Source organism: Nelumbo nucifera, chromosome 6 (genome assembly GCF_055504915.1).
Source record: "Nelumbo nucifera cultivar China Antique chromosome 6, China Antique-T2T, whole genome shotgun sequence".
NCBI classification, from domain to species: Eukaryota; Viridiplantae; Streptophyta; class Magnoliopsida; order Proteales; family Nelumbonaceae; genus Nelumbo; species Nelumbo nucifera.
The window spans coordinates 43,692,177-43,764,265 of NC_142654.1; the positions used below are offsets into that span (position 1 = coordinate 43,692,177).

Sequence of the window (72,089 nt, forward strand, 5' to 3'; positions counted from 1 at the left end):
TGGCAGCTGAGACAGGCCACCCCAACCGACTTGGTGGCACAAGAGTGTCAGCCTTATCAGGATAGGTCTCCCCAGTCCGACCCATCGACTGTAAACATTCTAAACTAACACGAGTCTCATTAAGTGCCCAGTTTAAGGGTATTACACAGAAACATACCAAGGGAACATGAATCAAATATGCACTTTTATTCATTTACAATAAACTCATAAAGTACATCATTCTGATTGAAGCTAAGGGCATACAAAACTGTCCAACAACGGGTGGATTTGACTGAAGTTCAAACTTGATTGACTGCTCGCACTGAATGTATGCGCGGAAGTCAGGGGATTTCTGACGTTTTGAATGCCGAGAAATGCGCCGAAGCGGCTCTTAACTCTGGATGTCGTGCAGTCATCATTACCTCAATCATGGAAGACGTGCAGCCAGTCACATTTCGGTTTCGGAAGACGTGCGGTCAGCTTGACTGCGAACCGTCAGATCTGTCTCAATCTGGGCCGTTGATCTGGGGGCATAGTGGCTATAAATAGGAGAGCCCCTAGGCCTCATTTTCTTTCACGCTAACTTGTTGTCTTCGGATCCGGAGGTTACGCATCCATCTAGTCTGCCCGAGCTCTTCTCCTGTTCACACCGTTTCGTCTTTTCCGGTGAGTCTAATCATTCTGTCAATCATGTCTGGGTATCCGTACCACGTCTACTCCCAGGACGGAAACCAAGATGACGCCCCCTCGAGCTCAGGGAGAACTTGGGAGCAGGCTTCGGAGGCTCGGGAGGCCTCTGTCAAGGTGGCTTCTACTTCTTGGGGCAGGGAGCCCGACAGCTTCGGTCCCTCCTCAATGATGATGGAGAGACTTAGGTCTCTAGTTCATTACTTTAACCTTCCCGGGGACCTTATCTACGGTCTCCCCTCTAGTAATTTTCCCTGGGAGCATGGTCCCAATGACATAGTGATTTTTCAAGAACAACTCGAGGCTGGCTTGCGTCTTCCTCTGCACCCTCTATTAGTGGAGGTGTTGAATCATTTCAACGTCACCATTGACCACCTCCATTTCAACGCCATCCGGAATGTAGTTGGGACTATTTCTCTATGCTATGAGTATTGTCTTCCCCTTGATCTTGATATCTTTTCTTCCATTCTCTGCATCAAGAATGCTACGCCCGGAGCGCCTCCGAAAAGGCGTTCCTACTACTTTTCTCCCCGTCGCGGCTTCAAGCTCTTGCACGAGCTGCCGAACAGGGTCCCGGCCTAGAAGCGGGATTATTTTGTGGTCCGTAACCCCGAGGGGTGGCCCTTCCCAACTTCTTGGAGGGCTGCCATCCAGGATTCTGGGGTTGAGTTGGACACTGAAACTCGAAAAATGTTGCAGTCTTGGGCAGCAGTAGGCCTTCACTGTTCGGACTACTTGACTGAGGAAAAGCTCGCGCAGGCTGGCTTGAGTCCGGGTAAGTCGCCTTTTAGGTCGCGTAGTGCCTTGTAAAGATATACACATATATTTATTCTTATTTATTTTTCTTTTTTACTGGGTTAATACCTTGTGGTTTTTTGGCAGCCATCATGTTTGGTGTTGACACACGCCACCTTCTTTCCAGCAAGCAGAAGCGTAAGGCAAAGAGGTCGCGTCCTGACCGAGCTTCCACTTCTGGGGGCACTAAGTTCGAGTCTGCTGAGCCAAACTTTGTTTCTTCATCGCCTGAGGTTCCACCGGTCCCATCTGAAGGAGTTGCCGGAGAAGGCGGCCCCAAGGAGGGCGATCTCCCGAGGCTAGGGCCATTTCCTCCTGGGCCATCCTGCCCATTCCCCTACCCGCAGTTCCCATTAGGGAACTGGGAGGGTGTCAATGACTACATCGTGGCTGGGCGGAAGAGCCGAAGGGCAATCTGCCATGAGGAGGTCGCTAGGTGGGGGGAGATGGAGCCCAAGGCGCTCGCCGTGTTTGCCACTTCTCATTGTATGGTGGTAAGTGGTCTTTTCTCTTTCTTCTCGTTCTTTAATTTCTTTTCCTTTTTTCTGACCATAGTCACCTGGGAGCGAGGCCCCGGAGCTGCTTGCCCGTCACCAGGAGGCGCAGATCGCCAGGCTTACTAAGGAGAGAGCGCGCTACAGGGAGGAGTCGCTGAGGGTGGCAGCGGAGAGGGAGCTCCTTCGCCAGTAGGTTCGAGACTTGGAGTCTACACTTGTGGACCAAACTCGAAACTTCGACACCATGGTGGAGGCCGAGCAGGCTAAGGCAGTCTGGGACTTCAAGGACTCACATGAGTATCATGACCTCCAAGTGGAGTACGGCTCGAGCTCATACCGCTCCGGATTCAAGCTCTGTCGCTGGTTGATCCGAAAGAAGTTCTCTGGGCTCAACCTTGACGACATTACAATGAAGGGCTTGGCTCTTGAGACGGTGGACCAGGCAGAGGAGGAGGAGCCTGACTCCTCGGAGGACGAGGATGAGGTGGAGGAGGTGGACCCTTGAGGCTGGCGGCTCTTCTGTTTTTCCATTCTTCTGATTGACTTTTGGTGGTTCCCGGGTGCCAGAACCCGGTTTTCAAAAATCTTCTTCTTAGGCAGTTGTGCCCTTTTTACTTCTTGTTGAACTTTCTCGAGCTTTTTAGCTCGGTTTTTATTTATGAAATAGTAATGAATTTTTTCCTTTTTCTGCTAAGTATGGTGTGCTCTTTTGTTTTTTGCCAAAGTGATCTCATCACTCGAGTTATTAGAGCTACACGCCCGAAATTGGATTTTCCGGTAATTATTACCCCGAGCTATCCCTTAGTGTTTTGAGGCATTTTTATAGTATACCACGAAGTAGTTACCGTGTATGCCCGAACTGTATGTTTGTAGGTTGTTCCTTATTTGGTTCAACCGATGTATTGAGACGAGCTATGCTTTGTAGGATTCAGACCCGAGTTGCTTACGACTCTAGTACTTCATAATTCACCTTTACCAATGAAGCGGCTAAGTCTTTCACGGTGCCGAGGTCTTAGTTAGCTCGGTGTTTTAGCCCTTTGGCTAAGGGGGTGACTTATAGTCTGCCCATGGAGTTTGCCCATGCCATGGAGGCGACTGGGTCTTATTGCGCCGAGGTCGTGTTAGCTCAGCATTTTTGCCCTTAGGCTCTGAGAGTGACTCATGGTCTACTCAGTAGTTCGCCCATGCCATAGAGGCGATTGGGTCTTATTGCGCCAAGGTCGTGTTAGCTCGGCATTTTGGCCCTTAGGCTCTGAGAGTGACTCATGGTTTACTCAGTAGTTACAGGTAATACTGCCTTAAGTTGACAATATTCCATGTCCGAGGTACTTGTTTCCCTTCAAGGGTTTCGAGCTCATATGTTCCTTCCCCGAACACCCATTTCACTCTGTAGAGTCCTTCCCAATTCGGTCCGAGCTTGCCAACACCAAGCTCAGGTACCATAACTTTATGAAGGACCAGGTCGCCGACGCGGAGGTTCCGCTTCTTAACCCTGGCGTTATAGTACCGAGCTACTCTTTGCTGGTAAGCTGTGGTCCTGATATATGCGAGGTCGCTTACTTCATCGAGTAGGTCGAGGTTGGTACGTGGCTCGTCTTCATTTGCCTTGTCATCATATGCTTCCAGTCGTAGTGAGGGAACCTCGATCTCAGCTGGGATGACTGCTTCGATGCCGTAGGTGAGGTTGAAGGGAGTCTCTCCTGTGGCGGTCTTCTCTGTGGTTCCGTAAGCCCATAGAACTGGGTAGCTCGTCTGCCCATAGTCCTTTAGCTCGGTCTAATCGTGCCTTCAGTCCGTAGAGGATAGCTTTGTTCGTGACTTCTGCCTGACCGTTTGCTTGAGGGTGTGCGACTGAAGTAAAGTTCTGTCGGATCCCCATGTCCTGACACCAGTTATGGAATTTGATGTCCTCGAACTGCTTACCGTTATCATAAATCAATACCTGAGGTAACCCAAAGCGGCACACTATGTTCTACCAAAAGAAGTTCTGGACATTTTGGGTTGTGATCGTTACAAGAGGTTCAGCTTCTACCCACTTGGTGAAATAATCCACTGCTACCACTAGAAACTTCCTCTGGCCTGCCGCTGGTGGAAACGGTCCAAGTATATCGATGCCCCATTGTGCGAAAGGCCACGGGCAGGTGAGATAATTGAGGTCGGCAGTGGGCTGGTGCTGGATATTGGCATGCTTCTGGCACTTGTCACACTTTCTAACGAGCTCAATAGCATCTGCTTTCATTGTTGGCCAGTAGTATCCCTGTCATAGTGCTTTTTGGGCGAGGGCCCTGCCCCCCAAGTGTCCGCCGCACAGGCCCTCATGAGTGTCGCGGAGTATGAGCTCGATTTCGGAAGGTCACAAGTAGCGCAGGTAGGGGAGCGTGTAGGATCTTCGGTACAGCCGTTCATCTATCATGACGTATTTGGCCGCCTGACGCTCTACCCTTCTGGTGGCATTGCGATCTGCAAGGAGGGTCCCATGTAGCAGGAAGCTCGCGAGCGGGTCAATCCAGCTTGGCTCTGCTTAAATGACAGGAGCGACCTCCTCTGCCCCCCCCCCGAGAATGCTAGGCCGAGGCAAGTTCTCTATGGACACGGTTCTCATGGTGTTATCACTGGTGTTGGCTAACAAAGACAGGGCGTTGGCCTCAGCATTCTCCGACCTCGGGACTTGCTTGATGAAGTGTGACTGGAAGTCGAGCAGAGCCTCTCTTACTTTGGTTAAGTAGGCAATCATAGTCGGTTTGTGAGCTTCATATTTGCCTATGACCTGATTAACCACGAGCTGGGAATTGCTGCAGATGATAATATGCTTGGCTTTCATTTCTTTGGCTAGAGCTAGCCCGGCTATCAACGCTTCGTACTCTGCTTCATTGTTGGATGCCGCGAACTCGAAGCGTAGTGCGTACTCTAGTTTTGTGCCACTTGGGCTGTGCAAAACTATTCCGACTCCACTGCCCAGCTGGTTCGAGGAGCCATCTACGTGAAGGATCCAGGGCTCCTCATCCCAGTTCGCGCTTGGCCTAAATAGGAGAGATGCCGCACTAGTTGCTACCTCACGGTGCTCGGAGTCAACTGGCCTAGGAGCTCCGGGCTCACCCGAACTGAGAGCCTCGTGCTCAACCGGCCTGGGGACTTTAGAGCTGAAAGTGCACTCCGCGATGAAGTCTGCTAAGGCTTGGGCCTTAATAGCAGTCCGTGGCTTGTATTGGAGGTCGTGTTAGACAGTTTTGTATGCCCTTAGCTTCAATCCGATTTGATGTACTTTTGACATTTAGTGTAAATAAATAAAGTGCATGTTTGATTCATGTTGTTTGGTATAATTCTGTGTAAGACCCTAAAACAGGACACTTATAGAGACTCGTGTTAGTTTTAAATGTTCACAGCCATTGGATAAGTCTGGGGAGATTTATCCTACCAAGGCTGATACTGGTGTGCCGCCAAGTGTTGGGATGGCCTATCTCGGCCACCAGGGTAAGACCCAAGGCACATGCAGTATGGGATTACTCGAATCCTTGAACTGGACCAGATTTCTAGTATTGCCCTGGACCTTGGAGACAGATGGGCAAAACTGGAAAGTTACACCTAACTCCTAGACTCGATTGTGACACTTCACTAGGTGTCAGATCGGGCTGTCTTTGATATGCCAATCAGTGAGATCCTTAGCAGGGATCAAAACCTGGGTATGTTGGGACAGTCTGAGAATTCATCCGAGTGGGTGATCACAGTGACAGGATCAGCCCCTTTGTCGGACAAAGGTAATGATCTGGAAATGCACTCTCTCTGATGGAAACCAAACTGCCGGAAGTTGATTTCAATCGTTGGAATTTTGTTTTGCAAGATTAATATATATATATATATATATATATATATATATGTATATGTACAGTTTCGAAATGTTTGCAAATGGTTTTAATTCCCGGGATCCATGTGAGTGGAGAGTGCGGCACTGTTCCTTGCAGCCGAGGGAGAGGTCCTCTCTTGTCGGGCAGTGCTTGATCATTAAGGGCTGAGAGGTTAAGTGTAAGACCATTTAGGATAATACCTAATGGGCTAATCTTGCACCTGCCCACATTCCCTTGGTTTTTATAAGATGGCTTGGCCCAGGGACCACTTAATGTAAGTGTTGGGCCCATAATGTCCATGTGATGGGCTCAAGGGTTCACTCAGTTTTTTAGTGAATTTGGCTGGGCCTTGTAATAAAGGCTAGGCAGAACCCATGTGGCTGGTGTGTAGATCAATGCTTGGGTCCCATGCCATACAAAGAAGCCCAACTGGGCAGTAGACTGGAAACTAGTTAAGCACTGAACACTTAATGGGCCAAAAGCCCATTTCGAGTTGGGTTGATATGATTACCCATCTATGGGGCGGATCTGAGATTAATGTTAGCGAAAGGATAGGGCCTTTTTAACCTTATCCACTCTAGGAGACCAAATTCAAATCAAATTTGAATCTGGTAACCTCCTGATAAGAACAGGAGTAAGCTAACTTAATTTGCAGATAGGATTAAGATCATCCCCTATCCAAATATTGATTTGGATTGGGATAACTCCTAATTAGGAGGTTTCTTAATCAAGAAGAGAAGAGGAGAAACCCCAAGAGAAACATATCAGTTTTCGAACAAGGGGTTTTGAGATAGCAACAAAGCTTCTTGCGAACTGAGATCAGATCTCATTCACGCTCCATAGACAAGAGAAGCAATTTCTTCCATCTTCGTCCCAGGAGTTCTCCTCCAGCCGCCACCATTCCTTCTTGCAAGATTTGATCTTTGAAGAAGAAAGAAGTCAAGAAATCAGTTCTTGACATCAGTCTTCCAGAAAAGACTGTAAAAGGTTTGGTGCTCAGAATTTCTAGAGGGTTCTTGAGAAGGATCCAGTGTGTAGGACGCACTCTACTGGTTCCGTTCCACCCACAGTTGTGTCATCTTCAGCAGGAGCGGATCTTGGTGTCTTCTTTGGGCGTGAGCACCAACTTTGGGAGACTGCTTCTTCGGATCAGGTATATTCCTCCCTTTTCTTTTTGGTTCAGATCTGGTTCGATTATGGTTCAAGTAAGATCCTTGAATATTGTATTCTAAAGTTAGGGAATATGATTCCCAGTTGGAAGAACGTAGGAAAATTTTTGAAATTCGCCCACCCATTCCACAACTTCATGGCGTCCATTAGATGGATCCTACCATTCTTTCAGGTCGTACTCGCTGAGCTCAACGGCCCACTTCGTCAATCGACCAGAGACCTCGGGCTTGAGTAGGACTTGCCTCAGAGGTTTGTTGGTGAGGACGATAACAGTTTGAGCTTGAAAGTACGGACGGAGCTTTCGGGCTGCAATAACCAGTTCATAGGCCAATTTTTCTATCTCCAGATATCTCGTCTTCGCTCCCTGCAACACTTTACTAACATAGTAGATAGGTCGTTGGACCCGATCTACTTCTTTTATTAGTACCGAGCTGACCACTTCGTCACTTGCCGAGAGGTACAGCTCTAAAACATTGCCCTCTTCGGGCCGGGTTAAGACCGTTATGCTAGCGATGTACTTTTGGAGCTCGTCAAACGCGAACTAGCAGTCTTGGGTCCATTCAAACCCTTTGCTTTTAATTGCCTTAAAGAAAGGTAGGCAACAGTCTGCCGACTTGGACATGAAGCGGCTCAGAGCGGCTATTCTGCCATTCAACCTCTGAACCTCCTTCATTTTCCGGGCTGGTCTCATATCTAGGATGGCCTTTATTTTGTCCGGGTTGTCTTCAATGCCGTGCCGGTTTACAATGTATCCTAGGAATTTACCCGAGGTGACGCCAAAGACACACTTATTCGGGTTCAACTTCATATTGAATCTACGTAGAATTTCAAAAACTAAATGCAAGTCTAGTATTAAGTCACACGAAAACTGGGTTTTGACGACCATGTCATCTACAGAACATTCTACTTTTTGGCCAATCAATGGCTCAAATAGTTTATTTACAAGTCTTTAAAAGGTTGCCCCTGCATTTTTTTGCCCAAAGGGCATGACCTTGTAGCAGTACAGGCCAAGCTCGGTTATGAAGGCAATCTTTTTTCTTCATCTGGTTGTAGCCCGAATAGGCGTCTAGAAAGCTCAGTAACTCGTGACCCGAAGTCGCGTCCACCAAGCAGTCGATCCTGGGGAGTGGGAAGCAATCCTTTGGGCAAGCTCGGTTCAGGTCAGTGTAGTCGACGCACATGCGCCATTTACCGTTAGCCTTTTTCACTAGAATGGGGTTGGCCACCCAGCTCGGGTAATGGACTTCCCTGATAAAATCGGCTACAAGGAGCTTCCCGACCTCCTCGACCTCCTCATCGATTGCCCTCCATCGCTCTGGGGCTAGGGTGCGTTTCTTTTGTCTAACGGGCCTAACTACAGGATCAATATTAAGTTTATAAGTTACGATGCTAGGGTCTATGCCAGGCATTTCTGCCGCAGACCATGCAAAAACATCTACATTTTTAAGTAAAAAGCGTACCAGTTTAGATCGCAGAGGCTCCTCAAGGGAAGCACCGATCTGAAGCATTCGGGTTGGGTCCTCTGTCGAAGCTGGGATGGAGATGGTCTCTTCGGTGGGCATAGCTCGCTCCTCGCTCTGCTCCGTAGGTCACTCCAGCTCGAGGTCATCGACCACATTGGCTTTCTCTTTGAGGGCGGCGACGTAGCATTTGCGAGACTCAAGCTGGTCACCTCGCGCTATCCCGATTCCGAAGTCCATGGGGAACTTCATGTCCAAGTAGTAAGTGGACACCACAGCCCGTAAGGCATGGGTAATCGGCAGACCTACTATGGCGTTATACGGGGAGGGGGTTGCGACCACCAAGAAATCGTGGTTGAGCCTCACTATGCTAGGCCAAGTGCCAACTTCCACTGGTACTGTAATTCTTCCCAGGGGCCTGACTTCCTCTCCGCTGAAGCCTACCAGGGGAGTGTTCGCGGGCTTCAGGTCTCTCTCTTGGAGCTGAAGTTGGTCGAAGGCTACTTTGAAGAGGATGTCTGCTGAGCTGCCTGAGTCGACGAGGACACACCTGACTTTGAAGTCGTTGATCTTCACCTTTATGACGAGCGCGTCATCATGGGGGTAGTGGACCCCGCGCGCATCGTCTTCTATGAAGAAGATGGGGTCTTCCATCCTTGGCTGCTTTGGGGGGTTTTGTTCTTCCCTAGCGGCCTCGCGAGCTGATGCGCGAGCTGCAACTGAGGTGCAGCCCTCCACGATCGAACCTCCGACTATGATGTGTGGCCCCCCGAACTGGTCTTTCTTTGGGGGGCTGCTAGTGTGGCTATTCCGCTTGCCTGCTGGACTCGATAGCGTTCCTACTTTACTACCCTTGCCAACCTGTTTTATTACTATTATTATTACTTTGTACAAAATTTCTCAAATATCCACGACGGATGAGTTCTTCTATCTCGTCGCAGAGATCTTTACAACTTTCAGTGCTATGACCATGATCTTTATGAAAGCTACATTATAGATTTTTATTTCTAACATTAGGGTCTGCTTTCAGCCGAGGTGGCCACTTCACGTACGGGGCGTCATTGATTGCCATGAGGATCTCGGCCCACCTGAGCTTGGTCCTTCTTCTTTCTGCTGTAGCCCTGAGCTGGGGGCTTTGGTTCCCTCTTCCTTTTCTCAAGGGCCTGCTTTCCCTTCTGGTTGATTTCTTCCTCCATCCCAATGAACCGATCCGCGAGCCTGAGGAACTCGGTCACGGTCTTGGGCTGATTGACAACTATGTGCCACTTGAACTCTTTGTGAGTAATACCTTGCTTGACTGTTGTGAGGCGAACTGCGGGATTCAGGTCAGGTATCTACAGACAAGTGTCGTTGAACCGCTTGATGTAACTCCGAATGGACTCCCCTTCCTTTTGAACTATGCCGAGGAGGCATTCTTGAGTTCTCGGGCACCTCTTGCTGGTGACGAAGTGGGAGGTGAAAACTTGCACGAACTACGCCCAGCTTCTTATCGAACCAGGCACGAGGTTACGGTACTATGTGTGGGCTACCCCTTTGAAGGTGGTGGAAAAGGCCATGCACATGTAGGATTCGCTGGCTCTTGCCAGGTGCATCTAGGACTGGAAGGCGTCCACATGATCATTCGGATCGAAGGATCCGTCATACTTGTCCAGTGGGGGGAGCTTGAAGTCCTTTGGCATTGGGACAACAAGGAGTTCTGGAGACAGTGGGGAAGAAACTAAGAGGAGAGGGGTAGCTTTCACTTCACCTGAGCTTACCTCCTCTTTTCCTCTGAGCTCGGGAGAGACTCGGGTAGCAATTCGGTGATCTCACCAGCGTCTTCGCTGCTGCTTTGTCGGCTCAGCATTGGTGCTTGATGCTTCAGTGTCGCCGAGCTCGATGGGCTCGGACTGTTGGTGGTGGTCTGAACCGAAGGGCCCTGCCTGTAGTCTGTGGCCAGGACCTCAAATGGGTTCTCTGCGAGCGGGAGCTCGAACTGCGAATGCTGGGGCGATACGGGCTTGATCAGCTGGGAGGCCCCCGACCTGCCTACAAGTTGCGAGGCGGGGGTGGCTGGCCTCTCCTTCCTACCATGGGAAGAGACTTGGCTCTTGGAGAGATCCTGGGCTTGGGAGGCCTCTCCCCAGCGAGGTCGCTCGCTCTGGCGAGAGGGCTTGGCTTGCTTCAAGGCTGGATGCCGAGGGGTAAGTGGCGGCTGGGCCTGAGGCAAGGAGGGAAACTATTGCTGGAACTGGTACTAGGAGACCTTGATGCAGCACTTGTTGTTGGTAGAGTTGGAACTGCTGAAATTGTTGCATTTGAGCTTGCATGGCTCGCATGCTTTGCATTAAGTCTTCCAACTGGTTTGGGTTGGCCACTGGGGGCACAATCGAAGGTTCAACAAAGGTTGCTCCAACTGTGGAAGGGAGTGGAGCAATCGTGGGTGCCACTGTGAGAGGCATGTTCAGACTGGGAACTCCATCCACAGAGAGGGGGATGGTGAACTATCCAATACAGATAGTGGGAAGTTGGGGTTGCTCCCCTGAAGCGTTTTGGCTGGCACCACGTTCTGCGTTGCTAGAGGAGGCCATGAATGCTGAGTTTTCAAAAAGGAAACTATAGAAGCTTAGAGGAAGGCTTTTTGAAGCATTTCCCACAGACGGCGCCAAATGATGTTGCGCAATCCGGGCACTCCTAGCTGGCTGCTGACTGGCTCCTAACTGGCAACGGACGACACCTAAGAAGAAGACGGTGAAGAATTCCCGAGGGACTTGCCCGGTGGGAATACTCTGATGCTTAAGTTAGAACACTGGAGAAAATAGTGAAGAGTGTAAAAAAGGTGACCCCTCTCAAGGTGACCCCTCTCAAGGTTGACTTTGGGGCAGTTTTTCTGCCTAAGTGTTGGAGCGAGCTGGTTACCCAAGCTCGCGAGTTGGGATAGACTTGTCTTGGAGTATTCCCTTTCAGTAGCTCGGGGGACCTCTAGCTCGCATTGTAGCGAGCTTCCCCTATAGCGAGCTATGGCGTGGCGAGCTGTCTTGTGGGCTCGTTACTTAGTCGCGGTCAGGCTGTGGTGCTGAGCTGTTGCTCATGCTAAGTCATGTCCACGTGTCATCGTCTCAAGGGGTCGGGTCAAATCACCCTCCATCAATGCCGACTTCCAGTTAGATCCAAATGATAGAATGTCTACATCTAGTTACATCTTTACGATGGGGTCCTGTGCAGTTAGTTGGAAGAGCAGCAAACAAGGGTCAACAGTAGATTCCACAACCGAGGCTGAGTACATTGCCGCAAGTGAAGCTGCTAAGGAAGTAGTTTGGATGAAGAAGTTCATCCAAGAATTAGGAGTTGTTTCATCCAACACATCACCCACTCCACTGTTGTGCGACAACACTTGCTCAGGCTAAGGAGCCAAGAGCCTACTCAAAGTCAAAGCACATCGAGAAAAGTATCACGTACTTCGGGAGATTGTTGGTAGAGGGGACATCCAGATTCAGAAGGTAGCATTAGCGAAGAATGTGGCAGACCCATTGACTAAGCCACTAACATAGAGAAGTGTTTGAGAAACACGTGGATAGTATGAGACCGAGGCTCGTACTAGATTGGACCTAAGTGCAAGTGGGAGTTGTTAGACAATGTATGAACTTAGCTCAAATTAGATTGATGTACAAATACATTTATTGTAAATGAATAAAAGTACATAATTGTTTCATGTTATCTTTGGTGTGTTTCTATGTAATTACCCCTTAAACTGGACACTTATGAGACTCGTGTTAGTTTAAAATGTTCTTAGCTATTGGATAGACTTTGGGAGTTTATCCTGCCAAGACTAACACTAATGTGCTGCCAAAGAGGTTGGGATAGCCTATCTCGGTTGCTAGGGTTAGACCGAAACACATGTAGTGTGTGCTTGTTCAAAGCACTGAACCTGGACCAATTTCCAGTTATGCCCTGGACCTTAGAGATTGATGGGAAAAACTAGAAAGTTACACATAACCCCTAGACTTGATTATGGTACTATACTAAGTGTCGGATCGAGCTGTCTTTGATGTGCCAATCAGTGATATCCTTTGGGGGTCAAAACTTGGGTATGTTGGGGCAATATGAGAATTCACTTTAGTGGGTGATCATAGTGATAGGATCAGCCCCTTTGTCGGACAAAGTGAATGATCGGGACCACACTCTCTTTGATGGAAACCAAAACTACTGACGATTTCAACTGTGTTTGAGATTTGTTTTGCAAAATATATTTCTATGGTATATATATTATGTTTTAAGAAAAGTGTTTGCAAAAATGTTTTAATTCCTAGGACCCATCCGAGCAAAGAGTGCGACACTACGCCTTACAATCAGGGGAGAGGTCTTTCCCTGTCAGGCAGTGTTTGATCATTGTGGGCTGAGAGGTTAAGTGTAAGAGACCATTAATGGATGTTTACCTGATAGGCTATATCTTACTTAAGCCCATTATCCTTGGGCCTTCAAAGGATGGTTGGACACATGGATCATTTAATTGTAAATGTTGGGCCCATATTGAGCCCATATTGATGGACTCAGGGGTTCACTACATTTAGTAGTGAATTCAGTCCTTTTCATAGAGGCTGGGCCGAACCCATGTGGGCTTATGTGAGGTCATTGTTGGGGTTCCACGCCATACAAATTGAACCTAAATGGGCCAGCAACTATCTTGGGACGTGAGCCACTTGCTTAATGGGTCTAAAGCCTATGATTAATAAGATTAATCAAGCTGTCACATGACTGCTTAAGCTATCATGTGATTTGGGCGAATATGGGTTTGGATATGGGTATGGAGCACCCATTCTCATAAAAGGATAAGTCTTATCCACTTATAGAGTCTAGATCCAAATAAAGATTTGGATTAGAAACCTCCTAATTTAATTAGGAGAGGTGCTCCTTAAAACTTATAAAAGGGGAGGAGGCGAACTGTTCCAGATTATCTTCTATTTTCATATTATCTTTTGCACGAAAATTGCAGAAAAAATTCGTGCTCACCTCCTTGTTTGATCCATACTATTGGATTGCAGTTTTATTGAAAACTGCGTTGCTGAACCGGCTTCATTCAAAGCTGTGCGATCTTTAATGGAAGCTAGTTTTGGGATTCGGTTTGGGTGTGAACTACCACTTTGGGAGCTACATCTATGGATTCTGTATCAGGTATACTTCTCCCTTCCTTTTGGTTTCAAATATGATCCGGTTTCAATGCAAGAACGATCCTTTTAAAATAAAGTTTTTCTAAAACTGTGAATTCGATTCTTGAAAGGTGAAAGAAAATTTTTGAAAATTCGCCCAACCATCTAGCATGGTTTGGCCATCCATATGATGGATTATGCCTTCCTTCTTGAGTTACAACCACCATCACAGCCAAACATGGAACCACCTTGACCTCCTCGAGATGCATGTCCTCCCCCTCTATTACCACGTCCATTTCCTCTTGCTACAATAAATACTGATCTGTTAGATGGTGTGGTACTCTCTGTGGATCCCAAAGAAATCCTGCGAAGCCGTGCAAATACTTCCTCAAGTGTAGGAAGAGCAAAACCTCCCAATATCTGTACTTTAACTAGTTCATACTCTGATTTCAGCCCCACTAAGAAACTAGTTACATCTAGTTGCTTCCTCTGTTGTTGTTGAACCTTAACATTTGGAGTTAGGGGATGATAGACATTGAATTCATTTCTAAGGTTTTTCATACTGGCATAAAATACTCTTCTAGGGTTTGATTCCCTTGCTGTAGATTGAAATACTCTTGATAGAGCTGATATACTCTCATAGTATTATCTTGTTCAGAATAAAGCTTCTTGGCATATTCCCATATGTCCTTAGTTGTATCTAAGAACATAAAGTTGACACTTAACTTGGGTTCCATACTATTTCACAACCATGTGATTTGGGCATCTTCTTGTTCCTAGTCATCAAACCCCAGAGATTCAGCTGATGGTTTATCTTCCTTCACATGTTTCATTTTCTTCTTTGCCTTGATAAAAAACTTCCATTAACTTAGCCCATGGCACATAATTTTCACCATTGCGTTTAATTGAAGTCATCTGCACACCTAGATAGTCTGAGGGGATCATCACACCAGATTTCTGATCACTACCACCATCTCTAATTGCTGCCATTGTGTTCCCCAATACTATTTCTAGTGCTGAATTCTCAAACCACCAAACAAATATTGTTGTCAAGGCAATACTACAAACAGTCTCCAAATCACTTATAACAGTCTTGCAACCAGTCACAAGACAACAAGTTTTATGTAAATTAACATTTAGATCAAGAACTTGATGTAAACAACCATTTAGACAGATTTGACTACCATTTAGATAAAAAAAAACATTGATGTAAACTACCATCCAAACATATTCAGCCACTCCTTTCAGCGAAAAGATTTTTTTTCTTTTCCCACCATTACCGACAATTAATCACCATGACAACAACTCAAACAACCACACAAACCCTCTTGAAATTGCTCAATTAATCACCAACACCACCACATGACTAGGGTCGTCACTCATGGTGACACCAGTATTAAACTGATATCCTAGGGCTGTCGCCCCTTCATAACACTTGTAATAGGGATTACAACGGTCCTAAAAAAATAAAATAGTGCCGCATCCACCAAGTTGTGTACCTTAGATTTTGTAGCCTAGAGAAGGAGAAAAGAGAAGAAGGAGAGATCGTAGGTTAGAAGACTTGAAGCCGCAACCTTCTTTTCCTTTGTTTAGCGCTTTGATACCATGTTTCAGCAGTTCGAACCAGTAGAGAAGGAAGAAGAGAGAGAAGAAGAAGAAGAGGAAGAAGAAGTTATCGAACTAGAGAGTCTAAACCCTACTAGTCGACCATAATGTGTATTATATTGTAATTAGTGTACAAGGACAAAACTACCCCTAGTATGGGACAAGAGAACTACAAAAGTAATACTAGAATTGCCACATCAGCATATAACTTAAAACATAATGAAAAGACTAATCTACCCTTACTCGATCAAATCTAACATTAACAAGCGTAGAGCTGACGTGTGAGTGTAGGTGGAGCAACTCGTAATCAATATAAATATATTAAATTGAAATGTGTACATAAGAAGGCCTAAGGATGAGCGAAATGGAATCTAACAGTATTTTTTTCCTTTTTTCATAGAAATTACAAGAATGCCACTATCTACCAACTCTCTCTCTTTTGCTTTTTTTCTCTTTCAAATTACAAGAATGCCACTCTCTCCTTCCAATTCTCTCTTTCTCTCTTGTTTTTTTCTTTTAAATTACAAGAATGCCACTCTCTCTCCTACCAACTCTCTCTCTCTCTCTCTCTCTCTCTCTCTCTCTCTCTCTTTCTTACAAATTACAAGTAAGACCCGGTTTTGAAAACCAGACCAGACCGGACGATCGGACTGGAAAAATCGGGAATCGATCAGGTGACCAGTTTCGGTTTTCCCCAAAATGGGAAATTTGCCCAAAACCGTTGATTTTGGTTAGCAAACTGTTGACCCAGGAGGTTAATCGTTCAAAGCATTTTGACTATTTTCTATTTATTTATTTATTTTTTATTTTGTCATAATGAGTCGTTCATTTGGAAACGGGCCGACCGTTTGGTTTGAACGATCGAACCGTTCAACTCGGTAACCGGACCCCTGACCGGTTCCGTCTCCGGATCGGTTTTAAAAACCATGATTACAAGAATGTCATCTCTCTCTCTTGCCATCTCTCTTTCTCCTTATAAATTACAAGAATGTCACTCTCTCTCCAACTGAGGAAGACCTCAGCTCAGCATCTCGGTTGCTAGGGAACCTACAATCAAAGGTAGTCGAGTTCGAGCCGAGCCGAGCTCCAGCTTCTGAGCTTAAGCTCAAGTCTCTAATTCAAATCGAGCACGAGCTAAACGACACGTCGACCACTAAAGGAGACCTCGGTCACTGAGGGAGATCTTGGCTTAGCACCTCGACAACTGAGGGAGACCTCAGCTTGACACCTTGTCAACTAAGAGAGACCTTAGCTCGACACCTTGTCTAATAGAGAAACCTCAGTTCGACACTTCAGCAGCTGAGGAAGACCTCGATTTGGAACCTCGGTTGCTTAAGAAACCTGCAATCAAAGGTATGTAGCCAAGCTCGAACTTCTGAGCTTTAACTCGAGCTTGAGCTCAAGTCTCTAATTAGAATAGAGCTCAAACATCATAGTTTATAAGCGCCCTATCAATTCAATTCGCATACCGTACAAGGCCATCGGCCATTTCGATTTCTGAGGTCGAGTAACCGATAAAAATAAAAAAAAGTATAAAAATATAAATTAACGTGAAGGATTCGATCGATTATGATACGGGAAGGACATTATCCGACCAATCAACCGGTATCATAAACGTGATAACCAATCTGGTGGTTGATGGTTTTTAATTGGTCAGAGTCCTTTCGGTACCATGTCTTTCCTGGATCATTTTCCCCTTTTGTCTCACCCTCAGCCCCTCACTAGGCACTCTCTCACTCTCTGGCTCTTCGTCTCTCAGTCTGTTCTCTCTCTCCCCAGAGAAGCTAGCAATCTCTATGGCTCTTTTTCCGTTTCTGCTTTATTATTTCTCTAGCCCTCAATTATTGGATACTTTCAGAAGTTTTTTCTTCATACCGACATGCCTGGCTCTTCTTACTTCTCTTTTCATTCTCGTTTATGTTTCTTCAACCTCAAAGTTTTTCATTCATCAACACCATCCACATCTTATGATAAAATCACCAATCGGTTCTTCAAGAATACCTCCTACGACACACCAAATTGCACATGATTCGTCTCACAGTCCCTCTACAAGTGCTCCCGATGTGCCTTCTGAGCTTAAGCTCAAGTCTCTAATTCAAATCGAGCACGAGCTAAATGACACGTCGACCACTGAAGGAGGCCTCGGTCACTGAGGGAGATCTTGGCTCAACACCTCGACAACTAAGGGAGACCTCAGCTCGACACCTTGTCAACTAAGAGAGACCTTAGCTCGACACCTCGTCTAATAGAGAAATCTCAGCTCAACACTTCAGCAGCTGAGGAAGACCTCGATTTGGAACCTCGGTTGCTTAAGAAATCTGCAATCAAAGGTATGTAGCCAAGCTCGAACTTCTCAGCTTTAACTCGAGCTCGAGCTCAAGTCTCTAATTAGAATAGAGCCCAAACATCATAGTTTATAAGCGGCCCTATCAATTCAATTCGCATACCGTACAAGGCCATCGGCCATTTCGATTTCTGAGGTCGAGTAACCGATAAAAATAAAAAAAAAGTATAAAAATATAAATTAACGTGAAGGATTCGATCGATTATGATACGGGAAGGACATTATCCGACCAATCAACCGGTATCATAAACGTGATAACCAATCCGGTGGTTGATGGTTTTTAATTGGTCAGAGCCCTTTCGGTACCGTGTCTTTCCTGGATCATTTTCCCCTTTTGTCTCACCCTCAGCCCCTCACTAGGCACTCTCTCACTCTCTCTCTCTCTCACTCTCTGGCTCTCCGTCTCTCAGTCTGTTCTCTCTCTCTCCCCAGAGAAGCTAGCAATCTCTATGGCTCTTTTTCCGTTTCTGCTTTACTATTTATCTGGCCCTCGATTATTGGATTCTTTCAGAAGTTTTTTCTTCATACCGACATGCCTGGCTCTTCTTACTTCTCTTTTCATTCTCGTTTATGTTTCTTCAACCTCAAAGTTTTTCATTCATCAACACCATCCACATCTTATGATAAAATCACCAATCGGTTCTTCAAGAATACCTCCTACGACACACCAAATTGCACATGATTCGTCTCACAGTCCCTCTACAAGTGCTCCCGATGTGCCTCCCGAGTCGCTTGAGGCTAGTAAAATCCTGCCGCTCTGGAACTACACTCGTGAAGGAATTGAGAATCTTCGGTATATGGAAAGTCACCAGCCTATTGGTTCAAATGGTGTGTTGGTTTTTAATTTTGTTCTTATGGATATAGTTTTTTCTTTGAATTTGCTTGGAATGCAGTTTGTTGAAATGTATAATTGTCACAAACAATATAGATCTTACATTCAAATTATTGAAGACGTACTTTCTTCTGAGTTGTTTTTTTATTTTTATTTCTTCGATCCCAAGTCTCCCCTACGACTAGCAGGAAACCTTTCCAACCTGCTGGTTGGCACCTTGCGCTACTTTCTTCTGAGTTGTTAATTTAAAGTTCATTTCAGAATTCCATACTCGGTTCTTCTTCAGTTATCGTTCTTTTTTTTCAAAGCCTAAAAAGGCAAATTTCATTAAAAAAAGCTCAGATTGCTGAACCCATTTATGTTATAGGTTGAGATGCTACATTTGTGTTAGAACCCATTTATTTTTATCCCATTACATTGTAGCTTCCAGGAAATTTTCCTTAGGTTTGGCTTCATTTCTGCAAATGGATTATGTGATTATGTCTACTAAATTCTTCTTATATTTATTGGCAAAGGAAATGCGTCCTGTTATATTTGTGGAATGCCTGTTCAGTAGGATTAGATAAATTGATATGCCTTAGATAGGAATTCCATAACAAGTGAAAAGTATTATATGCTAATATATCTTAATGACTAGAATGAATCTTTTATTGATAAATGGCCATAAACAAATTGTTCTTTGGGAAAGTTGTCAATGCGAACTTCCAAAGGGTTTATTCTGTGTATGCACATTACCTCTCTGGGTGGCATGGACATCCAAATAATGAAATTTAAAGGTGCTACCAATGTGAAATCTTCCTTCTGTATTTTTTAACCAACCACTGCACTGGAAATTCTCTGTCCGTTGTAGTTACAATGGTACACTGTTGCAACAAATGGAGGAAACCTGGGATGAAATAATGTCTTTTCTGAGTGATCAATTTCTTAGCAAAACAATTGGGGAAGCTCTGACCGATGTTTTAAACAAAGAACTATTAAATTTAGACAAAGTAAGAGAAAACTTGTTTTACTCCTTTACTTATAAAGTTTTTTCTTAAGTAATTTCACATTATAGGGTACAATTTTAATAAACCATAGGGATCAATAACATGAAGGGACAAATTCCCATACATGAAGGGGCTACATGATGTGATATCTGTGATTCATATACAAGAAGTAAAATTATTTAGCAAGAGGAGTATAAGAAATGATATTCTCCCACTTATTGCAAATTTTTTTTTGATCAATTACAGAATTTCTCTTCTTTTCTTCATTCTTTCTTCATCACTTATCTTCTCTCACAAATTCTCTCTTCTCTTCTTCTCTTTTATATCTTTTTTGATTTTCCGCTGATTTCTACTTGCTATTAAAGCCTAGTTAGGCTTTCTTGGAGGTGATCCATGCAACCCTAGATCAGCTGACTGCATGAGGGAATAGAGTGCTGGTCGATTGTCTCTGGATTGCCCAGTTCTTGGATTTTTTTGGTGGGATTTATAATCAAGAGGGTGATTTTTGTTTAGGCATCAAAGTTAGGAAGAAGTAGAGTGACGGGAAGTGTCCTAGTTGGATTGGACTCTTTATTTTTGACATGGTGAAGGGCACTTAGGTTTTTCCGGACACATTAAAGGATTCTATGGAGGGTGGTTCAGTTTTTTGGTGGGATTGGAGGTAGGGGTGAGCAAGAAAAACTGGAAACCCAAAAAACCAAACCGAACCAAAAAACCGGTTCGATACTTTTAAAAAACTGAAGGTACTGGTACGGTTTCGGTTAACCAATGTAGAAAACCGGTAGTTAACTAAACCGACCGGTATACATATATTTCTATATATTTTATATATATATATTTATATTTTCTATATATTATAAATTAATAAATATGCATTATTTATATAAATATATATATTTATAATATATAATTTATTATTTATTGTTTAAAATATAATAGTTTATATATATTTCTATTTTTTATTATATATTTATATGTTTTTTACAATATATATTATAAATATAAAAAACCGAAAAACTGACGAATTGAATTCACGGTTAACCAAACCGGTCAACCAGTTAACCGATCGGCTTCGGTTCGGTTTCGGTAACTAGTTTTCTAGAAATTGGTAGGACTGGTTCGGTTTCAAAAATAGGCCACCAAACCATGAAAATCCCTAATTGGAGGGCGGCTCAGTTTTTTGGTGGGATTTAGTAATCAGGAGGGTGATTTGTGTTAGGCATCAAAATCAGGATGAACTGGAATGACGGGAAGAGTCCTAGTTGGATTGGACTCTTTATTTTTGACCTGGTGAAGGGCACTCAGGTTTTTCCAGACAGATTGGAGGATTCAATGGAGGGAAGTTCAGTTTTTGGCTTTTTTTGAGCCTCTAAGAGTGAGTGATTGGGTTTTTTCTCTCTTCTTTCCCTCCATAGGAAGGGAGAATTCTCACCATAGTAGGTTTTTGACTTCTAGAAGGGACCCTTATCTTTTTCTGTGAGATCGATCTATCTTGGAGTGTTTTTTAATTGCTTTCCTTTCTGTTTTAAGTTGGTGAGTTGATATGAAGGGGTCTAGTGTTGAGCATAAGTCAACTAGAGATCTAGAATTTTGTAAGTACCAATGACCCATTTGGGTCTGGGATTATTACAACAGTTAAATTAGATGGTACAAATTATCTAGAACGGGCACAATTAGCTAAGATGGCTATTGGTGCACTTGGAAAATTGGGGTATATTATTCATAAAAAAAAGGGGGTATATTATTGGAGAGGAGAAGAAACCTGATTCAAATCCTTCTTGGTGGTTGTAGGAGAATTACATGGTGAGGTCTTGGCTGTGTAATTCTATGTTACCGTATATTGGAAAAAAATTTTGTGGGCTAATACTACAAAGGATAAAGTGGAAACACCACATGGTTGAAGCAAATGACATTAGAAAAAATGATTGAACCAATCAATGGGGGTGACTAACATGATTCTACTACCCCAAGCAAGACATTCAAGCATGCATATACTCTTAACCTAAACAAAACCGAATTAAAAAGCTTATAAACTAGAGAGATTTCAGCATGATAGTAATTTGAAATGAGATAAAGATGGACTATGAAGACATATATTAATCAACAAAATCCTCTAGTCAATAATTTTCACATGTTTCTACTTTTAACTATGATGAAACTAACTTAAAAAAATGCATAACATCACCCTACAACAAAATAATCCAATGCTGAAAGTAGAAAACTAATTAGAGCATTAACAATATCCAATGCTGAAAGTAGAAAAGTAAGGTATGATGTTTGCTATGGAAATTCTGTTCCGTTTTGGGAGGATGTTTGGGTGGGTAATTAACCTCTAAAAGATCTCTTTCCCTCTCTCTATTCCATTTCCCTTTTTAAAAAGAAGCCTATTTCAAGGTTCCTTTCCCCTTCGGTTCTTCCTTTGGCTTTAAATTGGGATTTTGGTTTTTGTAGAGTTTTAAGGATGAAGAATAATCTCATGTCTTTGACAATGTTTTAAAAAACAACCCAGAACCAGAACCGTTCTAGCCACCGGTTTTCAGGTCGACGGTTCGAATGTGTGGTCGGAACAGATGGCCCGTTCTAACAAAATAAATAAATTAAAAAAATAAAAAAATAATTAAAATTTAGAAACAGCCAAAACCATTAAACAGGTCAATGATTCTATCACCCGGATCAACGGGTTGTTGACCGATTCAACGGTTATTGGCCAAGGACCAGGTTTGGGGTAAAACAGAACCGGTTGCCTGGATGGTTCCGAAGTTGAATGGTCCGACCGTCCCGGTCAACGACGGTTCGAAAACCATGGTCTCTGAGCTTCTACTTCTTCTAGACTCTGTGTGTTTGGATCATCTCAAACTTGATAAAAGAATCTGGACTATGACCTCTAATGGTTCCCTCACTTGTGCTTCTTTTTTCAAATCCCTTTGGTCTTCTTCTTCCTTTGGGGTTTTCCCTGTCAAAGAGTTTTGCCCAAGGTCTATACCTCCTAAAGTTGCTATCTTTTGTTGGGAAGTTATTAGTACCGCAGTGGTACTATTGTACTTTCTACATTTTTTATTTTGTTTTATGTCTCCCTAGCATAAATACAAAAAGCTGGCACTGCCAGCAACACCTTTGACTCTCAATCTCTCTTCTCTCCTCTCTTCTCTCTCTTCCCTCTTCCTTTCTTCTTCTCTTCTGGATAACATGGTATCAGAGCGGGACTATTAGATCTGAAAGGAGAGATCGAGCAAGCTTATTTTCTGTCTTCTCTCTTCGCCAACTACTGTTTGGTTTATTGAAGATCCAAAATACTGCATCGGACTGAAGTACCTTCTCTCCCTTCCTCCTTTTTCTTTTTTTTTTTTTTCTGGTCGTGTACCAGGACAGAACCTGTAGTAGGTTCACTTGTTTGATGTGAGGTGATCAGAACCTCTTTCTTTCCTTTTTTGTGGGATCGACCGATCCCTGTGATGACCTTTATATGCTGCGACAACAGCCTTATGATAGATTTGTAGGTCAGGGAATGACCTGTATATGGTACCACCGCAGCCATATCTGATTTGTAGGTCAAGAGATGACCTGTATGTGCTGCAACAGCAGCCATATCTGATTTATTGCAGGCCAGTGATGACCTGTTAGTGCTGTAACAGTAACTGTTTTTCTTTTGTGATTGAAGAGCTGAGTTTTGAAAAAGAAAAGGAGGGGGGTGATTGTCTCTAGTCTCCTAGCGCAAAGAGTTTTTTTTTTTTGGGGTGTTAGACTGCTCTTTTTTAAGGTTTTTTGTGCCTACTTTGAGTGTGACCTGAAGCTGTGATCATGAGTGGTGAAGATTCTGCCACATCTGGTGTTTCCTCAATGTAGAATGGAATGAGTGGGGGTATGTATTTATCCTTCCCTATGGCTGTCATACCCTTGGATGGCTTAAATTATTTAGAATGGTCGAAAGGGATCAAGTTATACATTACTGCAAGGGGAAATATAGGATATATAAATGGGAGAATTAAATAACCTACTTTTGGGAGTGCTGAGTATGACAGATGGAACCAGGAAAACAGCATGGTTATGTCCTGACTTTTAGTGTCTATGCAACCTCAGGTGAGAAGGAACTTTATGTGGGTTGAAACAACTTATGAGACTTGGGAACAGGCAAAATCAACCTATTCTGAACTGCATCACTAACAGGTTGTAAACCAACTTAGGGTGGAACACTTGATAGTTGAGGGGGACTCTAAGGTGGTAGTAGGTTGGCTGTCAGATCTGGATACGGTTTTTTTGGGGTTACAGGGATCTTCTCAAGAAGGTTAAGTAGCTGACAAGAAACATGACAGTAAGCTTTCAGTGGGTTAGCAGATCAGCAAATGCTATGGCTGATTCCTTGGCTAAACAAGGGGCTTCGAGGGGTGATTTGTTTTGGCTACTTTATAAGTGTATTTCTGTTAAGAGTGTGTTTATATTCTCTTTCCTAAGGGGGTAACATCTTGTGCCTCCTCTTAGGGTGTCTGTACACCTTTTCTATCTTATTAATAAAATTATCTTTCATTTAGCAAAAAAAAAAATTCAAATGTATAAAATGAAAGAAAGAAGAAAGAATAAAAAAGAAAAAAAGTAGGATAAGGTGAGAAGCTCACCTCTTTGTGGCCTTTTGACAAACACTTCGAAAGCAAAGGTGGGGATGGGGCAACTTTGATTGAAGATGATGGTGTTAAAATGTTCAGTCCTCTTGTGAGTGATGCTTTGTTTGAACCAAATAGGTGAGGGGTTGGCTCGAATTTCCTCTATCTTCTTCTTACATCTTTCTTTTTTTTCCTTGGCTTCCATGGACTGACTCGGTCCTTGAGTTCTTAGGCCGAGTTTTCTCTTCCTCCTACTTCTCCTTGCTTCACATGGCCGAAAATGGGGGTTCTTGTTTTTTTCCTTGGTCGAAAACAATGGAAACCCTCTAGGGTTCCCTCTTCTTTCTTCTTTCCTCTGGTGCTTTCTTCCTCCACTTTCTTCTTCTTCTTCTCTTCTTCCTTCCACATGGTCGAAAAAATGGCCTAGCCTAATTGTTTTGGTTTGATGGTGGAAGGTGAGAGGGGGAGATGATCTAGGGTTTGGTGGGGGTTTTCATGTGAAGAAGAAGATGGTCTAGGGTTTGGTCATGGTGGTCCAAGAAGAGAGGATGAAGATGGTGGGTGTGTTCATGGAGGTTTCATGGAGGGGGAGTTTGGTTGGGTGAGAGGAAGTTGATGGTGATAGGTTGGAGGGAGGAGGGAGATGAGGGTGGTGCTGGATTGGTTCTTGGTTGTGAGAGGGAGTGAGAATGAGTGTGAGAGGCGAGAGGAAGGAGGAGGGTGGAGAGGAGAGGCGGAAGATGAGAGATGGGTGTGAGAGCCCCTTAGGTTCGGATTTGGGTCTAATAGCCTCTTTTTCTTTGATTTTTTTTTTAGTTTTTCTTGGTTTTTTTAGTTCAAAATCAAATGGGAAGGCTCCTAGTTTGGTTTGGGGGGGAGGGTTTGGTTACATTTGGACCAAATGGGTTTGGGTCTAGTTGGGGTTTAGTTAGGGCATTTTAAGGATTAGTCAAAGTGCTCAAGAGGATGAAGGGATAGGATGCTTTGATGCTTATCTAAGGGGTGGGGCATTTCTAGATTTTTTGTGTTTTTATTCCTTTTTCCTTTTCTCTTTTCTTGGTTGGGATGAACCTAGACACCCCCTTGTCTAGGTTTGCTCCTCTCCCTCTCATTAATGGCCATACAAGCCTCCTTGAAACACTCTTTCTTGTCCCCTTAATTAAATGTCTAGAACTTTAAACTTAAATTCAAATGTGAATTTCTAGAGGGAATGGAGAGGGGGGCGGCTAGGGTTTTATTTTTAGGGTTTTTAGATGTGTTAAGTGAGAGTGGGCTGATCTCTCCAATGATGTGACACAATCGTGACTGTCGGAAGGGAAGCTTGTAGATTTAGCGGTGGATTTGAGCTTATTTGAGTTGAAATTTGGTTTTTTGGGGTTTTGGCATGTTCTAAAGAGATTGGTGACGTCTGATTGGGCATCTGGGTTGCAAGAAGTGGGTTAGAGAGGGGACCGAGCAAAAATCAGGTGTTGACACTCACCATCACTCTCCCCCTGAGGTGAGGTAGTAAAGAAAGGACGTGACTCAAAGAAAGAAACATTCATGGAGATGTAAACCTTGTGAGACATAGGTCAAAACACTTATACTTCATGAGAGTAGAAGGATAACCATAAAATGCACAAGAAATTGCATTTCAATTATAAAAAAATGCACAAGAAATTGTACGAGGGTCCAACTTACTAGATAAGGGAGAAAGATTCTGGACAAAACATTGATAGCCAAACATGTAGAGAGGAATGGAAAACAAAGGAGATTAAGGGAAAAGCAACTGATGCGGGGCCTGAGAGTGCAATAGTCTCGATGGCATGTGATTAATTAGGTAGGCTGCAGTGAAAACTGCATCACCCCAAAGCCACATTGGAACATTCATCTAGATAAGAAAACCACAAGCCACTTCCAATAAATTCCCGTCGTTTCTCTTAGCAACATTGTTTTGTTATGGTGTTTTAGAGCAAGATCCCTGATGTAGTGTACCATTATCTAGAATATAGGCATTGGCATCCTTAGAAAAGTACTCTTTGCCATTGTCTGAGTGAATAATTTGAGTATTGACATGAAATTGAGTATAAACCATACGATAAAAATGCTTTAGAATGTTAGTAACTTTATCATGAAATCACACCAAATATGTCCATGTGTAGCTTAAGCCATCATCTATGAAATTTATAAAATATTGATATCCACCTTCAGCCACAATAGAAAAAGGGCCTCACACATTAGAATGCACAATATGGAATGGAAAGGCAGCTCTTTTGTTAATAGGAGGATATGAGTTTCTACATTGTTTGCTTACTAACAAGTAGTACATTCCAATGATGACAAAGACACTGACTTGAACAAGTTTGGAAACAAAACCTTCAAAGAAACAAAGGACAAATGACCCAAACAACAATGCTAGAGGTAAATATTGTCATTATTACATTGCCTCTTACACAAACTAGACTGACTCAATAAATTGGTGCTCTTAGAAGAATCATAGGCCACTAAATCCAAAATGTAGAGTTTGTCTATTATGCGACCTCAACCAATCATTCTCACCGAAGTCAAATACTGAAATACACAAGAGTCAAGGAGAAAGGTTATAGTATAGAACACTTTAAAGACTTAGTAATGCAACGAATAGATAAGAGATTAATAGGCATCTTTGTAGTATGGTAAACATCATACAGGGTTAGGCCATTTGGAAGAGAGACAACTCCCTATCTAGAAACAAAAGAACAAGAGCCATCATTAAGTTAAATTGTGTCTTTTCTAGACAAAATACGATAAGAAGAGAAAAGGGAAGACTTACCAGTCATATGGTTTGTAGCACCTGAATGAATGTTCTAGGAAGATTGAGAAGGAATTGAGGAAACATGGAAAACATTGGCTTGGTTACCTGAATTTGCTGCATACGAGTTGGAGTAATAGAAGTTTTGTCCAATTGTTTGAGAACATGCCCAAACTGTTCAAATTGATCATGATGGTACTTAAAAGACCATCCTTAGGTACTGTTATCCAGAAGAGAAGTAGGAAGAAAGGAAGAGAGAAGAGAGCAGAAAGAGAGAGATTTGGAGTCACTCAAAAGAGGCTGGTGGTGCCAGCTTTTTATTATTTGTACTAGGGCAACACAACTTAAAATAAAAGGTGCTGAAAGTACCAAAGTACCCCTGTTGTACTAAACTTACAGAATAATAACCTTTCAACACTCCCCCTCAAGTTGGGACATAGATATCAATCATGCTCAACTTGTCACATAAATCATAATGTCGCAAGTGATGTAACCCTTTTGTGAAGATGTCTGCAAGTTGGTCTTCAGAACTGACATAGGGAGTACACACTTTCCTTGTGACAACCTTCTCTCTGATGAAATGTTTGTCAACTTCGATATGCTTAGTTCTATCATGCAGCACAGAATTAGCAGCGATGTTTATGGCTACTTTGTTATCACAGTAAAGAGTCATAGGTCTATCAACTGGAAAGCCCAACTCACTCAACAAATTTTCCAGCCACCCCATGAGACATTGCCTGATATTTAGCTTCAGCACTAGACCTAGCTACCACATTCTACTTTTTGCTTCTCCAGGTAACTAGGTTCCCTCCTAAAAAGGTACAATAGCCACTGGTTGACTTCCGGTCAAGGGTCCTGCCCAAACTGCATCGGTATACACTTCAACTTTCAAATGCCCATGCTTTTAAAACAACAAGCCTGCACCTGGGAACTTCTTAAGATATCTGAGAACTCTTTTTGTTGCTTCAAAGTGGGTAGTCTTAGGAGCATGCATGAACTGGCTAAGAACACCCACTGCATAAGCGATGTCTGGTTGAGTCATAGAAAGATATAACAGTCTTCCTACAAGTCTCTGAAACTGTTTCACATCCTCAATGGGTTCACATTGACAGTTTCCTAATTTGCGGTTAGGATCAATTGGGGAATCAATAGGCTTCACCCCCAATTTTCCTATATCTTGGAGTAGATCTAGGACATACTTTCTTTGGGGAATGAAGATACCCTTTTGTGAGCGGGCAACTTCAATCCCAAGGAAGTACCTTAGAGGACCTAGATCCTTCACTTCAAATTGGGTAGCAAGGAAACTCTTTAACTTTTGAATTTCATTATTCCAATCACCAATGATAACTATATCATCAACATATACTATCAGTGCTGCAATCTTTCCTTCCCCTCTTTTCACAAACAGTGTGTGATCAGATTGACACTGTTTGTATCCTCTTTGCTGAACTGCTACATGGAACCTACTGAATTAGACTCTCGGTGATTGTTTCAAGCCATATGATGATTTTTTTAACCTGCACACTTTCTGTTCATTACCTTGAGCTCTAAAATCAGGGGGTTGCATCATGTATACTTCCTCTTCAAGGTCACCATTTAAGAATGTATTCTTGATGTCAAGTTGATGAAGGTTCCTATCAAGATTAGCAGCTAAAGAGAAAAGAGCTCTAATGGAGTTCATCTTAGCAATGGGTGCAAAAGTTTTTACATAATCCACACTACAGACACTTGTGTAAACCCCTTTGCCACTAAACGAGCTTTATACCACTCCACTGTGCCATCAACCCTATGTTTTACTGTGAAAACCTATTTACACCCAACTGGTTCCTTCCCCTCAAGAATATCTACAACTTCCCATGTGTCATTTTTATGTAAAGCATTAATTTCTTCCTTCATGGCATCTGTCCATTCAGGTATCAAACTGTCAATGGAAGAGAGAAAGGCCTGACAGGAAGTGGTACAAGACCTAACACATTTCCGGTAAACAATAGGAAGGTTAAGGTCATCAGCAATAGAGGTATCAATGGCAATAGGGTCAGGAACATCAATGGGAACCAAGGTACCTGGTTGGGAAGGATCCACCCCCGGAGAGTTTGATGGCATTGGTGGTACATCTTCTGGGTGCTCCACAACTCTTGAACTTGGCTGGCCTTTGTGACGTCGAAAGAAAACACGAAAGGGAGGAGGATCAGGAAGGGGAGGTAGCTGAACCAGTTTCTCCTCATTTCTACACTCCCCCTGAGGAGAAATAGGGAAGAAAGGCTCACTCTCAAAGAAAGACATCCATAGAAATATAATCTCTGGGAGACAGGATCAAAGCATCGGTACCCCTTTTGAGTGAGGGAGTATCCCAAAAAGATGCAAGGAATGGCATGAGGATCCAATTTCCCACGGGTGGGCGCCAAATTTTGAACAAAGCAACGACAACCAAACACACGACGAGGAATAGAAAGAAGAGGAGCCTTGGGAAAAAGAAGTTGTGTGGGGCTTTGCACTCTAACCAGCGAGAGGGCATACAGTTAATGAGATAGGTAGCACAAAGGACCGCCTCAAGCCAAAAGTGTTTTGGGACATTCATATGAATGAGTAAACCCCTGGCCACTTCAAGAAGATGTCGGTTATTTCTTTCAACAACACCATTTTGTTGTGGTGTTTGGGCATAGGAGCTACGGTGAAGTGATCCATGCGAAGCAAAGAATTCCGTGAGATCATTATGAAAATATTCTTTGGCATTATCGGATTGGAAAATTTGGATCTCAGTTTGAAATTGGGTGAAGATCATTCGGTGGAAATCTTGGATAATTTTTGGTACTTCATCCTTGGTTCGCATGGGATATATCCATGTGTATCTGGAGTAAATCATCAATAAAGTTAATAAAATATTTGTAGCCACTCTCGGATGGTAAAGTAATAGGGCCCCAAACATCAAAATGAATAATATGGAAAGGAAATCCAGATTTATTATTCTTTGAAGAAAAATGAGTTCTACAATGCTTAATTGACAAGTTTGACATGTAAACTGTGACACTGACACTGACTTAAATAACTCTAGAAACACCAATTTGAAAGACTCAAAAGACAAATGATTGAGACGACTGTGCCATAAATAGACTTGACTTGTACTAGACTGACTCTTATAATTTGTGACTGTAAGATCAGCCTTATTCTCCAGGATGTAGAGTCCATCCACCATACGTTCTCTACCAATCATCTTCCCCGAGGTCATATCCTGGAGTACACAATAAGAAGGAAAAAAAAGTTACTGAGCAGTTTGAAGAATTAGTGATACTACTAATAGACAACAAATTAATAAGGAATTTTGGAACATGTAAGACATTAGTCAGGGTGAGGCCAAAGGGAAGAGAAATGGTTCCTTGACCAGCTATGGTAGAATATGAACCATCAGCTAGTTTCACCTTGTCTCTTCCAGAGAGGAGGTGGTAGGTCTGGAAATAAGTGGACTTACCAGTCATATGCTTTGACGCTCCAGAATTAATTACCCAAGGAGAGTCAGGGGGATGAGACGATACATGGAAAGCTGTGGCAGAGTTACTTGATGTAGATGCAAATGAAGTTGAAGGAGGGGAAAAATCCATTTGACGAATTGCTCTACCATAGAGTTCCAAATGGTCACGGAAGGAATTAATAATATCCTCCCTCGGGTTAGAACCAAAAGTGTGTCTAAGTCATAGTAGTAGTAGGGGGCTGATTCTCCGGAGAAGCCATATTTGCTGTGGTGAACTTTCTTGGACCTTGCTGTCCTGACTTCTTATTCAGACTTGAACCTTGCTTCTTGCTTAATTCCTGGGCCCATTTAGGCTTCCCATGAAGATCCCTGCATGTTTCTCGGGTATGTAAGGGTTTCTGGCAATGGGTGCACCATAGTTTGTCTTTGTCTTCCACCCTTTTTTGAGGGTCCCCCTTCTTAAAAAAAATTTCCCCCACCTGTAGTAACATTCCCTTTTGTTGCCAACACAATTGCATCCCCTCCGGAGCTGTTCATTAAATTTCTTCAACTTTCTTCCGACTATACTATTGCATAAACCTCTTGGACAGATGGAAGATCCTTGCTGCCTAGGATATGGACTCTGATGGATTCAAACCATGGAGAAATGCAAACACTCTTTGTTGGGAAACAAGCTTCTTGTATGCTTTTGCATTTTCATCACACTTCCAGTCTACACTCTGATAGTGTTCTAACTCCTTCCAGATGGAGGTCAAATCTGAATAGTACGCAGAAAGGTTCCTCTCCCCCTGTTTACAAGTGGATGCTTCTGCCTGTAACTGATAGATTTTTGCATAGTGATGCAGTTCAGAATAGGTCGATTTTGCCTGCTTCCAAATCTCATAAGCCGTTTCAGCCCACATAAAGTTCCTTCTCACCTGAGGTTGCATAGACACCAAAAGCCAGGACATAACCGTGCTGTTTTCCTGGTTCCATCTGTCATACTCAGCACTCCCGGAATTCGGTTATTTAATTCTCCCATTTATATACCCTATTTTTCCCCTTGTTATGTATAACTTGATCCCCCTTGACCATTCTAAATAATTCAAACCATCTAGGGGTATAACAGCCATAGGGAAGGATAAATCTATATCTCCATTTATTCCGTTCTGCATTGAGGAGACTCCAGATATGGCAGTCTTCACCACTCATAATCACAACTTCAGGTTACACTCCAACTGAACACAAAAGGACCAAAAAGAAGCAGCCGAACACCCCAATAAAAACCTTTGCACCAGGGAATTAGAGACAACCACTCCCCTCCTTTCCCTTCTTTTAAATCTCAGTTCTTCAAACAAAAATCAGCTGCTGTTACAGAACTCACAGGTCATCACTGGCCTACCATAAATCAGGTATGGCTTCTGTAGTAGCATGTACAGGTCCTCTCTTGACCTACAAATCAAGTGTGGCTGCTGTCGCAGCATATACCGGTCATCCCCTGACCTACAAATTCACCAGAAGGCTGCTGTCGCAGCATATAAAGGTCATCACCAACCTACAGTCTGTTACAGGGATCAGTCGATCCCACAAAAAAGGAAAGAAGAGGGTGCTGTTCACCTCACATTAACAAACTGAACCTATTAATGGTTTTGTTCTGGCACACGACTAGAAAAAAATAAAAAAAAAGAGATAGGGAGAGAGAGTACTTAGTCCGATCTGAATCTGGATCTGGATCTTCAATAAATTTCACTATAGCTGGCGAAGGGAGAAGACAGAAAAGGTTTGCTCGATCTCTTCTTTCAGATCTGACAGTCCCGCTCTGATACCATGTTATCCAGAAGAGAAGTAGGAAGAAGGAAGAGAGAAGAGAGCAGAAAGAGAGAGATTCAGACACTCAAAAGAGGCTGGCGGTGCCAGCTTTTTATTATTTATACTAGGGCGACACAACTTAAAATAAAAGGTGCTGAAAGTACCAAAGTACCCCTGTGGTACTAAACTTACAGAATAATAACCTTTCAACAGGTACAAAGACCAGGGGTTGAATTCGAGCAGTGTTGCCCTAACTAGACTGTTGACTGTCTTGGCTAGTAGCGGAAGAAGCAACATTAACCTTGTTAGGTCCTTTGTTTTGCTTCCCTTGAAACTTCTTAAGTTTGCCAACCAAATCCCAACAAAACTCCTTTGTGTGCCCAGATCTCTTACAATGAGAACACCAAAACTTGTCTTTGTCACCTCCTCCTTTCTTCTGTATCTCACTCTTGCTGTCACCCTTAGACAACAAAGCCACTTGCTCTCCCCTAGGAGGATTCATAGAAGCCCTCCTAGTTTCCATAGATTGCACCAAAGTAAGCCAGTGTTTTAAAAGGTGTGGGAGGCGTATGCCCCCAAAATGCTCCGAGGCATATGCTAGAGGTGTTGTTGATACCTTTGAGGCGTACGCCTCATGTGCCTCATGCACATTTCATGTAAAAAGACGAAAATAAAAGAAAAAAAAAAGAAAAAAAGAAAAAAAGAGAAAAAGGAATGGAAAAGAAAGAGAAGGGAAAGAAAAAGAAAGAGAAGAAAAAAAGAGAAAAAGAAAGAAAAGAAAAGGGAAGTGAAGGGAAGACCCCCCCCCTTTCAACTAGTGCTATGCTTCATTCTTCTTAATATAAAAGATTTTTATTAAAAATAATCTTAAATGAGATCTTCCTTCCTCTTCTTCCTTCCTCCTCTTTCCTCCTCATCCCCCTCCTCTTAAGGAGGTTTATGCTTCCTTGTGTTCGGGAGGCTTATGCCTCTTACGTTCTGAACTACGCCTCATGCCTCTAGGTAGTAGAGTGCCTTGTGTCATGCCTCTGCATTTTAAAACATTGAAGCAAACACTTCCTCAAGACCTGGAAACTCCTTATCACCCAAAATCTAAACCCTAATAGGCTCATAAAAAGAATTCAGACCTGCTAAGAAAGCACCCTTTCTTGTGCATAACAGCCATCAACCAATCTATAAACACAGTCCAGATCATAAATACAAAAAAGAAAAAAGAAAAGAAAATATATAACTTCTTTAGTCCTCTTACATTCTTTGGTCACTTGAGGATCAACCTAGAAACAGAGAAGACCACTTGGTCCTACAACCAATGACCAAGAAAGGGAAAATGAGAAGCTTGATGTGGCAATCAGATCACAGGAACAGTCAGAATCTATGTCTTCTTGAGAAACCAACTGATGTGTTAAAGAAGAAGGAAAGAGAAGGGAAAAGCTAGAATATTCTATGACAGATTATTTCTCTGATACCATGTCAGTCATAGAATATTCTAGGATATAAGAGAAGAGAGGAAGAGAGAAGAAGAGAAGAAGAAGAGAAGAAGGCAATGAACAGAATGAGGGAAAAGTTGAATGGGTTAGTGACAGATCCCACTTCACCTTAATATATTAATAAAACAAATAATTACAGAGTGGTGCTTGAAATATTCATAAAAGCACCCCTTACAACAGTTGTCTTGTTCTTGTTCTATTTTTTTCTTTGTTCTTTTCTTGTCTCTGTGTGTAAACAGTCCCTTGGTAAGAAAATAGAATAGAATAAAAAAGTCGTTGTATTAGTAATCTTATTCATATTTCACTGTATGAACCTCCAACATGGGAAACATCAGGTGGTCTTCCTGCTGAACTGCTTTTGACAAAGTTAGGCAGCTTCTAATGGGAAATGAAAACTTAAATTAAGCGTATGCAAAGGTTAAATCTTAACCCTGGAAATTGGAAATTTTTGGTTGTCATGGCTCAGGAAACCCTGTGAATAACGAGGTCTTTCATGACAAAGATATCTTTCTCGAAGACTATGAAGAGATGAATAGAAGCTTTAAGATATATGTTTATCCTCACAGGGAAGACGATCCCTTTGCAAATGCACTCTTGCCAGTGGATTTTGAACCTGGGGGTAATTATGCCAGTGAAAGTTACTTCAAAAGAGTTCTTATGAAAAGCCACTTTATCACAAAGGACCCTTCAGAGGCGGATCTCTTCTTTTTGCCCTTCTCCATTGCAAGGTTGCGGCATGACCCAAGAGTAGATGTTGGGGGAATTCCAGATTTTATCAAGGCATACATCTCCAACATTAGCCATACCTATCCTTACTGGAATAGGACTGGAGGGGCTGACCATTTCTATGTTGCTTGTCATTCAATTGGAAGATCAGCAATGGAAAAAACAAATGAAGTGAAATTTAACGCTATTCAAGTTGTGTGCTCGTCAAGTTATTTTCTCTCTGGGTATGTTGCTCATAAGGATGCATCCTTGCCTCAAATTTGGCCGAGACAAGGTGATCCACCAAACCTTTTCTCATCAAAGAGGTAAACTTGCTTTCTTCAATTACTGTTTCTTGTGCATTACAGTTTTGGTTTACTGCATGCATTGAGTTTTAGGTTGTATATTTGTACTATGTAGAATTGTAGATATTTGTTTCCTGATATTAAATAATATGTATAGGATGCCAAGAATCTTGATCATGGTGCCCCTACAGTATGTCTAAATTGCACACTAGAAAAGTATAAATTTACCTTATAATTATGACTCTAATTCCAGTCTGCTTATTAGGGATTTTATCAGAAAGGTACTTTTTTTGTAGAAATAATATGCGTCTAATTTCTTTAATTAATCTTTCCTGTTTGCTTGCTTCACTTTATTCTTTTGTTGTTTCATGCTTCAAAGTGCATCTCTGTAAATTGCATGTGACTCCTATTCTGAATTAGAATCTAGGTTTAACAGAAGTTTGGTGAAGTTCTAGTCTTTTTTTTTTATCAATTAGGATCACTACCAATAGGTTTGTTATTGAACTTATTGGTAGGGCTGTCATGTATCCTGATATCCTCCTTAAGTGGACAAGGCATGTCATCCAAAAGTTAAAACCAGTGCAATGACATTTTAGTCTTTGAGGATGTATTATGCTTTCACTGCAAAGCCGTAGCCCCTTTTAGATGAAAGTAGAATGTTCTCACACAGGTGTTTGTTCATAGGTTTTCTTAACCGTGAACCCAATGAATTATATTAATCTCATAGATCAAAAGTTCCTGTATGAAGTTTTAACCTCTGGAGGAGAAACTTAGCTGTCCACCCAAGGGCAAAACTGTTTCTAATTGCACTGTTGTATTTATCTAACAGTATGTGCTGCAAGGGCACTTTAGTCTTTTACCTTTTTTATTTGTATTGCTGCTCTAATATAAATAATAGACAAGGCACCACCAGCCTTTCTTTTTGGCTCCCAAAGCCTCTTCTTCTCTTTTCTTTTCTCTTTTCTCTTGTTTCCTTCAAAATAATATGGTATTAGAGCATCTTTCTGGGATCTGAGAGCAGTTCAATTGAGTTTTCTTCTTCCTTCTTACCTTTTTTGGATTGAAACTCAAGAAACTTTAATTGGCCTGGTCTGAAACAGCCTTTGATGTTTTCATCTTTTTTCTTCTTGGTTGTAGCACCAAGAAAACTCATTGTTAGTGGTGGCTGAATGCTGCGAAGGGGTTTAGAAGCCTTCCAACCACTTGTGTGGATTGTGTGTTCCAGTTGTAGCAAGGTATGTGTTTTCTTTAGGTCTTGTATGACCTGTTTTTACAGTAACAGTAGTGGTGTTCCATTGTTTGGTGATTGTGTGGTTTGAGTTGTCTATGTCTGGGACTGTGAGTGGCCTGGATTGCATTTGAAAAGGTCTAGGAGTGTTCTGTGTGAGTGGACTTGGTGCTGTTAGGCTCTTAAGAAGGTGCTGATATTTCAGTAGTGTTTTTCCATCAATCTTATTAGTGTTGTGAACATACCTTTTTAAGGTGTTGTTTCCATGGCAACTGATGATACTGCTGCATTAAGTTTTACCTCGTCTAGGAGGGCTGAATGGTGGAGTGGACCAAATGAGTTTCCCCATGACTATCATTCCACTTGGCCTGAATATTTATCATGGTCCAAGGAGATTAATCTGTGCATCATGGCTAGAGGTAAGGCTGGACGTATTACTGCAAAAGTGGAGGAATTCAAAGCCTAGGGCTGCTGAATTGATAAGTGGGATCAGAAGAATTATTTGATCATGTCTTAGCTCCTCACTTCTACATGTTGCCATCTATCCAAAAGAATTTTATGTGGGTAGATGCAACCCATGAAATCTGGGAACAGGCAAACTAACAAAGTCTACACATTTAGAGCAAAGGCACTACGCAAGGATTTATCAGTTGCAAGCAGGGGGAACGGAGTTTGTCTATTTACTATTCAGCTCTTACCTCAATTTGGAAGGAACTGGATTTTTATCAAAGTATTGAGTGGAAGAATGATGATGATGCTCGTTGAGTTATTGGGCCAGCTTTGTTTATTTTTATTTACATAATTCAGTTAGGAAGTTATTGGGCCTTAGGCTCATTAGTTTATGTTAAGTTAAGTTGTTTCTTTTCAGCTACTTACAAGTATCTGACCTACTAAGGGCATTCTTGTACTTGTACATTCCGTTTATGAAGTATATAAATCAAAAGGAAGGGGGTGGCCAGAACTAATTCTTTTTGGCTTCCTGTCATTCTCTTCTACTTCTTCTCTTCCTTTCTAGATGAAACTTTTCAGCTCTTTCTTCTTTCTTCTTTCATAAAGTTTATATCAAAACAACTACCAAGCTTTTCTACTTGGTATTAGAGCGGATCGAAGACTACTTGAGCTGCTCCATCATGCAGCTCTAGATCGGTTGACTGCATGGTGAGGCGAAAGGCTGATCGAAGACCTCAGGTAAGCCCAGTTTTTGGAGTTTTTGGTGGATCTGCAACTCCTTGTAGCTGGTCTAGGGTTTTTCACCAAAATTAAGAAGAATTAGAGAAAGGGGAGAGAGTCCTGTTTTGGTAGGACTCTTCATTTTTTACCTATGAAGTGGCGCCCTAGTTTTTTAGGGTTCCTTGGAGTTTTCTGAAGGGGGTGGTTCAAGTCCCACTTTTTTTGGAGGCCTCTGGAGGGAGCGACTGCTTCTTCTCTGTCTTCTCCTGCTCCCGTGAAAAAGGAATCTTTGTTGGGAGGAGCTTCTAGGCAACCAGAAGGGTGTTTGTGGTGCCTGAAGGAGATAAATACCTATTTTTTCATCTCAAAGTGATTTTCTAACCCTTTCACGGGAATAATGGAGGGCCGCGGAGTTCAAAACAAACCGGGGAGTGAGATGGGCAAGGGAGAGGAGGTGCTAGAGACCTTTTCGGGGATGTGACCATTACTACAGTTAAGTTGGATGGTACAAACTAATTAGAATGGTCACAATCTGCAAAGATGGCCATTGGTGCTCGTGGGAAGTTGGGGTATGTCATCGGTGAGGAAGTGAAACCCGAGACAATCTACTCCCGATGGGTACAGGAGAACTATATGGTAATGACTTGGCTATGCAATTCCATGCTGCCCCATATAAGTAAAAACTTTTTATGGGCTATCACAACGAAGGAGATTTGGGATGGAGTTGCAGAAACCTATTCTCAGAGTGAGAATGTTGCTAGAGCCTACCAGTTGAGAAACCGGGTAATTGTTATCAGACAGGGAGATAAGTTTGCTGCTATTTATTTTTCAGCCCTCAAAACCTTATGGCAAGAGATAGACCATTTGGAGATTGGTTTGGGAAAGTAGCAAGGATGCAACAATCTACCATAAACTATTAGAGAAGAATTGGGTTTTTGAGTTTCTTGTTGGACTTAACCCTGAGTATGGCATTGCACGACAACATATTCTTTCTAGAGACAATGCTACTCTCTCTCAGGCATGTGCCTTTGTATTAGGAGAGGAGAGTAGGAGGAATGTGACGATGAGGAATCCAAGTCTTGAGCAGTCTGCTATGGTTAGCACAGTGAAACCTAAGCAGAGCAGGAATAGGGGTGGAAATGAACTCAGGAAGGAAGATAAGAAGGATCTGATCTGTGACTACTGTAAGAAGCCTAAACATACCAGAGATACCTGCTGGAAGCTTCATCCTCACCTTGCGTCGAACTGATTTAGAAACAAAAAGGGAAATGTGAACATGGCAGTAACTGGTGACTTGTTTGGAACTCCTACTACAACTTCCCTAGAGTCTGTTGCAACAGCTGTAGTGAGGGCCGAACTGGAGAGATATGGGTACTTAATCAATGAGATAAAGTCAGCTCTAACCCATTGTTGGGTGGACAACAAGGTACAAGTGGATCAGGAGGTGGTCATTCTACTTCTTTTGCACATACAGGTAGTTCACATGCCACTGCAAACTATGTTTCTACTACAGGTAAGGAGGGACCTTCCTTGGGTTATAGATTTAGGAGCCTTAGAGCATATGACCAACATTTCCACCATTTTCTCCTCTTACAACCTCTGCTCTGGCAGAGATAATGTTTCTACTACAGGTCAAGATAACCGATACCATTTCCCTACCCTTTGTTCTCCATGTTCCTAGATTGAGTACTAACCTTTATTTGTTAGTAGTTTGACAAAGAATTTGAATTGCTCAATGGATTTCTCTCCTAGTCATTATGTTTTGCAAGATCTGGATTCAAAGAGGACAATTAGGAGTGGTCGTTAGGTGAATGGAATCTACCTGCTTGATGCACTTCCTAGTCATCAGAGTCATCATGTCAGCAGGGATTTTGAGTCAGAGTCTGTGGGTCAGATTATGCTTAGGCATAATCGGTTAGGGCATTTGTCTTTTACTTCTTTGCGTTTCTTGTTTCCAAAGTTATTTGAGTCTGTTAACTTGTTTAGTTTAGAGTGTGAAGGTTGTCAACTTGGAAAACATTGTAGACATTCCTTTAAGGCTAGTAATAAAAGATGTTCCTCTGCTTTTGATGTTGTTCATACTGATGTGTGGGGACCATACCATGTTTCTTCTATGGGTGGCTGTCGGTACTTTCTTCCATTTGTGGTTGATTTTTCTTGGTACTCTTGGATATACTTGATGAGATCCCATGATGAGGTGCCATCCTTGGTTTGACAATTTCATCAGATGGTGCTAACGCAATTTGGGGTACGAGTGGAAGTGTTCAGGTTGGACAATGCCAAGGAATATTTTGAAAAAAACCTAGCATCGTATCTATTAGAGCATGGAGTAATCCATCAAAGCAGTTGTTCTTACACTCCATAGCAGAATGGTGTAGCAAAAAGGAAGAATAGACACATTGTAGAAATTGCAAGAAGCGTCAAGCAGAATGGTAAACGTAGTTGTACATCTCATCTTATTTCTCATTATGTTTCAATTGCTCACCTTTCTGCTTCCCATTGCCATTTTATATCTTTGCTTTCCTTTGTTTCCACTCCCAAGACTATCTAGGAAGCCTTTACCTCTCCAAGGTGGTGACAAGCAATGGAAGAGGAATTGTCTGCTTTATAACACAATCACACATGGGAACTTACTACTCTCCCTCTCGGTAAGCATGTTGTTGGGTGTAAGTGGGTCTACACAGTGAAATATCTTCCAGATGGCAGTGTGGAATGCTTAAAGGCCAGGTTAGTAGCCAAGAGCTATTCTCAGTTATATGGTGTTGACTATACAGAGACATTCTCTCCTGTGGCTAAAATTGGCTTAGTTCGGGTATTAATTTCATTAGCAGCAATGTATGATTGGCCTCTCTTGCAACTAGACATCAAGAATGCCTTCCTGCACATGGTGATTTGATTGAGGAAGTATATATGGAGCAGCCACCAGGGTTTGTTGCTCAGGGGGAGGATGGTAAAATTTGTAGACTTAGAAAGGCAATCTATGGGCTGAAACAATCTTCACGTGTGTTGTTTGGTAGATTCAATGAAGTAGTGAAGAACTTTGGGATGAAACAGTGTGATTATTCTGTGTTCATCCGTGACTCAAAAGATGGGAAAATCTTATTAGTGGTGTATGTGGATGATATTGTCATAATTGGTAGTGACAACAATGGGATTGACATATTGAAAAACATCATACAGGATCACTTCCACAAGAAGGATCTTGGTAAGCTGAAATACTTCTTGGGAATAGAAGCTACAAGGTCAAGGCATGGAATTAACTTGTGTCAAAGGAAATATGTCCTTGACCTTCTTGAAGAAACAAGGCTGTTAGGTGCTAAGCCAGCCAAAACACCTATGGAACTGAATGCTTAGTATTGATGCAGGTGAAGAGTTTGATGATCCTGGAAGGTACAAGAGGTTGGTGGGAAAATTGAACTGACACATGGCCAGATATATCATTTGCTATAAGTATGGTGAGTCAGTTTATGCAACATCCTCGGGTTCCACATTGAGAAGCAGTTCTAAGGATAGTTAGGTATCTGAAGGGTGCTCCAGGTCATGGTCTGTTGTACAAAAGTGGAGGAACTCTTGAGGTAGAAGGGTATATAGATGCTGATTGGGTTGGTTCTGTGTCAGACAAAGGTCAACTACAGGGTATTGTACCTTTCTTGGTGGCAATTTGGTAACTTGGAAGAGCAAGAAACAAACAGTGGTGGCAAGGAGCAGTGCAAAAGCTGAGTACAGGGCTATGGATCATATTACATGTGAACTAGTATGGCTAAAGAATTTGTGACAAGAGATGGGATTATCAATTGACAGACCCATGAGGTTATATTGTGATAGTCAAGCTGCTGTACACATTTCTTCTAACCTAGTCTTCCATGAGAGAACAAAGCATATTGAAGTTGATTGCCACTTTGTAAGAGAAAAAGTGATTGGTGGAGTGATAATTACAGCTCATGTGAGTTTAGGAAACTAGTGGGCAAATCTATTTACAAAGGGGCTATCTCGGGGCAGAGTAGATTACATATGTGACAAGTTGGGACTATATGACATATATTCTCTAGCTTGAGGGGGAGTGTTAGAGTTGACAGTACAAGGGTATTTTGGTTTTTTGTCCATCTAATTGAGAGTGAATAGTCTATTTTATTTAAGTTTAAGTTATGTGTCCCATCCTTAATGAGGGACAATACTGTCTTTTGTAACTCAGCATTATACATTATAAATACAAAGTGGGTCGGTTGGGTAGAGTGACTTTTTCTCTTCTGGCCGAACCCTTCTTCTCCTCTTTCTCTTCTTCTTCTTCTTCCTCTTCTTTTCTTACTTTGAACCTGAACTGAATAGGATTAATCTACTTATTCACAAACAAAATAACCATGAGAATTACAGCTGACCTCTAGAGAAGAACTGTAATGATTATATCATCAAGCCCTTCATCTTAAAGGATTCACTAAGGAGTCGTTTCAAATCAGCAACTCCTTCTGCATCATTCCCTGTAATGATTATATCATCAATATTGAGAAGAACTATCACACTCTGATCCCGATGTAAAGTAAAAAGGGAATGACCTAAGGAGCTTTGGATAAAGCCAAAATCAGTGATGACAAATCAAAATCTTTCAAAGCAGGCCTTGGGTGCTTGTTTTAGGCCATACAAAGACTTATTGAGTCGATAGACAAGATGTGGATCTATACATAATCTCTTTCAATTCCCCATGTAGGAATGAATTCTTCACATCTATTTGATGAATTGTCCAATGTTTTGTTGTAAAGATGGCTAATAGAAGTTTAACAACAATCATCTTTTTCATAGGAGCAAAGGTCTCCTCATTACCTATCTCGTACTCCTATTTATAGCCTTGAGCAACAAGTCTAGACTTGTGCCTATCTAGACTCCCATCTGACTTCTTCACTGAGTAAATCCAATGGCTACCAATGAGAGAGGCTTCAGGAGGAGCTTTAACTAGGTCCTAGGTGTCATTCTCAAGAAGGGCTTGGATCTCAGAGTCCATGGCATCTTTCCAATGTGGAATTGCTGCAGCCTGCTGATAAACTTAGGAATATTTGTGGTTGACAAAATAGTAGAAAAAGAGCTATGGTCTAGTGAATAACCAAGCAGTTAGGAGGGCGAGAAATTCTAGAAGAACGACACAAAGTGGGTGCATTGGGGTTAGGTGGAGGATTAGATGCACTTACAGGAATAAATGGAGTGACTGGATCAGCAACTGGTGGTGGAGAAGAAAGGGGCATATGAGCTGATGTAGATCGTTGCTTTCTGATAGACATGGAAAAAAGTTGACCCAACCCGCCAACCCGACCCAACCCAACCCGAAAGAACAGGGTAGGGTCTCATATTTAGCAACCTGAATTTCAAAATGACCTGACCCGAACCAACTCCAAAAAAAAAAAAAAACTAGGTTGGGTTGGGTCATGGGTCAACCCATTGACCCGATTGTCAGGTCTAATTAGAACTATTTATGCATTGTTAGAAGTTTCCACTCTTTAATTTTTACTATTTAGTCTTTACTCTGTATTGTTTACTCCTTGAATTGTTAAATGTTCATTTTTTTATTTTATTTTAGGAATTAGGTTAATTCCTTTAATTTTGGCATTTTTCATGTATTCTCTTTAATTTTTAAAACTTCATTTATTTTTGGGATGACCTGAATTGACCCATGGGTCAATCCTAACCCGAACATTTAGGGTTAGGGTTTAGCATTTGAAAACCCAACTTGAAATTCAACCCGACCCGAAATCAACCCGAAGTGTCTTGACCCAACTCGAACCCGACCCACCCAACCTAATTGCCAGGTCTACTCTCTGAAGTAAGTTTGAAGTTGTTTCAAGGGTGATGTTGATGCACTTGGAGGATTTGTTTGTAGGGTTAAAGTTGTGTAACAAAGAGATGGAGGGAGAAGGAAATTTAACAATATGTTCAAAAAAAGATATATTCTCAAGGAAGATAACATTACGAAAATCCGAATGCGGCGAGCTATGGGATCATAACAAAGAAATCCCTTGTGATCAGGACTCTAGCCCACAAAAGCACACAAAATTGCTTGTGAAGTTAGCTTAGTGCGTTCTTGGGGCGGAAGGTAAACAAAGTAGACACAACTAAATACTATGAGCATTGAGAGGTTTGGAGGTTTGTGAAAAAGTGACTGGAAGGGAAGTATTATTTAAGAAAGATAATGGAAGAAGGTTTATGAGATATAGTAATGCTAGCCGCCTCCACCTAAAACCAAGAGGGTTCTGACTATACTCAAAATATGTCTTTGCTACTCCATTTTGTTGTGCAGTACCAAGACAGGATTTTTAGGGTTGGATGCCTTGTTGTTTCAAGTGGGTTTGAAAATCCCCATTAAAGTACTCTTCCCTTGAATATGACTACAAGACACATATCTAAACTGGGTAGCAATATGAAATAGTTTGAATGTAGAATAAACTTTGGAGTTCTTGTAGAGAAAATAAATCCTAGTAAACCGAGTGCAATCATCAATAAATGTCACAAAATACTTGTATCCCAATCTAGAAGTAACTAGAGACAACCATACATCACTATGTATTAAATAAAAAGGAACTGTTGCATGCTAAGAACGAAAAGGGAAGGTTAAAATATGACTCTTGCACAAACAATAGGTAATGCAGGCTTTATTAACATTCTTAAGAGAAGCAATAGAAGTTGATAAACTACTAGAAGCAAACAAATAATCAAGTTTCTTAGAAAAGGGGTGACTAAGGCGTCTATGCCACAAATGCCAGTCATTATTACAATTAAAAGATTCAAAACTAGAAGTAGTGGAAAATAAACATGAAGTAGAAACAAAATTAGCGTTATTCTCAAACTCCAGGGCAAACAACCAACCCAATCTAAGCCCCTTCCCCTTCACTAGTTTGTTGGTCCTATATCAAACAACCATCAGAGGAAAACAAGATAGTGTTACCATCTTCCATAAGTTGACCAACAGAAATCAAATTAATGGTTAATTTGGGTACAAATAAGGTCTTGGGTAGGTGAATGTCAGAGGACTTAAAAGTAGATAAGTGTAAAGCATCACAACCAAGTATATCTAATTTTTTCACCATTTGTAGTAACAATATGTCTATTAGGGAGATGGGGTTTAGGAGATCGACCAAAGGAGGCCCTTGTCATGTGGTTAGTGGCACCTGAGTCAATGATCCAAAGGTGGTTTGATGAAGGGCAGAGGGTAGGAGATTTACCAGACAGACCAATAGCAGAAAAGGCGGAAGAGATAGCCAAGGACGTGAGGTGCTGAATCCTTACTTCAAACATACAACCGAAAGTATCACTCTGTGAAGCCACTGAGGTAATACAGGATGAGGCATCTGAATTCTCTATGAAAGTCTAATAGACTTTATAGGACCCTTTCTTCTGATTAGACCCACCATCTTTTGGTGGTCGAGTGGGGCATTCTATGACGATATGTTCCTGTTGCTTACAATATGTGCATGCATTCTTCTTCTTGTAGTGTTAGATAACATGTTCAAATTCTTTGCATTCATAGCACTAAATTCGGGAAAATCCTTCTTCCCTTAGGCTTTGTTGCAAGAAAAATAACATCGATGTTAGGATCCATCCTACCATCAGTTGTGGTTTGTGTAACTAGCCTGGTCTATTCTCTCAAAATCTCCCCAAGTATAGTATCAAGATTGGAAGTCTCTTGGGAAGTCTCCTGGGTGAGAATATTACACCCAACAACTTCAAATTCAGGTTTGAGATGCATTAAGATATGCATAATTTTCCTTCTATCAAAATGTGTTTTCATGAACTTCACACAACAATCTGAAGGATTTTCACCCATGTGCACTAGCTTGTGTTCAGTCAAAGGTTAATGAACCCAACATAGTATTCTTGAACTTTCCTCTCCCCTTGATGATAAGAAAATATGTCAACTTCTATATGGTGTTGTCTAGAAAGATTTGATTGTTGATATACCTTCTCAAGGTATTGATACATTTGATAAGTAGTTTGGTACCCTCTCATAGGGACGGGAATTCCAACCTCAACAGATCCAAGGATCCATGATGCAATTTTTGCATTGTCAATCTTCCACTGGTTTAGGGCCTTAATGTTTGAGTCATCATGCTTAGATGTAGTCCCATCTAAATACCCCCAAAGTCCCTTTGTCTCAACATGAAACTGAAAGTTTAATTTCCACAAGGCATAGTTCTATCCATTAAACTTGATAGGAAGGACATCTATTCTTTCCAAAGCCATTAACAGTGAAACAACAGTGCTGATTTTCAAAGAAGATATCAGGTTTCAAATAAGAAAGAAAAGCGAAGTACCTTTCACTCAAGTGTCCAAAAAAGGTAGCTGTAGTAGTAGATCGAACCAAGAGAGGGATCGAAAACCCTTCTTAAACTAATCCAATTCCAACCAAACTGAAAGAGATCACAAGGACTCCTCTGGGCGACACCAGATCTGGAATCTTCAAGTGTAGATCTAAAGAAAAATGTGAAGCTGGTGGCGCAACTCTCCAAGTTCCAGGTCTGTCAAGGGCTGATCAAAACGCCTTGAGAAGGGATATTCAAGGGCATAAAAGAGCTTCCCAAATACTGTTAGGGAGACCCCTAAATGCCAGGAGACTCAAAGAACAAAGGTGTCTTCTCAGCATCTGATCAGATTGTGACATGCTCTGATACCATGTCAGAGTCAGATCTGAAACTGTAGAACAAAGAGAGAGAGAGAGAGAGAGAGAGAGAGAGCAGCAGATTTGTAGGTGTGCCAAAAGTGTCAGTAGACACCCAGGAAAAGATATTTGTATTAAAAGGTAAAAGGACCAATCTGTCCTTAATATACAGATAGTAGTGTACAAAAGAAACTGAAGTACAACAAAGAGTAAAATTACAAAAAATAGCCTTCGGCTAACTCTCTTTATCTCTACAGTTTAACCTTTATAATGGAATCTGGAATTACAACTTTGCACTTGGGTCTATCATGGATTCTAACTTTATTAATATGTTTTTTATTGATTGAAATGGTGGAAAGGTTCTCTTAGTCTCTTTGGTTTTGGAGCATGCTGGTTCAAGTCATTCTGGCCAATATTTTTATGCGTGGTTCAACTTGCAGAGAATCTTGAGCATCCAATCATGGTTGGACCATGCTATCTCCTTTATGTAACTAGAGTCTAGATTGTTGTGCACTCATTTGAGCTACACCAGTGATGATGATTTCATGATGCTTAAAATCCCTTGGATTCCTCTCCTTGTCTAGAATGACACTCAACACAGTAATGTTGATTGTCAATGAATTCAACTACAGCTCAATCTCTTCAACCACCAAAAGGACTTCCAGCGTGCTCATATTTTTTGTTTGATCATTATAAATCCAAAATTTTTGCAGTAGGCAAATTGGTCATATTTCTATTTCTTTTGATGGATTAGAGATCTTATTTCTATTAAGTATCCCTCCTCATTGATTATTAAGTTTCCAAAATGGATCTTTAAAAACACAATTTACTGTAAAAGCATGTCATCCTCACCAACCAAATTAGTTCATAGGTTTGATCCTCGTCCATAAACTTCAGGCCATGAAAAGTGGCACACTCTCCTTGAATCTCATTTCTTCTTTCCATTCTTGGGTATTATTTTGTAAGTATTCATCTTTATTACAACATTGAGACAGAAATGTAGGTGTCATTTCCGAATTAGAAATAAATTTGATGCTATTGCCCTGTTAATTACACTACTACCGTGGGGCTTTCCGACACCATTATCTTTTTCTTACATGGTTATGAAAAAAAATGAAATTTCAGGAAAAAACTAGCCTTTTTTGCTGGATCAGTAAACTCCCCAGTACGCCAAAGGCTTATTGAATCATGGGAAAATGACACTGACATCTCTGTGCACTCTGGTCGTCTCAAGACACCATACACTGATGAGCTTCTTGAAAGCAAATTCTGCCTCCATGTCAAGGGTTTTGAAGTGAACACTGCACGTATTGGGGATGCAATGTATTTTGGTTGTATTCCTGTTATCATAGCGAACTACTATGATCTACCTTTTGCAGACATACTGAATTGGAAACACTTCTCACTTACTGTTGCTACATTAGACATCCCATTGCTGAAGAAAATCCTACAGTCAGTAAGCTATGATCAGTACTCAACATTGCAGAGGAACTTGTTGAAGGTGCGTAAACATTTCAAGTGGCATCCTTTTCCAGTAGACTATGATGCTTTCTATATGGTCATGTACGAGCTTTGGCTTCGACGAAGTTCTGTTGTAGTTCCATTGAATGGATGGGTAGAGCTCTGATCAAGTTCTACCTGTATGTATGTACCACCACATTTTGATCCAATACGATTTTCTTGCGCCGTTCCTTTTGTTTGTTTCGATCTTTTAAGGAGAAAAGATTTTACAGCTTGGCAAGCAACTCATTGATCTGTTTTTTATAAAGAGGCCATTAACCAATGTTGATCCATATTTAATATAGATAAATATTTAAGGGGTAAAATGAGAATTTGCATAATTAGTTAATACCTTTTACCCAAGCAATTCAGCATCATATATGTTTACATACATGCATGCATGCATAAATATCAACAATTGTCAGACCGAGAACTGAACCCATTGTCAATTGGGATCACAATTTAAAACATCATTTTTGATAATATAACCTTAATAAAAATGACATTAGAATCATACTGTTTTTATGTTTATTAAACAAGTGTTTTTAACAAGGATCAAAAAATTGTTACGTATCAGCCGATATGTATCATATTGGGTCCTTTCCGATACACCCCTACAGGGGTTGTATCGGGTCAGGGCCTGGTTCAAAGGGTAGCTGGGACTTAAACCGGCCCCTCTATACTAAAATCGAAAAAAAAAATGGAAGTTAAAAAAAAAAGGGCCAATATTCGGCCAGTATCGATACTTTGAACCTTGATTTTTAATGAAAATTTTCCTATGGGCTGTTTATGAAATTTGTCCTAGACATGAAATATAACAACAATTACAATAAGACCAAGTGACCTCAATTTAATTACGTATTTCAGAACAATGAGAACCGGTCCTGATCCAATTATTATTAATCAAACATACAAACCATAAAACCATAACTGGCATAATTTGTTGGATCGGTTTGATTTTGTGGGATAAACTCAATCAATTGATAGACAGCTCTATGCAAAGGAGTAAAAGTCCCTTCCTTTACAATGAGGTCGGTCGACTTGTAGAAAAAGTTTTGATGGAATGGAGATCTCCAGCTGGGCAATGCAGGAAGAGCAGCATAGGGGACATATTCCGTGGGCAAACTTTGGCTGCTTACAGGCCTGTCGCCTATCAACATCCATATGACGTCCCGTAACGGGAGATAAAAATACTCCTGTAAGAAACGAAAAGGGTTGATTCTAATATTTAAAATGTCTAATTGAAATAGTCGTCACCTGACCTCATTGTAGCCATGAAAGAGATTGATGACCAGATCGGTGGTGTCGGAGTTGCAGACATTCTAGATTCCATATATAGTGGGATGTTAGTGGCTTGGTTGCTCTGTCTGGCCTGGAGGTATAAATCGTGTCATGTATTCTTTTGGCGGGTTGTGTTGTGTTAGCCTGCAGGCTGGGTTGGGCCGTGCTTGTTAAGTCAGGCCACGGATTAGGCCAAGCCATGAGAGGTATTTAAAAAAAAATGAAAAAATAATAAAAAATTTAAAATAAATTAAAAAATAGACAATTGAAAAAAAATCTTGAGATTTTATTTTATATGAATTTTGATGTATACAATTGTTTATATGTGTAATAATAAAATGAAATTAAAAAAATACAATATAATTGAAATAAAATAGTATAATAAAAATTCTTCATTACCATGTTCCCCCTAGTTTGGATGGAGGTGGGTGACTATTCTTTAACAGAACTTTAAGAAAGGTGAAAGGGTCTAAAGTGGCTTTCAAGGGATTAAAATGTGATAATGAGTCGCTCAAGGTATGTATTGGGCCAAAGATGCACTCCCCTTCTATAGGTTCCTTAGGGCTTTCATTACCCCTTGCCTAAGACATAGGTGGTTAACTCCAAAGAGACTGAGAATGTGAACTATTTACTTTGTGAAAAAGGGTTTTGGGGTCAAATTTCATGATTCATGGGGGAAAGGCTAAGGTCCACTCATTGGGTTACAAGTGGTGAATGTGTAAACATAGGTAACTTAGATGAGTTGGGAAGGGATGGAATGACACCTTCCATTTTTTGATGACACACTTGGCACTTGTTGCATGTGGCTCTGTTGAGATGTCATGTTGAGGAATTGCACTAAGAGTTCATAGGATGTCTACAATGTTGAGAATCTTGTGATGATGTGATTGGAATGATAATTTGTCATGTTGATCAGATGTCTTGTCATGATGCGGATTAAGGTGCCTTGTCATGGTTGTGACTTGCCATGATGTGGACTAGACTAATGGTTGATGACTTGTTGCACTGAGTGTTGACATGATGATGATTGGGCTGATGATAAATGGTTGTTCCATAACATTGATGAACTGTAGGCAAATGACAATGCACTTTTTTTTTCTTGTCATGATTCCAACACTTAAACCAACTTTCCATGGTAGAGAGCCTTAGACTTCAGAATTTCTAGGTTCCATTTGATCTTGGGTATATAGTTTAGCTTCATGTCAATAGGTTGAATCCTTTTTGATGTGCTTGAGTGCCATTGAAATCCCTCACTCGAACCTTGCTTCTAGAGACAATGAAAGCCCATTTTTTTTCAAAAAAAAAAAATGGATGCTTGAATGAAAACTTTTTTTTGTTTTTTAATATTTTCCCTTATTTGCTTTTGAAGTTTTTTCTTATTTTCTTATTTTTATTTTTGGATTTTTTTAGAAAATATTTGTTTTTTTTTGTATTATGATTTTTTTTTGGTTTTATAAAAAAATATTTGATTTTTCTTTTGTTTTTTTGGAAAACAAACTAATGCTAAGAAAAACAATTCCCTTTTGAAAAATGGTAACCGCCTAGATCAAACACTAGGATGAAGATTCCATTAGGGGATGCTTGAGGAAATTTAGGCACATTGAATCAAGAAATGAGTCTCTAGAATTGAAGATAACTATACTTGGAAGAATGATTGACTTATTACACCAAATGAGGGATCTGGATTGACTTATGTGCATAGGGGATAAAGAAAAGCAATGAAGAAATGCAAAAATAATATGAAAATGAAAGTTATTAACAAGACACACATAAGAGGATGAAAGTAAAGATAAGAAACAACCACAAAAAAAAAAGAGATCATGCATGACTTTGTATTTTGCTTAATTGAGAATGTTGAAAGGTTTGTATTGTGTGAAGTCAATTGGATTAAATCATGATTTTCTTTTTGGTTGAATGTGTCTTCATCCTATAAAAGTGTGAAAGCTCCAGATTTGGGCCTAAGTCAGTGATTGGTTCTTGCTTGGACAGCTTCACACTTAAACAAAGAGAATCTTGCTTGAAGTTTTAATGTACCTAAAAGCCATGTGACCTTTGATTTGGGCCTAAGTTAGAGATGGGTTAAAGATTACCCCAAGGTGGGCCAAGTAGTTGTGAAAGATTATGAAGCCTTATGATTGGGCCCAGGTCAAATGTGGGCTTTAGTCTAACCAATGGTGGATCCAGTGAATCAAGTAGTTGTGAAAAATTGTAAAGCCCTAGACTAGGTCAAAGTCAAATGTGGGCTCAAGACTAGCCCATGATGCATCAGTGTCCAGTGAACAATTACTTGAGGATGGGTCAAGAGACAAACAACCTTGCTTAGAAAATTGTAATAAGTTTTGAGGCCTCAAACTTGGTCCTTGATCAAGGATGGATTTAGGGGTCACCCATGGTGGATCAAGAGGATCAAGAGGCATACCTTGTTGGAGATCTAAGAGTTTTACCTTGATGCCTGAGTTAATGACAATATTTGAGGCAATCCATCCTAGGAGATGCTTGATTTGCTTAATTTCTTGTAGGAGATCAGGAGTCGTTTCTTCTCCATTTGAGTCATAGATGGGCTTGATATTGGTCCGATCCAAGTCTGCATCCTAATGGATTCCATGTTGCATCTCTAGACTCAAGCCGTTAGTTACCCCTCAAGTTGGGCTGATTAGGGTCATGTTCAACATGTTCTTAATGTTGCTTGCCTTCTAGTTCTTTGCCAATGATGAGGTCTTGGTCAACCTGGTTCTGGCCTCTCTTCCAGTCTTATGTCATGCTAGTCTTTTATTTCTGTAATGGAGTTGGGCTCCAGATTAGTTTGTTGAGGCTCTTGTTTTACTTGCACTATGCCATGCCAGTATTTTAATTTAATGATGGGGTCTTGGTTAACCTGGTTTGGATCTTGCTCCAGTTGCCTTGTACCATTCCAATCTTCTAAGTCAAATTCATAGGTGGGATTTGAATAATCTTGATGAGGCTCTATCCCTTGTCAATCTTTTGTGTTAAATTCAAAGGTGAGCTACTGAGGTTATGAGGTGGACTTTGCCCCTGGTCTAGACCTATACTAAGATTTTCTTGCCCTTGGTTTATAGGAATCACTTGACTTGAGACAATAGATCCTTGTTCTAAGTCTAGTTGGTTAATTTGCACATCATGCTCTTATTTTTGAACCACTTCGTTAATGTGTATATGCTTTATAGACTTGATGAATTGAGTTGGATCAAAGGGCTGATTTTCTTCAGTATTCTATTGCATTACAATGATAATGTACATTACCATTTTGGGGGTTCCTTTCCTGACCTCTAAATTGGCTTGATGAGTTGGGTTGGATCAAAAGACTTTTCTTCCATGGCTTCTAATACAACTTCCACCGATTGGATGGGTCTTGGGATCAAACAACTGGATCTTTTGCTGCATAGTGCTGACCTATTGACTTAGTAGGGCTTTTTGTTCTTTTATTGGGCCTTGAGGATCAATTGGATGTTGGTCTTCTAGAGCTTGGATCGGCTTATCTCACAAATTCCTTGTTGAGGTTATCACTATTTGATTTTGAAGCTCATTCCCTAGTTGGTCCACATTGATTTCTAATGACTCAACGCCTATGATGTACTCATTGTGAGATGAGATTTTAGTCACTGACAATACTTCAAGGGGAAATGTATGCCCGATTGCCAGAGAGTCTTCCACTTGGCAACCTACATAAGCTAGAGCTTGAAAAGTATGATGATAAGTTAGAGTCAACCTACAAGCATATTTTTTATTCAAGCTCTTGAAGATCATTGAAATTTGGTCCTCTTCAGTCAGCTACTTAAGGATTCTTCTGGTCTATAAATGATTCTTCTGGTCCTTGCTTGGCCAATTCTAGTTTTCACCTTGATAATAGGATGTTTGTGTTGTACGAATAGTGATTCATAAAGGTGTTAACTAGGCTTCGCCAAGTCTTCATTAAGCTAGGGTCGGTGTTCATTAACTAAGTCGTAGTAGGTCTAATTAGGCTCCTTAAGAAGGATTAGGCTAGAATCTTATCAATTAAGCCCATTGCATTAGTATTTGCAAATATATTCTGATATGGGCCCTTGGGTACTAGTTCCATCGTATTTATCCATGTTAGGCCACTTGAAACCTAGAGGTAGCCTATGTCTGGCAGTCAAGTCAAGGTTTGATAAATCCAAGTTATTGCCTTACAACTTGCTAAGGCTCTACTAGAGGTGGGTTAATCGCTAGTCTAGCCCTGGTTCAATTGTGATCATGGGTAAGAATGTTGCCCCTTGTATGGCATTTTTGCCTAGCTATGTTGGAGCAAAGGACTAGGGTGTTTGGGTCTGGATTGGTTGGGCTATTGTTGCTCATTGCATAAGGACTTGGGCTTGGTTGAACTGCTCCTGGCTTAATTGGATTATTTCCACTTATGCCTTTTTTGTTGTTATATTTTCTTTTTTATTTTATCTTTCTTTAACCTTTTTATAAATTATTTATCATTTCTCATTTTTTTATCCCTATTTCTATGCTTGTTGCTTTTCTTAAATTATTTAATATATTTTTTAATATTTTATGTTTTATTTTCTTATTTTCTTATTCTCTTTTTTGGTTTTATATATATATATATATATATATATATATATACATATATTAGGATACATATATATATTAGGGTAAATTTCTTAAACTACCCTTATGGTTTAGCTAATTGACTAAGTGTTGTACCCTTACTGTTTGAAAATTGACGGATGCTACCCCTACTATTTTTGACAATTGCCTAAACATTACCAAGGTCGTTAAACATGGACGGAAAAATGTAAAATGACTATTTTACCCTTAAATTCAAACAATCGACCGATCAACGAAGTGACATTTTTATCCCTTATTTTAACTCAAAAATTGTAGGGAACATTTGACCTCTCTTTCTCTCTCCCTATCTCTCTCTCCTTTTTCCAAACCCCGATGAGAACCACTAGAGAGATCGACAACATTGGAAATCTGATAGAAAAAAATGATCGTCTTGTAATTGTTTCTGATCTGAACCCAGATCTAAGATAACCCTGATGAGAGCCACTAGAGAGATCGGCGACAACAGAGATCTGAGAGAAAAAACTAGTTGTTTATGATCTGAAACCCATATTAGAAATGATCGTCTTGTATTGTTTAGATTTCAAATGCACGTTTATCATCTTGTATTGTTTAGACTTCAGATCCATGTTATTCGGTGAGGGAGTTTCGATCCAAAATGCCGCTGCTAAGAGCTGTAGTGGCGATGGTAGGGGAGGAAAAACAGGGGAGGTAAGGTTGAAGAAGAAGATAACGAAGAAGGAGAGAGAGAGAGAGAGAGAGAGAGAGAGAGAGAGAGAGACGTGAAATCCCCACCCATCGCCGAGAGACCAGTTAAGGTCTGTGTTAGAGTTGAAACCTAGGTTCATCCCAAGCAGAGCATGTTAGTGGGGTAATTGAAGCTCTATCACAAGACTTGGAGCATAGTTTCCATTAAAATTGAAGCTCTCCACTGTATATGATTTACAAGCTACCATCAGAAGAAATGGTTAGAGCTCCAATTTCATTTCCCCAACAACAATCAATCGGAGTTTTGCGAAGGTTGGGATTGAGCACCACTGCCACCACTTGCCGTTGCTGTTGGTGTTTTCTCTTATGACACCAGAGAAGAGAACGAGAGGAAAAGGGCAAAGAAATGAGATTTCAACAATGGAAGAGGGGGAACCGGTTCAAGAGCACTAAGCACCCCTTACGTGTAATCCAAAGACCCTGTTACAAACAAGATTCGTAGCCCAGTTCAGCGGCACAACGCTGGTGGCAATGGCACAATGCCAGTATTGACTTCATCTTCATCCGGTGATGATGACGATGATGAAGACCAATCCTTTTTGCCATTTGAGAATCAGAGACCCATTGATGAAGATTTTTGAGTGGTGGGTTCTGGTAACTACAACAAAGACCGAGGGGAAGGTTTTAGACTGAGGCACTGGCGACGACTCAACAGTTGCGAAGATTGGTTCTCCTAGTTCGACTTCACTAACAGTTAGAGCATCGTCAAGTTGTGGAACAGGTTAGGCCTAGGGTTTCGGAACACGTCGAAGAGTTGCATCTTTGTGCGGGATTTGTACAAAGAGCAAACACCCGATTAGACCCTTTTGATCCTTCCCAAACACCCAGAAAACCTGAATTTCACCCCAAGAGCCCTCAAACCACCATTAAACCTACTCAATACATGGCCCCAATTGACCCCTACTTACACCTTAACCATTAGATCAGACACAACCATCAGATACAAGACCTTTCAAAACACCTACCCATGAAATTGAACACAAGATTCCTCCGTTCACCCGTCCATCAAACCGAGATTTCATTCTGACGCCTCTCGTTAACCTAAACACTTGGAACTCAGATCCCCTTCATCTTAACACATCCGAACCAACCAGACCACACCATTATGGATACATCAAAATACCCTTCCATAAAGTTTCAACTTTAGATTCCCCCATTTGCCCTTTCATTAAACCAAGATTTTGTTCTAGAACATCTCATTGACCCAAATTCCTATGATCTTTACCTTCCAAGACTAATCAGACATCACCATCAGATCTCGGACACCTCCAAATACCCACCTATAAAATTTCAGCTCAAACACCTTTGTTTGCCCCTCGATCACACAGATTCTGTTTCGAGACTCTAGATTAACCGAATTGAGTCATTTCCATATTTGCCCAATTCGGGCCCAATTGGGCTAATCCAACCCTACCAATCAACTCAGAATGTCCGGGAACCCCACCCTGTAACATTTCAGTAAAAAATATTCCCATTTTTTCCCATCTACCTAGAAAGATTACGTTTCGGCCAATCTCATTAGCCCATACACACAAAACCCTTCTCTGCACTTAGACCCAACTTAACCCTCCATTTTTGACCCAAAATCTTATCCTTTGAACCAAGACCCCAGGTTTGACCTAATTTTCAAAATTTCCAAAATACCCCTAGTTTTCTTGGAAATTACCAAAATGCCTCTGCTTCCCATGTAAATGAAAGATTAAATTTCTTAAACTACCCATATGGTTTAGCTAATTGACTAAGTGTACTCTTATTCTTTGAAAATTGACTAACAATACCTTTATTATTTATGATAATTGACTAACACTTCCTTTACGTGAGCGCCCCTTAACATTCGTTAATAAAAGAAGACCAAAAAGACTATTTTACCCTTTATTCTTTTTCAAATTTTTGCTCACCAGACAACTAAGGCCTGAGGGATTTTCACCACCGATGAAGATCTCGGATTTTCGTCACATAAGAACTATTGGATTGGAATCTTATACAACAGGGCATACCTGCGCTAAAACCATTCAATTTGGATTATGTCTATATTCCAAATTTCTAATGGCTTGTGATATTCCACTCTTTCCTGCTGAAACCAGAGAGACATGTAAGAAGAACAACACACCATGGAATCAGAAACTCACCTCAAGCCCTCCACTGGCCACTACTAACCTCCGACGCATGCAGACTTATGCCATCGCCTGGGTCGACTCCACCACCAAGCTCCGCAACCGTGTCGACCGTGTTAGCTGCAAAAACCCCACCAGGAATGACTGTGTCGGCTGCAAAAACCCCACCTGGAATCGGAAACTCATCCTAGAGATTAACTCGATCTCCACTGAAGGCCTCAAGCCCCCCATTGCTAACCTCCAATGCATGCAAAGTTACGCCATCAGCTACTTGAAAGATATCGCCGCTCCTTCTAGGTTAGATTCCACGGTTTCGCCGCACAGCCTTGAATGGATTCTCCAATCGGGTACCATGATCTGATGGGAAAGAATTGGAATTTTTACCTTCTCTGTCATTGGTGGTCGCTGCAACTTCCACTCGATACAGAGGACACAAAGTGGCAACACCCCCTTTCGATTTCTTCTCTTTTCCCTCTTCCTCTCTTTCTTCTTCTCACTCTTCTTTTCTTCTTCTTCTTCTTCCCCCATCAATCTCACCTCCCCTGTTTAAGTATCCTCTCTCAGTCAATCTTTTAACGCAGTAGATACTGGAGATTGGTATGGCCTATAAGTCCACCACAGAGCGGTTGAACTGCATGCTTGAAAGGGCAGTGAGTTATTCAGTTCAGACACCTTAGACAACACTAGTGACAGTTGCGGTCCGCTGCACTTTGTGCAATCGACGAGCTGTAATCCGCTGCACTTTGTGCAATTCCATTCACTCTATGTTTCTTAGTTCTGGTTTCATGGCGGTGAGTTATGCAGGCAGCATTGGCAGGTTGCAATGTGGTAGATGGGTTGAACAAAAATAAGAAAAACAAAAGAACCTGTCATATGAATTATATGAAGGATAGTTAGGCTACAACCACTTGAGAAAGACTTGCATATAATGCCAAGGAACTCGAATTTTGTTGTTTTATCAGAAACATTACTAGCTCATCATCCCTTGCAGATTCTACGACCGCCTGATTCGTTGATGGCGAAGAGCCACGAGGCGATATGTTGGAGCGATGGAGAAGCAGCGGGTGAAACTTGGTGGAACCGATGATCTGAGATGGAAAAATGTCGACAAAGGGTGAAAGGGATGCACCTATGGCATGGGAGTACCGGATCAATGTGGAGTCCACATCGAGGTATTGGGAATTTCTAGTATTCCCAGAAAATAGGGGACGATGGAGTTGATGTTTCCGACAGATGAACTTGAGTAGATGAGTGGAAATGGGGGAGAAGCTCAGTCTAGTGGAGAGGTGTGGCAGAGGTAGTTCGGAAAGGGTTGGAAGTTATAACAAGGGTAAATTGGGTATTTTTGGAAGTTATAACAATCATGTGATGCACATTTGAATGATTTATAACGGAATTTAACGGTAAGGGAAGAATTACTCAATTGTCAGAAATAGTAGGGGTAGTGTTAGTCAAATTTCTAACAGTAAGGGTACACTTAGTCAATTAACTAAACCATAAGGATAGTTTAAGAAATTTACCCTAAATTGTTAAACCTAAAGTTCTTCATTCGCCCTAATTCACTTTTGGGCACTGTTCACCTTCATCCCTCCTCGACACATAGCGGCGGCAAGCGACGATCTCCCCCCAACCTCTGACCGTTCTCTCTCCCTTTCTTCTTCTTCTTCTTCTTCCCCTCTTCCCCCTATTTTTCTCTCTCCCACCATTTCATCACTACTGCTGCAACTTGTAGTGGCAGTAGATATGACCCATCCCCTCTCTAATCTCTCTCTATATATTTCTTCTTCTCCATTTCCGTTGTATGTCGCTACCAAACTAGAGACAACGAATAGAGCAACGACAGCAAACCCCTCCAATCACTACTGACAGGTCGCAACGGCGATTCTACTGCCAAATCGTCATCTTCCCATTCTCTCATCCACATTTCTCTCTCTCCCATCTGGGAATCACATTCCCTATTTTAGAAAACTGCATTTTCAAGGATCAATCTTGAAACAAACCGGACCAGATATGAAACCAAAAGGGAGGAGAGGTGTTCACGCCCAAGGATATGAAACAAACCAGACCTGATACGGAGTAACAGTAACTCCCAACGAAGGTGTTCACGCCCAAGGAGAAAAACCAAAATCTGCTCCCACTGAAGATGACACAGTGTGAGATGAAGCAGAATCAGCAAGACGACTCTTTAGCAAGAATGTAGAAAAGGGCTGGTGAGCACAACTTCAGATTGCCTCTTCTACCAAGAAGCAATATCAAGAACGATTCTTGATCACTCCCACAGGTGGAGATTGAACTGGGTAGGGGCGGCAAGAACAAGAAGAAAAAGAGCAGAAGGCAGGAGCAATCAAACTGTGTGTTGTCTTCTCTCTTGATTCAGTAGACTGTGAGTGTGTTTTGAGGTCCGCCCTGCTCTCCTATTTATAGCCTTAAAGAGAGGTTCTCCTAATCCCATTAGGAGTTTCCTAATCCAAATCTTATATTTGGATCTGGACTCTCTTTAAGAGATAAGGATAATTCCTTATCTTACCTACAGATAAAGATCAACCTTCCTAATCAAATTAGGAGTTTCCTGATCCAAATCTTTATTTGGATCTGGACTCTTTGAGTGGATAGGGATAATCTCTTATCCTATCAGCTGATCCAAATCCCAAAACCGCCCTTTATTTAATTAATCTTATTAAGCCAGTTCGAATGGGCTTTAAGCCCATTAAATCTATGTGCTCACATAACCTCTTAGCCTGCTGCCCAGTTGGCTATCCTTGTATGGCGTGGTACCCAAACATTGATCTACACGTCAGTCACATGGGTTCAGCCTAGCCTTTGTTACAAGGCCTGGCCGAATTCACTATAGGAGACAATGAACCCCTGAGTCCATCACCATGGGCTCTTAATGGGCCCAACATTTACACTAAATGGTCCTAGGGTCCAGCCACCTTATGAAAACCCAAGGACTGTGGGCAGATGCAAGATTAGCCCTACCCTCAGTGGTCTTACACTTAACCTCTCAGCCCATAATGATCAAACACTGCCCGACAAGAGAGTACCTCTCCCTCGGCTGCAAGGTGCAGTTCCGCACTCTCTACTCACATGGATCCCTGGAATTAAAACCTTTTGCAAACATTTTGAAACCATAATATATATATGTATATCTTTATATAAACATATTTTGCAAAACAAATTACAACGGTTGAAATCAACTGCCGGCAGTTTAGGTTTCCATCAGAGAGAGTGCATCATCGATCATTCACTTTGTTCGACAAAGGGGTTGATCTTGTCACTATGATCACCCACTCAGATGAATTCTCGGACTGTCCCAACATACCCAGGTTTTAACCCCCTCAAAGGATCTCACTGATTAGCATATCAAAGCTAGCCCAATCCAACACCTAGTGTTGTATCATACTCGAGTCTAGGGGTCAAGTGTAACATTCCAGTTTTGCCCATCTATCTCCAAGGTCCAGGGCAATACTGGAATTTTGGTCCAGGTCAGGGTTTCAAGAAAACCCACACTGCATGTACCTCAAGACTCACCCTGGCAGCTGAGACAAGCCACCCCAACCAACTTGGCGGCACATCAGTGTCAGCCTTGGCAGGATAAATCTCCCCAAATCTATCCAACGGTTGTAAAGATTCTAAACTAACACGAGTCTCATTAAGTGTCCAATTTAAGGGTATTACACAAAAACACACCACAATGACATGAATCAATTATGTACTTTATTCATTTACAATAAATGTCAAAAAGGTACATCAATCTGATTGGAGCTAAAGGGCATTACTATCTACAGCTCCCACTTGCACTTAGGTCCAATCAGGTAGAAGCCATAGTCCCATACTTTTCACGTGTTTCTCAAACACTTTCTGTGTCAGTGGCTTAGTCAATGGGTCTGCTACATTTTCCGCTAATGCTACATTCTGAATTAGGACGTCCCCTCTTCCAACTATCTCCCGCAATACGTGGTACTTCCTCTCGATGTGCTTCGACTTCGAGTGGGCTCGTGGCTCTTTAGCCTGAGCAATGACTCCAGTGTTGTCACACAACAATGGAATGGGCGATGTGCTAGATGGAATTGCTCCTAATTCCTGAACGAACTTCTTCATCTAAATGGCTTCTTTGGCAGCTTCACTTGCGACAATGTATTCGGCTTCGGTTATGGAATCTGTGTTGGACCCTTATTTGCTGCTTTTCTAGCAAACAACACACGATCCTATCGTGAAGATATAACCAGATGTAGACTTTTTATCATCTGGATCTAACTGGAAATCGGCATCAGTATACCCCTAGATCTGTAGTGAAATACCATCGAATACCAGACAAAACTCTTTTGTCCTTCGAAGGTATTTTAGTATATTTTTCACAGCGGTCCAATGCTCCTACCTTGGGTTAGATTGGTATCTGCTTACCACACTCACTGCTTGAGAAATGTCAGGACAAGTGCACATCATGGCATACATGATGCTCCCTACGCTGAGGCATAGAGAACCTCTTTCATGCCCTCAATCTCTTCGGGAGTCTTGGGAGACATACCCTTGGAGAGAGTGACTCCATGTCTGAAAGGAACATTTCCTTTCTTGGATTCTCCATGCTGTATCTCTTGACTATTTTGTCAATGTAAGCAGATTGGGATAATCCTATTATCCTCTTCGATCTATCTCTATAGAGTCGAAGACCCAGTATGTAGGAGGCTTCTCCAAGATCTTTCATGGAGAATTGCTGTGAAAGCCACACTTTCATCGTAGTCAACATTCCTACATCATTCCCAATGAGTAGAATGTCATCTACATATAGAACCAAGAACGTAACCTTATCACCACTGGTTTTCCTGTAGACATAGGGTTCATCCAGATTTTGCTCACAGTCAAACTATTTGACAGTAGAGTCAAATCGAATGTTCCAACTCCTAGAAGCTTGCTTAAGTCCATATATGGATCGGTTGAGTTTACATACCACCATGTGTTCCTGACTTGCAGCTATGAAACCTTGCGGTTGCTGAATATAGACATCTTTAGTAAGATCTCCATTTAGGAATGCAGTTTTGACATTCATTTGCCAAATCTCATAGTCATGGTATACTGCTACAGCTAGCAGGATCTTAATGGATTTAAGCATGGCCACGGGCAATAAGGTTTCTTCATAATCGATTCCCTCTTTCTGAGTGTACCCTTCCGCCACAAGACGAGCCTTGTAGGTCTCAACTTTACCATCGGGGCCCTTCTTCCTCTTATAGATCCATTTACAACCAATTGCCTTTACCCCAGGGGCGGATCTACTAGAGTCCAGACTCCATTGATCTCCATTGAGTCCATCTCAGCTCTCATAGCATCTACCCACTTTAAGGAATCTATGTCCAACATAGCTTCCGTATAAGTCAGGGGATCCTTCTCACTGGTCATGGCTTCCACCAAGTAACTTTCTTGGTCATAGCCGAAACGAACTGGAGGCCTGGAAACCCGGGTAGATCTCCTAGGTTGGCTATTTTCTGGAGCTGGTGGGACATATCCCACTACCCCTGGGCTCTCCTAATCAAGAACAACTTCCTGATGATGATTATCCAGGATGTAATCTTCTTCTAAGAAATGGGCATTTCGACTGCAAAACACCTTTTGCTCTTTTGGATCATAGAATAAGTAACCCACAGAGCCTTTGGGGTAGCCTATAAATAGGCAACGACTGATCTTGGATTCCAATTTGTCAGCACTCGTTCTTTTAACATGTGTCGGACAACCCCAAATCTTCAAGTGTCTTACACTTGGTTTCTTGCTGGTCCAAAGCTCATAAGGAGTCTTCGGGACGGATTTGGTTGGAACCCGGTTCAGCACGTATATTGCAATCTCTAATGCGTAACCCCAAAAGGATGTGGGTAACTCTGAGTATACGAGAAGTGACCGGACCATATCCAATAAAGTCCGGTTCCTCCTTTCTGACACACCATTTAACTGTGGTGTAGCAGGAGGAGCTAGTTGTTATACTATCCCATTGTCCTTTAAGTAGTCACTGAATTCGTCAGAGAGATACTCGCCACCTCGATCTGATCGAAGGGTCTTAATTTCTCTCCCTAACTGTTTCTCGACTTCTTGTCTGAATTCTTTGAACTTTTCAAAAGATTCAGATTTGTCTCATTAGGTATACGTAACCATACCGTGAGTAATCATCGGTAAAGGTTATGAAATAAATTACGTGTCCTAATATTCAGGGGACTATATACAGGTTAAGTGTGCCTATAGATCTTTCAGGCTTACCGGTAAATGGCCATTTCGTCATCTTACCCTGAAGGCAAGGTTCACAAGTTGGAAGATCTTCTACAGTTAGGAAATCCAAAGGACCATCCTTTACCAACCTTGTGATACGATCTACATTAATGTGGCCAAGTCGGTAATGCCACAGGCACGTGGGATTCACTGTATCACGGGTCCTCTTCTTGGGGATTATTTCCGACGTAGTTTTGGTAAGGTTTGTTTCCAGAGAAGGATGGAGAACATAAAGACCGTTCTCAAGTTCTCAGTATGCGAGGAATTTTTTATTCTGTTTAATAGTTATCATATTACTGAATAAGATAGAATAACCATCTATGCACAATTTTTGAGACAGAAAACAAATTTCTTCTTAAATTTGGTACGAAAAGACAATCTTTCAGTACAATAGTTCCTTCTCTGAAAACTAATTCTACAGTTCCTATGGCTGTAGCTACAACTGTTGTAGAAGTCCCCAAGTAGAGTGTCACTTCTCCGTCACTCAGTCTTCTGCTTATCTTGAACCCCTACAGTGAGTTACACGCATAAGTTGAAGCCCCGGAATCAATACACTAGGAAGTAGAAGTGACCAACAAATTGGTCTCTATGATAAAAAATTCAAAATTACCTTTCTTCTTTGTCTCCAGATATTGGGGATAGTTCCTCTTCTAGTGGCCGACTTGTTTGCAGAAGTGACAGGCATCTGATGCCTTATCCTTCTTCTGCTTCTTAGCTTTATTACTTTTCTTTTGAGCCTTCCCCTTAGCCTTCCATTTTCTTTTGCCCGATTTACCACGTTCAACAAGCATGGCGGCTTATCCTTCTTGATCAGTTCTTCAGTCCTCTACAAACATATTGCTGAGTTCCTGAAGGCTAACGTTTAGCTTATTCATGTTATAGTTCATGATAAACTGATTGAATGAGGGAGGCAGGGAATTGAGGACAGCATCAATTTTGGTGTCATGGTCTAGACCTGACCCGAGAGCCTCCAATTCATAGATATAACCCATCATGTTTAGACAATGGTCATGAACCTGTTGGTTCTCGGTCATCTGTGCGGTCATAAACAATTTTAAGACCTTCTGACGAGTAGAACGGTTCTGCTCCTCATACATAATCTTTAGACTATCCAATATGTCCTTGGACACTTCGATCTTATCGAATTGTTGTTGTATCAGATTATCTAAAGAGGCTATAACATAACACTGAGCAAGAGAATTTTTCTCTTCCCATTCTTAATACTCTCTTCGTTTGGCCTCAGAAGCCCTGTCCCCCAGACGATTTGGAGCAGGGTTTTTAGCAATTTTGTCTAATTTCTCGGACGTTAGGACCAGCATAAGGTTTCAGAACCAATCAACATAATTAGGGCCCTTGAGTTTGTTGTCATCCAACAGTTTGACAAATTGTCCGTTTGCCATTTCTGATAAAAGGCAAGGCAGATTTGTAAGTCCACAACCTAATTGATTCATGTCATTACATAGATATGGCTTTTAATCTATGTTCCATTTCTATTTTGGGCATCTCTGATATTCCCTCCAATCTCAGTGACGGATACAGTTGTGTTTCTAGAAATGTGGGAAATCACATAGGGTGCATGTAGCCAACTGTTTCAGCTGCATAACCCCACCACCTTCTGTGAAGGATCTTATCCACTCATCTTATGAGTTTTCCCTTTGGCCTCTGTCAGACAAGGTTCATAGCCATTTTAGGTTAAACCTTTCTGTCCAGTAAGTGTTCACCCATCATGTTCGTGAATGCCAAAGTACCGTGAGAGAGTCTTCCATTTTAAGATAGGCCCCTCCCACATCGGTCTATGACGCCCCTATCATCTTATGAAGCAATCCAGCCAACTGCATTAGCAGATGGATAGCCCAATTTTATGGTGCATCCCCACCCACCAATACAGTCAACATTCATACTAATGATGGAAGGCCTTAAGAGAGTTCATCATATGAATCTCCCTATCACATGCACTTATATTTTTAGGAGGGAACGAATAATTACGCCCTAGTTCAATTTAGGTCAAACAAAAGTGGCTCCCACTGGCTTTCATAAAGCCAGATTTAGATGGGCCCTTAATGGCTAGGGTTCTACACGGTTCCTCTTGGGGAGGAAGCTGGTGTGGGGCCCACCTGTAGGGAGATCATAATGATCTTAAGGAAACCATGGCAATGATGTGCATAAGAGCCACTATCGAATCAACATGAGCCAAGTTCTTATGGCCCAAGAATGTAGCACATCACACATCCATACACCACATGCATGAAATTGATAATTGATCCAATCAATTAAATAAATGTAAAACCCATATGTAAAGCCCATTTAAAGCCCATAACATTATTTAATAATATTTTCTAGGTATATGGGTTGAACTCCAAAGAGCAGTTCGGCCCATATAGCATTTATGCCGAATTGGGCTAAAACAGTTTTAATAGATTAAAACTGGGTTTTACAGATGTGGGCCGAATTGCATCTTGCAATTAATCATCAACTCCTGGACCCGTATATGAGATTTTAGGGCTGAGAATAGCTCCCATCGAACCACAGATTTGGTCCAACCAGTTTGGTCCAATTTGGTTCGAATGGGTCTAGGGTTTGATGTTTAATTCAAGATTCAATTCAAGAATGATGATCTGAAATTAAACAACTGATACAAGACAATCAAGAATCAGTAGGAGGGTTGTTCGTAAGACTGATACCTTGCAAAACAAAGATTAGATCGCAATATGCAGTTTCCAAAATTGCAAATCGCAGATGGATGAACCCAAATCTGCGAAAAGTTCTCCTCTGCATAATCAGCTTTATCATCGAATGAAATAAAATAGAAAACCTATTTTGATATTAATATTACATCAGATTTAAATTCCTATACATTCCGTCTAAAAATTAAAAAAAAAACTAATTACAGACCAAGAATGAATAGAACAGCAAGTGCACAGATTTCTTGCGCCTTAAAGAATTCGATCTCCACCATACGAACAACCCAAAAGTCAAGAAAAATATATAGAACAATTGTAAATATAAATCGGATTTATAAAGATTTAATTTCAGATCAATTGCCCAAAAATTGGGAACCAATTTCCCAGAAAAACTTTAACTATGCAAATCGGGTAGAACACCTTCTGCCCATTTGCGCAGATCCATCTGGTTTAATTTGGTTCAAGATTTGAACCTGGCTCTGATACCACTGAAGGAATGAGAGATCCATCATATGGATGGCTGAACCCTGCAGGAAGGTTGGGCGAAATTTCAAAAATTTCTCTCCCCCATCTGGGAATTACATTCCCTATTTTAGAAAACTGCATTTTCAAAGATTAATCTTGAAACAAACCGGACCAGATCTGAAACCAAAAGGGAGGAGAGGGATATACCTGATATGGAGTAACAATAACTCCCAATGAAGGTGTTCATGCCGAAGGAGAAAAATCAAAATCTACTCCCGCTGAAGATGACACATTGTGAGGTTAAGCAGAATCAGCAGGATGGCTCTTCAGCAAGAACCAAATTCTTCAGCAAGAATGTAGAAAAGGGTTGGTGAGCACAACTTCAGATTGCCTCTTCTAGAAAGAAGCAATATCAAGAACGATTCTTGATCACTCTCACAGGTGGAGATCGAAATGGGTAGGGGCGGAAAGAACAGGAAGAAAAAGAGCAAAAGACAGGAGCAGTCAAACGGTGTGTTGTCTTCTCTCTTGATTCAACAAACTGTGAGTGTGTTTTGAGATCCGCCCTGCTCTCCTATTTATAGACTTAAAGAGAGGTTCTCCTAATCCCATTAGGAGTTTTCTAATCCAAATGTTATATTTAGATCTGGACTCACTTTAAGAGATAAGGATTATCCCTTATCTTATCTGCAGATAAAGATTAGCCTTCCTAATCAAATTAGGAGTTTCTTAATCCAAATCTTTATTTGGATCTGGACTCTTTGAGTGGATAGGGATAATCCATTATCCTATCAGCTGATCCAAATCCCAGAACTTCCCCTTATTTAATTAATCTTATTAAGCCAGTTCGAATGGGCTTTAGGCCCATTAAGTCTATGTGCTCACTTAACCTCTTAACCTGCTTCCCAGTTGGTTATCCTTGTATGGCGTGAGACCCAAACATTGATCTACACATCAGCCACATTGGTTCAGCCTAGCATTTGTTACAAGGCCTGGCCGAATTCACTATAGGAGACGTGAACCCTTGAGTCCATCACCATGGGCTCTTAATGGGCCCAACATTTACACTAAATGGTCCTAGGGTCCAGCCACCTTATGAAAACCCAAGGATTGTGGGCAGATGCAAGATTAGCCCATCAGGTATTACCCTCAATTGTCTTACACTTAACCTCTCAGCCCATAATGATCAAACCCTTGAGTCCATCTCCCTCGGCTGCAAGGTGCAGTGCCGCACTCTCTACTCAGATGGATCCCAAGAAATAAAACCTTTTGCAAACATTTTCAAACCATAATATATATGTACATCTTTATATAAACATATTTTGCAAAACAAATTTCAACGGTTGAAATCAATTGCCGGCAGTTTAGGTTTCCATCAGAGAGAGTGCTTCCCCGATCATTCACTTTGTCCGACAAAGGGGCTGATCCTGTCACTATGATCACCCACTCAGATGAATTCTCGGGCAGTCCCAACATACCCAGGTTTTGACCCCCTCTAAGGATCTCACTGATTGGCATATCAAAGCCAGTCCAATCCGACACCTAGTGTAGGTCTCATAATCGAGTCTAGGGGTCAAGTGTAACATTCCAGTTTTGCCCATCTATCTCCAAGGTCCAGGGCAATACTGGAATTTTGGTCCGGTTCGGGGTTTCAAGAAAACCCACACTGCCTGTATCTCAGGTTTCACCCTGGCAGCTGAGACATGCCACCCCAACCAACTTGGTGGCACATCAGTGTCAGCCTTGGCATGATAAATCTCCCCAAATCTATCCAATGTCGGTGAAGATTCTAAACTAACACGAGTCTCATTAAGTGTCCAGTTTAAGGGTATTACATAGAAACACACCACAAAGACATGAATCAATTATGTACTTTATTCATTTACAATAAATGTCAAAAATGTACATCAATCTGATTGGAGCTAAAGGGCATAACTGTCTAACACCCCTATTCTCGGTTTCTGGATGTCCCCTTTTTGCCACTAATGTTCAAGATGAAGGTTTACTCTAGATCCCCTACCGCAACTGTTGCTTTAGGCCATAAATCGATTCCAGTAACATCTATTCTCACCCATGACTTCCTTGACCATTAGAGATGGCAATGAAGCTCTGCTGAGCCGATCTCTAAACGATCTACGATTAACAACTTACAGGTTGCTTGATTTCTTGGTTTCGTTTGTTGTTATCATTTTTGTTTTTATTCCTGTGTTGTTATTGTGCTTCAAGAATTCACGTTATCTCTTTTTATTTTTTAATGTTCGATTGCTTCATTATTAATTGCCTATCATGGATAATGAATATGGACATATCTGTTAACCAGGATCAGAGAAGATTATCGTTGTGATATTCAATGAAACTCAGACTAAAAAGAAAAGAAGAAAAAATAAAGAACGATGATTTCTCTATTTGCAGATTTTGAGAGGGAAGAGTGATTGGCCGAGAGGATTTGATTAACTCAATCTAAAGAATATAGAAAATATAAAAATAAGGAAAAGGAATAGGTAATACAATAAAAAATTGGGAAGGGTTAAATGGGTAGACTAATTAAATAGACTTGGACAATCATGGGAAACTTGGGGGAGATAAACTATAGAAAGGGAAAAGTAATAAAAAAAGAGAAAAAAAACAACAAACATAAAAATAAAAAAAGAGAGAAAAACAAAAAGTAGAAAATGTAAAAATTAAAAAAAATAAACAAAAAACAAAATAATAATAATACGTAAAAAATGAAAGATGAAATCAATTGAGGTTTCATAAGAAAATAACAAAAATAATTGATTAAATAAATTCAAAAAAATGAAAACAAAAAAAATTAAAAATAAAATGTAAATATATATATATATATAATAAATAAAAAAAATTAGGTAAGCTCTCTTGTGATGTATTGGCTTCTTGTATTTTTGTTTTAAGGTAAATTTCTTAAACTGTCCCTACTGTTTGCAAATTTGACCAAGTGTACCCTTATGGTTTGACTATTGTCTAATGGTACCCCTATTGTTTCTGACAATTGACTAGCTCTACCCTTATCGTTAATATTCTGTCGAAACTTATACACACATGATGTATATTTTTTTAAAACCCAATTTTGTCCATACCCTCTACTTTCTTTCAATTGTGGCAAACCGAACTAGCTCATTCCTTAACCGGTGGCGATATCTCCCTCCATCTCTCTCTCTCTCATTCTCTCTCTCCTTCTTCCCCTACGCTCTCTCTCCCTATCTCCCCTGTTTCATCACGGATGTTGCAACAGTGGACCCCTCCCTCCCTTGTTTCTCTATTGATGTCAGCATCCTCACCCAAAGAATTCCTCGCCCCCGACCAACATCAGTACCCTTTCGTTCTCTGAGGATGACGATGAAGGAATGAGAGATCCATCATATGGATGGTCGAACCTTGCAGGAAGGTTGGGCGAAATTTCAAAAATTTTCTCTCCCCTCATCTAGGAATCACATTCCCTGTTTTAGAAAATCTGTATTTTCAAGGATCAATCTTGAACCCTAAATCGAACCAGATTTGAAACTAGAAGCAGGAGAGAGATACACCTGATACGGAGAAACAGTATCTCCCAACGAAGGTATTCACACCCAATGAAAGACTCCAAAGACTACTCCCACTGAAGATGACACAGTGAATGTTGGAGCAGAATCAGTAGTGTTTGTCCTACGAACCGAACCCTTCACAAGAATTCGCTGGAGGCTATGAACACAACTTCAGATCAGCCTTTCTCTAAAGGCTGATATCAAGATCCAATCTTGATCATTCCTGCTTGAAAGAGGAGATCGAACTGACAGTTATGGTGGTAGCAGGAAGGAGGCGTAAAGGAGAAAATAGCGCAGTCTCACTGGATGCTAAGTTCTCTCTTCTGTAACTCTTGCTCTGAAATTGAGGATGTGATCTTCTTAGAGGTTTCCGCCCCCTCCTCCCTTTATAACCTTAAAGGGATCAGCTCCTAATACCATTAGGAGTTGTTGATCCAAATCATATTTGGATCTGAATTCCCTTTAAGTGATAAGGATAGACCCTTATCTTATCTGCAGATTAGATCAGCCCTCTCTTAATCTTATTAGGAGGTTTCCAGATTTGAATTTGTATTTAGATCTGGACTCTCTGAGTGGATAGGGTTAAGACCCTATCCTATCTGCTAATCTAATCTCAGATCCGCCCCTTTATTTAACTGATAAAATCAACCCAGTTCGAAATGGGCTTTAGGCCCGTGAAGTCTTAGTGCTCAGTATGCTTCTAAACTGCTGCCCAGTTGGGCTTCTTTGTATGGCATGAGACCCAAACATTGATCTACACATCAGCCACATGAGTTCAACCCAACCTCTGTTACAAGGCCTGGCCGAATACACTATTATGGACAGTGCACCCCCTGAGCCCGTCACATGGGCTACTAATGGGTCAAACACTTACACTAAGTGGTCCTTGGGCCAAACCACCTTATAAAAACCCAGGGATTGTAGGCAAATGCAAGATATCCCATCAGGTATTACCCTCAATGGTCTTACACTTAACCTCTCAGCCCATAATGATCAAACACTGCCCGACAAGAGAGGACCTCTCCCTCGGCTACAAGGAGCAGTGTTGCACTCTCTGCTCACATGGATACCAAGAATTAAAACCTTTTGCAAACATTTTGAAACCATATAAAATATACAGATATATATATATTTATATCTGTATATAAAATATATTTTGCAAAACAAATTCAACGATTGAAATTGACTGCTGACAGTCTTGGTTTCCATTAGAGAGAGTGCATCCCCGATCATTACCTTTGTCCGACAAAGGGGCTGATCCTGTCACTATGATCACCCACTCAGATGAATTCTCGGACTGTCCCAACATACCCAGGTTTTGACCCCCGCTAAGGATCTCACTGATTGGCATATCAAAGACAGCCCAATCCGTCACCTAGTGCAGTATCATAATTGAGTCTAGGGGTCAGGTGTAACTTTCCAATTTTGCCCACTAATCACCAAGGTCTAGGGCAATACTGGAAATTTGGTCCGGTTCAAGGTTTCAAGTAAACCTACACTGCATGTACCTCGGGTCTCACCCTAGCAGTTGAGACAGGCCACCCAAACACTTGGTGGCACACCAGTGTCAGCCTTAGCAAGATAAATCTCCCCAGACTTATCCAACGGCTGTGAACATTCTAAACTAACACGAGTCTCCTAAGTGTCCAGTTTAAGGGTATTACACAGAAACACACCACTATAACATGAATCAAATATGTCATTTATTGATTTACAATAAATGTCATAATGTACATCAATCTGATTGGAGCTAAGGGCATACACTGTCTAACAACTCCCACTTGCACTTAGGTCCAATCTGGTATAAGCCGGAGTCCCAGACTTTCCACGTGTTTCTCAAACACTTTCTGTGTTACTGGCTTAGTCAATGGGTCTGTCACATTCTCCGTTGATGCTACCTTTTAACATCAATCTCCCATAGATCCAGTGTTGTCATACAACAGTGGAATGGGTGATGTGCGGAATTCCAAATTCCAGAATGAACACCTTCATTCCTAAGGCAGCCTCACTTACGGCAATGTGTTCGGCTTGGGTTGTGGACTCTGCCGTGGACCCCTATTTTGCTGCTTTTCCTGCAAACAACACACGATCCTATCGTGAAAAGATACCCAGATGTAGACTTTCTATCATCTGGATCCGACAGGAAATCGACATCAGTATACCCCTGGATTTGTAGTGAGCTACCATCGAATACCAGACAAAACTCTTTTGTCCTTCGAAGGTACTTAAGTATATTTTTCACAGCAGTCCAGTGCTCCTGCCCTGGTTGGCCTGGAATCTGCTTACCACACTCACTGCCTGAGCAATGCTAGGATGAGTGCACAGTATGGCATACGTGATGCTCCCTACGGCTGAGGCATAGGGAACGTCCTTCATGCCCTCAATCTCCTCAGAAGTCTTGGGAGACATCTTCTTGGAGAGTGACTCCGTGCCTGAAAGGAACATTTCCCTTCTTGGAGTTCTCCATGCTGTATCTCTTGACAAGTTTGTCAATGTAAGCAGATTGGGATAATCCTATTATCCGCTTCGATCTATCTCTATATAGTCGAAGACCCAGTATATAGGAGGTTTCTCCAAGATCTTTCATGGAGAATTGCTGTGAAAGCCATACTTTCAACGTAGTCAACATTCCTACGTCATTCCCAATGAGTAGAATGTTGTCTATATACAAAACCAAGAACGTAACCTTATCCCCATTGGACTTCCTATAAACACAGGGCTCATCTGGATTCTGCTCAAAGTCAAACTTTTTGACGGTATAGTCAAACCGGATGTTCCAACTCCTAGAAGCTTGCTTAAGTCCATATATGGATCTATTTAATTTGCATACCATGTGTTCCTGACCCGCAGCTATGAAACCTTGCGGTTGCTGCATATAGATATTTTCAGTAAGATCTTCATTCAGGAACGCAGTCTTGACATCCATTTGCCAAATTTCGTAGTCATGGTATGTTGATACAGCTAGCGGGATCCTAATGGATTTAAGCATGGGCATGGGCGAAAAGGTTTCCTCATAATCGATGCCCTCTTTATGAGTATACCCTTTCGCCACCAGACGAGCTTTGTAGGTCTCAACCTTGATAACGGGGCCCTTCTTTCTGTTATAGATCCATTCGCAACCAATTGCTTTTACCCCGAGGGGCAGATCTACTAGAATCCAGACTCCATTGGTCTCCATTGAGTCCATCTCAGCTCCTATGGCATCTACCCACTTCAAGGAATCTATGTCCAACATAGCTTCCGTATAAGTCACGGGATCCTCCTCACTAGTCAAGGCTTCCACCAGGTAACTATCCTGGCCATAACCAAAATGGACTGGTGGCCTAGATACCCGGGTAGATCTTCTAGGTTGGTCAATACCTGGAACATGTGGGACACCTCCCATTGCTCCTGAGCTCTCCTCATCAAGAACAACTTCCTAACGAAGATTGTTCAAGATATAATCATTTTCCAAGAATTGTGCATTTCG

At 41.4% G+C, this 72,089-nt stretch overlaps 1 protein-coding gene across 1 annotated transcript; it reads left to right on the top strand.

Moving 5' to 3' along the window:
* The first annotated feature begins 17,814 nt into the window (after positions 1 to 17,814).
* LOC104611509 (putative glycosyltransferase At5g03795) lies at positions 17,815 to 47,298 on the top strand. The gene is made up of 3 exons (XM_010278586.3): positions 17,815 to 18,333; positions 33,896 to 34,460; positions 46,598 to 47,298. Exons 1-3 carry the CDS (start codon positions 17,955 to 17,957, stop codon positions 47,097 to 47,099), a joined length of 1,446 nt encoding a protein of 481 aa, XP_010276888.1. The 5' UTR covers positions 17,815 to 17,954; the 3' UTR covers positions 47,100 to 47,298.
* The last annotated feature ends 24,791 nt before the right edge of the window (positions 47,299 to 72,089 follow it).

Bases quoted from the DNA above. Each gene is read 5' to 3' on its own strand.
- LOC104611509 (XM_010278586.3), top strand. From the start codon at position 17,955: ATGGCTCTTTTTCCGTTTCTGCTTTACTATTTATCTGGCCCTCGATTA. The intron at 18,334-33,895 runs GTGTGTTGGTTT...GTCATGGCTCAG, and splicing joins CCAGCCTATTGGTTCAAATG to GAAACCCTGTGAATAACGAG. The intron at 34,461-46,597 runs GTAAACTTGCTT...ATGAAATTTCAG, and splicing joins AACCTTTTCTCATCAAAGAG to GAAAAAACTAGCCTTTTTTG.